This window comes from Diadema antillarum, unplaced genomic scaffold (assembly GCF_040938485.1).
Source record: "Diadema antillarum isolate AM-2024a unplaced genomic scaffold, OU_Dant_1.0 seq00000119_RagTag, whole genome shotgun sequence".
NCBI classification, from domain to species: Eukaryota; Metazoa; Echinodermata; class Echinoidea; order Diadematoida; family Diadematidae; genus Diadema; species Diadema antillarum.
This window is the reverse complement of record NW_027271200.1, coordinates 2,388,042-2,460,130: the sequence shown is the minus strand read 5'-3', so window position 1 is coordinate 2,460,130 and position 72,089 is coordinate 2,388,042. Positions and strand designations below refer to the sequence as shown.

General features: G+C 38.9%; 1 protein-coding gene across 1 annotated transcript; it reads left to right on the top strand.

Moving 5' to 3' along the window:
- Positions 1–29,810: 29,810 nt before the first annotated feature.
- LOC139727107 (CUE domain-containing protein 2-A-like) lies at positions 29,811–52,034 on the top strand. Its single transcript, XM_071638085.1, has 8 exons — positions 29,811–29,910; positions 32,818–32,936; positions 36,827–36,958; positions 37,637–37,698; positions 39,084–39,232; positions 41,267–41,449; positions 46,355–46,474; positions 51,470–52,034. Exons 2-8 carry the CDS (start codon positions 32,842–32,844, stop codon positions 51,614–51,616), a joined length of 888 nt encoding a protein of 295 aa, XP_071494186.1. The 5' UTR covers positions 29,811–29,910; positions 32,818–32,841; the 3' UTR covers positions 51,617–52,034.
- Positions 52,035–72,089: the final 20,055 nt, after the last annotated feature.

Here is a 72,089-nt window from a genome sequence, read left to right as displayed (position 1 = left end):
GATCGTCGGTCGTAGAATGCCTTTTGTCGGTCGCTGGCTTTCTTCGCCAATGCACTGGTGCGTGCATAGGCAGAGGCTAAGTTATCACGAAGATTCTGCACGAATCCGTCGTGGTCAAGGTCGTCGTCGATTGTAGTCCGGTCTAGTAGTAGGTCGATTGGTAGTCGTGGATGTCGTCCAAACATGAGGAAGAATGGGGCATACCCCGTCGACTCATGCTTGGTACAATTGTAGGCATGGGTCAGGGTCTCGACGTGGCTCTTCCAGTCTCTCTTCTCCTCGGGATCAAGGGAGCGTAGGAGGTGGATGAGGGTCCTATTAAAGCGTTCGGTCATCCCATTTCCCTGTGGATGATAGGAAGTGGTTCGGGACTTGGTAATACCGGCCAGCTTACATAGCTCCCTCACGACGCCACTCTCGAAGCTTCTCCCCTGGTCAGACAGCAGCCTCTCCGGAAATCCAAAGTTACAAATATACTTCGACCACAGTACCTGAGCAACCGTCGATGCCTTCTGATCACGTGTCGGGTAGGCCTTAGAGAAACGTGTAAAATGGTCGGTTAAAACCAACACATTCTCAATCCCACCCTTTGACTTCTCAAGCGTCAGGAAGTCCATTGACACCAGCTCCAATGGCCGACTCGTCTGGATGGTGGTGAGGGGAGCCCTGTGGCTTGCCTTCGCAGATCGTCTGAGACTGCAGCGTTCACAGGTACTGCACCACTCTTTCACAGCTTCCTCCATCTTAGGCCAGTAGAATCGCTCCCTCAGGAGGTCCAGCGTGCGCTCTGGTCCCACGTGACCCATCCTGTCATGGAGTTCCTGCATCGCCATTGGTCGAAGCTTTGTAGGCAGCACCAGCTGAGTGACATCTCTCCCTTCCTTCTCTATCGTCCTAACAAGGAGGCCATCGTGTAGGGATAGACGCTCCCACTGCCATAACAAGTTCTTGACCTGGCTGGGAAGTTGAGCCCGTCGACGCCTAGGTGGCTTGGTAGACTCCTTAATGTACCCGATCACAGCCGCCATGCCGTCATCATCTGATTGCGCCCTCTGGAGTTCCTTTACGCTCATTGATGGCAGGGCCTCGAAGTGCGGTTGAGGAACTTTGACCTGTTGGGCAATTTGGGCAGTGGTGACAGTAGGTTCAACGTTACCATCATCACCTGGGCGGGAGGGGGGGAGGTCCTTCTTGTCGGGGGCTGGCAACCGAGAGAGCGCGTCTGCGTTGGCGTTAGCCTTCCCAGACCGGTAGACCACCTGGAAGTCATAGTTGGCCAATTCAGCTGCCCAGCGTTGACCTGTCGCATCTAGTTTGGCAGAGGAGGTGGCATACTTCAGCGGGTTGTTGTCTGTGAATACAACGAACTTGTTACCATACAAGAAGTCCTTGAACTTGTCTGTGACCGCCCACTTCAGTGCCAGGTACTCGAGCTTGTGGGCTGGATACCTCGTCTCTGCTGGGCTGAGGCCTCTGCTGCCATATGCGATGACCCTCTGTACGCCATCTTGTTTCTGGGAGAGAACGGCTCCGAGTCCCAGTCCAGATGCGTCTGTCTCTAGGGTGAACGGCAACGAGTAGTCTGCGTACCCGAGGATCGGCGCAGATGTGAGCCTCTTCTTCAACTCAGCGAACGCAGCTTCACACTCATCAGACCATTCATAGGGAACCGGCGCAGCTGTCTTCTTCCCTCTCTTCTTCCTTGGGTCGCCGCTTGTCAGACGGTACAGCGGGGCCGCGATCTCAGAGTACGACTTGACATACCTGCGGTAGTACCCGCAGAATCCGAGGAACTGCTGCACTTCCTTCTTGTTACATGGTCGTGGCCAATCAGCTACCTTCACCAGCTTCTCCGGGTCAGTCGCTACTCCCTTCGCAGAGACAATGTGCCCAAGGTAGCCAACCTCTCTCTGCAGTATACGGCACTTGGAAGGTTTGAGTTTCAGGCCGTGCTGCCTCAGTCTGTCAAACACTGTCTGCAAACGTTCCAGGTGCTCGTCCAGTGTCGTGGAGAAGACGATGACGTCATCGAGGTAGATGAGGACGGAATTCATGTTCAGGTCCCCCAGGCAGGTCATCATTAACCTCTGAAATGTGGCAGGGGCATTCTGAAGCCCAAATGGCATCCGGTTGCACTCGAAGAGGCCCATCGGAGTCGTGAATGCCGTCTTTGCCTTGTCGTGCTCGTCGACCTCCACCTGCCAGTAGCCAGAAGTAAGGTCCAGCGTGCTGAAGTATTTGGCCTTACCAAGCGAGTCCAAGGCTTCCTCGATCCTGGGGAGTGGGTATGCATCTCTCACCGTCTTGCCATTCAGTTTTCGGTAGTCTATGCAGAAGCGTAGACTTCCATCCTTCTTCTTGGCGATGACAATGGGGGAGGCATATGGGCTGCTGCTAGGTCGTATAACACCGGCATCATTCATCTCCTTCAACATGTCTTTCACGTCCTGGTAGAGGGCTGGCGGGATCCTCCGGTAGGGGAGGCGGAAAGGGACGGGGTCGACGAGGGGAATCTGGTGGGTAATGGACGTCGTATGGCCGTAGTCTGTCGAATGGTGGGAAAAAACATCGCCATTTCTTTCGAGGAATTGCTGGAGCTTGCTGTGCTCGTCATCCTTCAGGTGCGATATAACGCCCGTGTTTCGTTGCAAGCGCGACGGCTTACAGCGCACTTGCTTTCCTATGTGTATAGTCGTAGCCTGCTTGTGGGTAAGGGGATGCAGGGGGCGTTCACTCAACAAAAAGAAGAAGAAGGGGGGGGGGTGACGATGCAAGAACGGGTCCCTAACCTTGCGAGATATGACACCTGTATAGAGAGCAGGGGGAGAACACATCTGGCTTGATCAACACAGTTCTGCAAAGTCTTTATTCACATTCAACATGATACATAATACTTTCAATTTACAAAAACGCAACAATCACAATCTTCACATATACTACGTACACTGACATATTACATACAACATAATATCCAAACTACCCCTTAGTACTATTAACTACATATTACTCTATCACCAGGTATCCTATTACACTTACTATTTCCCATTAACTCAAACTTCATTTATATACACATTGACTTAACTTATCTCTCTATATATACATTGCATACACGCTCTCAAATACACTCAACAAAATGCATGGAAAAGACCCCAATGCAGAACCCTGGGATGGATTAAGCACTTTGTAAACTCACAAACTAAAATAAAAGCTAAGGCGAGGGCACGCTGGGCTCCCCAGCGTGTAAAAAGCCAACGAAATATACAAAGGAAGTTTTAACCAGCATGTGCGCTGAACATATACTATACAAAAAGTTATCACCTCTTTGCGCCCCATTCCAGGCCTAGAGAAAAGGAGATGGGGAGAGACTCCCCCCATTAAGACTTTGAAACAAAAGAGCTACCAGCACATCTTTCCGGCCTCCACAGAGGTAAAGAAACTTGACAATGACCCTCCGCCGTAGTGCGGTCTTAAAAAGCCGTGGTCAGCCGGCACAGTCTACTCGCGCAGACCCCATTCACCTATCGTACTATAACATACAAATACACACCCTGTCCACTGCCTTGTATACAAAACTTACTTTTACAATATGAGCGGGCCTGAACATGAAAACTAGCGTCCTATATACTCTACATCGAACTAACTACCTCTTCTATATGCTAGTGACTATTCACGGGGCACAGATAACACATACACGCACACACATACACACACATCCACAACACACCAGTAATCACGCACAATCACACACACACGCACACACACACAGATGCTACCCTCTACATAACATGATATTGTATGGCATGCTATGAAAAGCCACGAGTTCCTTCACATGCAATGTAAGTTCAGGATTAAACGAAAAACTATCCATTATATACAGCATGTACTTTGATTTTGACACTCTATATACATTGAATATTGCGACGGACTTATCTCATAAAATATTCATCGACATATAAATGAGTTAAGCTGTCGATAATATGACAGCGTTATCATAATCGCTAACGCTTAACTTACCAATATATGATTACCGCCACAGTATCTCGCAACTGAGCCAGTTACCAAATGCAAATTAATATTTTGTTAAAGATAACTACACTTCAATCCCTAACCCCTTGAATATATCAAGGCTATAAAAAAGTGAGAATAATGTATATATCTCATCGGTTGTTTTCAACGACTGGAATAAACTATTATTGCAGGACAGCGACCAGAAGTTAACTGCATTAGTAAAATCATAACTTCATATATTATAACTTGATATAACGAATTCTCAACCATATCTATAATTTGGTAACCCTGTGATTATCAAAACACAACATACTCATTAATGCCATGTCAATGTGTGGAACATACAGAGATAGCAAGAGAGTATATGAAGTAGAATAATTCTTACCTGTATAGAGAGCAGGGGGAGAACACATCTGGCTTGATCAACACAGTTCTGCAAAGTGAAGAACTTGTGCTGACCCACGCCAGATGATGTTCATTCAGCTCTCAGGTAAGAAAGGGATTTGTTTACAAAACAAACGCCGGGTGCTAAGGTGGTCGCCTGGTGGCCTTTTCATCAGGAAACAAAAGAGTTTACCAAGGATGGAACTTGAACTGAGACTAGAACAACAGTATGTTCTCCAACATACCCGTGTTACACTAATAAAAATAATAATAATAATAAAACATTACATTTGTAACGCACTTAATACAATGTTTCTAAGCGCAAGGGGGAAAAGACGAAAGTAAAGGACAGGAAAAATGAAAACTGAGAAATAACAAACATATCATAATTATCTTGGAATGCTCAGCATCCATTTGAGGTTTTATAGAGCTAGTCATAAATCTTTCGTTTTGATGTTCAAAAAACTTTGCGAAACTACCATATTTTCTTGTCGGAAACATCTTTTGATACACCTTGCCTTGAGGACGATGACACATAATTCTTTTTCCACCACCACTTACAAAGTTCGATGTGTGACAGACAGAGGGCTTGGTCACTTTAAAACCATTACATCAACTTATAGTGATACTCTTGTTTTCACGTCTTCACCGTCAGATTGTCTTTTGTATTCAGTCGTGTGCTGTATTCAATAAGCTTCAATCTGCTGCATTGCACTCCAACTTTAATTTGACATCAGTCCATAAAAAGTACACTATTTGGATTAATGGAAGCTGATTCACGTAAACAAATCAAGCTCGTAGTTCAAGATGAACAAACAAACAAACAAAAAATCAACCCAAACAAACAAACTTGAATTCAACACATGTCCACTGTGTGTGGTTCGAGGCGTGACGGGTCTTGATGTGGGAGGAACGGCATACAACTACTGAGTAGTTGATATTCAGAGGTAGCTGCGTATAGATGGTAACCAGGTTGTCCTGGTTGCTATGAGAAAAGTCCAATTAAAGGTTCGAGATTTGTCTCCTATTCAACATAATATTATATATTTTCGTGTATATTCTAACATTTAATGATGATAATAATAATCAGCAATGTGAAAATGATGATGATGGTAATAATAATGATAATGATAGTAATAACGCGCTAAATACAATGTTTCTAAGCACAAGGTGGAAAAGACGAATTTAAAAGTAAAGGACAAGAAAAATGAAAAATGAGAGATAACAAACAATCATCTTGGAATGGTCAGCATCCATGTAAGGTTTGTATATAGAGCTAGCCATAAACCCTTCGTTTTGATGTTCCAAAAACCTCGCGCGACCCCCATATTTTCCACCACCACTTACCAAGTTCGATGTGTGACAGACAGAGGGGTTGGGGAGGGGAAGAAACAGTGTGATACAAAATGGCGGAGTCAAAGGTGAGTCAATTAACAGGTCACTTCAAAAACCATTACATCAACTTATAGTGATACTGTAGTTTTCACGTCTTCACCGTCAGATTGTCTTTTGTATTCAGTTGTGTGCTGTATTCAATAAGCTTCAATCTGCTGCATTGCACTCTAACTTTGATTTGACATCAGTCCATAAAAAGTACACTGTTTGGATTACTGGAAGCTGATTCACGTAAACAAATCAAGCTCGTAATTCAAGATGAACAACAAAAAAAATCAACCCAAGCAAACAAACTTGAATTCCACACATGTCCGCTGTGCATGGGTGGTATGAAGCGTGACCGGTCTTGATGCAAGCGGGACGGCATACAACTTGTTGATATTCAGAGGTATAGCTGCGTGTAGATGGTAACCAGGTTGTCCTGGTTGCTCAGAGGAAAGTCCAATTAAAGATTCGAGATTTGACTCCTATTCGTATATATAAACATGTGATACAATGATTTCGTGTATATTCTAAGATATAATGATAATAACACTAACGATAATGATAGTAATAATAATAATAATAATGATGATAATAATAATAATAATAATAATCATCATCATCATTATTATTGTTATCATTATCATTATCATTATAAGCATAATGATGATAATGATAAAATTGATAATAGTAATACTGCATTACATTAACGCGCTTAATACAATGTGTCCAAACGCAAGGTTAAAAAATCGAAAATAAAGGACAGGAAAAATGAAAAATAAGAGATGACAAACATATTAAAAGTACACGTCACAAGAACAATATCAGTATATAATGAGCACATAAAATGATTAGGTTTATGCTTATAGCACATTGACTTGGGGGAGGTTACCAATTATGCAAAAAAAAAAGAGTTTTCAGAAGTGACTTAAATGATTCTACTGATAGGGCTTTTCGTAAAAATGAATGAGTATGTCATTCCATACATAACCTCTAGTGCAATAACAGCGAGTGACCGTTTTCTGTAACGTGTATTGGTGCAACTTCCGGGCAGTAGTTGAAGGTGGGATGCAGAAGAAGTCGATGAAGATTAGGTTCTGTAGGTATGAATGGTCTTGGTTATGGATAGCTTTGTGGACAAGGCAGAGAATTTTGAAGACAACGCGTTCCTGTATAGGCCAATAATGAAGTGACTCAGTGGCGGATGGGGGGGGGGGTGCACGGGCGCCCCCTCCCCATTTTCTCCGGACTTTTTTTTTTGATGGATATTTTCGCTGGATTGTTACATGCATACTTAGTAGTCGATTTCAAGAAAGGCTAATCAAAATCATATTGCAACTTGTCATGGCCTTTGTGTTCCCCTCTGTCGCTCCCTCGCCGCTGGCGCCCCCCCCCCCCATTTCGAAATAATTGGGGGTAATATGCAATCAAATTATGACGGGTATCATTAAGCAAGAGTAGTCACTGGATGAGAGCTGGAATTCAACATTTCAATTTGCTCGACGTTTCACTGTGTTTCCGTGCATTTGAGCTAAAAACGAAAGGTTGCTATCGTCAGTAGATCTGAACTCATTCATACTAGAGATGATTTTTCTCTGCTGTTTGATATCGACTCTTCCAAATATAGTTTCGATACGTGCCCTTGTGCGCTCCGCTTCACGTGCATATAATTGATATGGCATGGCATGTGTAACCGGGGAGCGCCCCCTTCCCCCCCCCCCCCCCCCCCCACACACACACACAAACATACACTTGTTTGCATAATACCAGTGGCGGATCCAGGGAGGACCGCAACCGGCGAACGCCCCCCCCCTTTATTTTTGTTGAAACAAAAGAAATAAAAAGAAAAAATGGGGGAGGGGTGCGTGCGCCCCCCTTTAATTTTGTAAACGCGCCCCCTCTTTACGGAATTCCTGGATCCGCCCCTGTAATACACAGGAATACGAAGGGTCTTACCACTTGGTCCCTCACTTTTTTTACCCCGGAAGTGGCACCAAAAAAGTGCTGTTAAGCCTTTTTTTTTTCTTTTGCTTGTCAGCCGATTAACCTCGAAAGTAGCACCAGAAATACGTTATTCAAAATGTCTTTCTCCCCCCATCCTCAAAATGAATCGACGTTCCTGTTCCCATACTCTGGGACCCTCATTTTTAAAAACGTAGCCCCGGCCCTGTATAGTGTAAGGTGCTTTCCAACAATAACCTGTATTTTATACCCACTTTATCTATCAGTTGTGACTATAACACTTACTTATTTTGATTTGATATATTTATTCTTTGCATATGTCTTCCCACTTGGGAACGTATTCACAGAATGCCACAAAATGTAATCTCTGAAATTATTACAATGCAATTGTATTAATTGCGTAAACAAACTTGAAATGTATATTATTTTGTTTGTTTGGTTGTTTTACGTGTATATTAATCTCTAAGCATTATTAGGGCCGTATCTGTAAGCACCGCTTCTCCTGGGGTTCCCACCACCAAGTTTAATTGTTTTGTTTTGTTTGTGTTTACTTTGTATATAATTATGTATCTTTATGCGTCAATTCGTCGGTGTTTTCACGAACCGACGCTATTTCGATTTTGGTCAAAATTTTCAAAATCGAGATATTGGTACCAAATGAAAGTGCTTTGAAAACTCTACCAAATCCCAAAATTTTAGATCATAAAATTAATTATTCTTAATTTTATCAAAGAAGGAAAAAAACGACGGTACTCGAAATATCGAGAAATTGAGAAAAAGGAGTTTCACGAACCGACGCAGGAAAGGTACGCCGGTTCGTGAAACCCGAATTGCTAGGGTGAAGAGCAATGCGGGTTTTACGAACCGTCGCAGTTGCATTATTTTGAGCTTTGTTCAACTTACTGGCCTAGAATTAGGTTTTGGCCCTAATCCAGATCTCAGAGTGAGAACCAAACCTTCTGAAAGATGAATGACGACCTAAGCCAGCCCACTGTCCACGAGTGAAGTGAATGGTAAGCTATAATCCTATTAAAATCATGCTCAAAATAACAGCTTCAGTTGGACTACCATAACCATTAATTGCGGTAGAGTGTAGTCCCATGTATTCAATCGCGTGATGCTTATGAAGCCTAGTCTGTAAACGCCATCCAATTTCAAATTAGATCCCAAATCATATTATTTTTAGTTTCTTTTCAACTTATGTCGTTACTTCTGAGACTACTGAGTACTGTAGTAGTAACGTCTGTGTGCAAGACATGCAGGATGTCAAAGTCTCGAAGACACTCATGGCTATGCCTTGACTTGAGTTGAAAATGAAATCATGAGATTGACACAGTAGGCCTACTAAACTAAAAAAAGAAGTAAAAAGTCTAAAAGTAAAACTCAAAGGAAGAGTAAAGAATAAAGTTAGACATGTTAGACTTTAACTTTCAAGTTTAACTATTAAGTTTAATTATTAAGTTAAGACTTTACTTGTAATGCCAGTTACTAAAACTAAGAATAAGATCAGCTGAAGTCTAAGACCAAGTCAAATTAACACAAAGTCTATAGTGTAGGTCTAGATCTACATCTAGACTAGTGGTAATAGTAGGTAGAGTCCACCCATTTTTTCCCCCAATTTTTACTGGTCCATTCCTGAAAAAGTTACTGGTCAGTGTCCAACAGTGATTTTTCCTGGTCAGGGACCGTCGGACCAGTGCCAGTGTGCAGCGTTGGTGTAGATGTCATCTATGACAGTATGTGGTCTAGTGATACTACCTAAACACTACGAGTAGTACTCTACAGGTTAGGTGGCTTTCCTGTACAGTGCAGTGTCAATATAGTATACTTGTGAATTCAGCCCTAGTACCGTACTGTCTGTAGATATGTGACATTATGTCTAACGTTAGTTCGAGTAGAGTACCTTTGAAGCACAGCGGTGGGGCTTTTTTTCCCTAAAACTTGTGAATGCGGCCCAACCAAATGGCGTTTAGGCCTACATATTTACGCGTGATTGATAGTGATACAGTAGCGCTGTCGATTTCCACAGCAGCCATACATAATCTTTTGTCCTTTCTTCTTTCCTTTTTTCCCTTTGTTCTTTCACCCTTTTTATTCTTGGAATCGAAGGACTTCTAAGAAATGTCCCTCGACTGATTTAACCAGGACTCTTGAGTCCTGGTAAACCTAACCTAACCGAGTAACCTTTAACATTTGTTAGGCCTAACATAACAGTAACACTGACTTAGCCCTGTATTGACTTTGTCTTTGGCCGACTTACTGAGATGGCGAGTCTAACTCTTTAACGTTAGTCTAAACGTAGTCGTTAGATCTGTCAGTGTCCGTGTCACCGGTTATTGTATATGGTGCCATCTCTAACGTACGTTAACAAGTTAATGTTAGTTATCTATGTCAACTTACTGATTCAGTAATAGTGGTACTGTCATCCTGTTGGATATCGCCGCAATATCATCCGTGACGTGTTAATTTCGTGTCACAAAGACAAAAGTTGCCAAGATCTAATAGTATTAGATGTCTAGATCTAGGTCTAGATCTAGATGTAGTCTAGATCTATAATATAAATTTTGTGAACCACTGGTAACTTAAAAGTGAAAGGTCTAGACTTCACTTAGTCTATAATTAGACCAGACATTCATGAGGCAAAGGCCTATTTAGTACACTATTCTTATTCTATTTTAACGTCAATTCCTACTAACTCGCCACGTGTTATTCCTAAGGCTAAGGACTTCCGGGTTAGTGTTTTTTTTTTTTCATAAATACCAAACAGCAGACGTGTTTCATTTGCATTCTTGTGCAGACTTCATGAAAATATGTGCAGTATCAAAGAAATATGATGCACATGACAATGCCAGTGTTTTATAGGTGAATGGTTAATACCTTTAAAAGCTGAATGATAATGTAGAGTCTAGGTCTAATTAAGATGTTACAGTCTCTGATAAGAAACAGGTTTGATTGTCATAGACTGTTTCCCAAATGCAGGTACATGTAGTAATATTCAGCTATTTCAATGCAATGCCTTGTTTACAAATACATGTAGATTTACATTGTATATTCATGTGAATGATAATTCAATTTCTACATGAGACATACTAAGTGCTAAACATAATATCTTGCATCAGTAAAATGTGTAAATGACGAGACAATTTGAATATGCATCAAATACGAACAGCAGCATTTTTTGACATTCTTTGATCCTGCATAGGCCTACCATTTCGTTTTATGTTTAATATAAATAGAGCAAAATAATTTCAACTTCAGTTTTGTTGGCTGATTTTTTTTTCTTCTCAAAATTAAAGTTGTATCTTGTGCCATGATGTTTGATTTTAATCAAAAGTTCTTAATTTCTTTCTTTTCTTTCAGATGACTGGTGCCATGTAGTAGCGAAGAACTGGACTGTCTCAGAAAAGAAAAGGAAAAGTACAGGGTCGTGTACATCACCAACGGATGTGAATACAATGGTAATGTAGAGTCTAGGTCTAATTAAGATGTTAAAGTCTCTGATAATAAACAAGTTTGATTGTCGTAGACTGTTTCCCAAATGCAATTAGTAATATTCAGCTTTTTCAAAGCAATGCCTTGTTTACAAGGACATGCAGATTTATTCATGTGAATAATAATTTAAATTCTACATGAGACTTACTAAGTGCTAGACATAAGATCTTGCATCATTAAAATATGTAAAAGGCGAGACAATTTGAATATGCATCAAAGACGAACAGCAGTATTTTTTTTGACATTCTTTGATCCTGTATACCGTTTTGTTTTATGTTTAATATAAATAGAGCAAAATAATTTCAACTACAGTTTAGCTGGCTGATTTCTTTTTCTCAAAATGAAAGTTGTATCTTGTATCATGATGTTTGATTTTAATCGAAAGTTCTTAATTTCTGTCTTTTCTTTCAGATGACTGATGCCATGCAGTAGAGAAGAGCTGGACTGTTTCAGAGAAGAAGAAAAAAGTACAGCATCGTGCTGATCATCAAGGAATGTGAATACAATGGCTTAGGAAAGAAGACAATCTACAGATAGGATAGAAGGGAGAAATTGGGATGAAGGGCGACAACATAAGGACGGTATATCTACAGTGAAATGTGATTGTAAAGTGGAAACATGAAAGGAGATCCTAAGATTGAAGGTGAAAACAATGCATTCCATTCTGTGATGTCGTAATTACAATTTTGCTACACTTTAATAACACTACAGAGAGACATTTATATCAAGGAAAGCTTCATGTGGATATGGAATGTTAGATTTTTTTTTAAGTGTTCATTGGTATGTATTTCATGATAATAAATCTTGAAGGTTTTGTGTGGTAATCATAACCTTGTGATAATTCTTGATAGATTTCTAAGTGCACATTGGCAATATTTAGATGATGCTGTAATCAGATTAAGTTCTATTCTCCTTTATTCTTTTATTTATTATTTTGTTGTCTTCAACCCACCTTGAATGTGTCACGTATGATTCTTATAAACATGGGAACATGCACTCCATGTAACTGATAGGACTTAAAACAAATTGACATAATTATTCAACCATCACTAGACAGTTCTGTTATAAGATGTTCTTTATCTAACTAAAATTGTAAATTATGATACGTGTATGTTCCCATGCAAACTCACAACAAAATACAGAAATTTGATTTCTTTTAATAATAATTCATTATGTCTCTAAATTTACAATTAAAGAAAGTGATTGCAATAAGGATGTCAAACATTGTATATTAAAATAATAGATTATTCATTTGTCTCCATCCGTAGTAACGCACGCAACTGCAGTGTGCAGTTTGTAGGCTGCTGGGAAAAAAAAATCACAGGCAGCCCAAGCAGGATTCGAACCCACGACCTCTGGATTACTAGACCAGCGTCATAACCACTAGACCACCGGAGTGCCCTGGCGCTACCTTTACACATGAATAATTAAGTATAGAAGGGCTTGGGGGCGCTTCGAACTTTACTGCTCTTATTAAATATGTACATGTCATTTGCAACTCAACTAAAGATGATTAAACACACTGAAATTCTTACTTTAAATGATATTCATAATCTGTTTTTTTTTTCTTTAATAGCTTGGGATGTACACTTTATACACTGTATCGGTCTACATTTCGCCTACAATATGGAATTCTTTACTTCGAGACGTTTGTTTTTAACAAACAAAAAATTAAGAGTCCTTTAAAGGTGCTGTAAAACAGTGGTGTTTGTTTGTTTGTTTGTTTTTTTTGGTGGGGGGGGGGGAGGGGAGTCAAATTAGCCTTGGCCCCTCTCCGCCGTCTTTTTTTTTTTCCTTTAGCTGCATTTTTTTAGTCATCACATGAAAATTCGTCTGCATCCACCCCGTAGTTTTGCTGATGACCTTTCTTTTTAATTATTTTAGCCACACACAATTTTGGCTGAATTTCCCCACCCCTCTTGTGAATTTGCTAGTACATGTACTAAAACACATTATCAGAATGTGTTTATAGTACTGGTGGATTAAGGATTCACAGGGAGGGGGGGGGGGGGTCGGCCAAAATTTCTCTTTTCTCATATGTAACAAGCCTACGGGGCGAAAGGCTGATATTATGGGCTTTCTACACACATTTTTAGATGCTAATTATTGGTTAACATGAGCATGATCATTTATGTTGTGATTAATTTGTTTCCTTATATATGTATGACTTCTATTAGAGACTTAATTGGCTTGGCACTCCTTACATCGACCTATTTTAGACACCCATTTCCCTCTCTCTCTCGTGCTTTTTCTCTACTGTCCTGTGAATAGTGTAACTACATGTACATGCAGTACCTCTTCTCTTATGTATGATATACATCAAGTTTTTATCTGAGCATATGGGTGTTGCAGCACTCTCAAGCTTCATGCATATGCAGCAACATCTTTGTGTGTTCATATACATAGTTATGCTTGATATATTAATTTGAGAATGTTATTCTTTCTCTTGTATATGTTCCGTCCGCACTCTATAGCTGTAAATGTACGATGTAAGATTTGGTGTGCATGTTCGAACTGTGTTCCTCTTTTTGTGAACACACAAGAACTGATATAATAATGAACTTGAATTACACATATTCTTGAATCTTGATTCAATCTCCATTTGCCATTAGATATGTATTGATTTATGGAGCTCTTCCACAATTGTTATCCTTCCCATTGTCATTACTCATCTCTGAATAATTCAAATTTGATATTTTATTGAGGACCTATGTTTCTTCGATTACATAATGTACCTCTTCAATATATTGCTGCAAAAGGCATAATAAAACATGACCATTATTATATATTTAAAATGAAGCTTGAAATTCTGATAGTGTTGATATTTATGTATTTTTAGGAGTTTATCAGTTTCGAAGAGTGCATGCAGGATGAGTTTTATGTTTTTATATGATCAGGTGCAGCTATCATAGAATCTGTTGAGCAGGAAAGAGAAAGATGGAAAATGAGGAATTATGAGTGAATTCGCATGCGAGCCAAATGACAATAATGACACTGATAAAAATTGTGACAAAGTAAATGTCACAAATATGTGGAATAATAAGAAACAAAGAAATTAATATATTATTTCAGAGAAAGAAATAACAGAGTGCATGCATGAGTATGAAAGATGAGTAAAATAACAAGTAATTATTACTGACTGGCACGTCTTTTTCCCAAGATTTAGCGGTATCCTTCATCTTAGAACAAACATTCATAATTACAATGTATTATGAAAGAAGTGAACTGAATTTGAATTAAAAATAATGTGAAAAAATGAAAAAAGTAAGTTAATTAAGTTTAAAAAAACAGTAAAAAGTAAAAAATATGAAACACAGTATACAGAGTACATGTATTACCAAATGATAGATGTCCAAATGCAAAAGTGTTAAATAATAATATATCCACAAAAAAGGGGAGGGCAAAGAAATCTTTGGAACGATCAACCACGTCATGCGTGTACTAAATGAAGATGAAAACAATGACAACACTCTTTTTAGAACAATTAAGAGAAACTGGCTTGTATTTATCATCTTAATTATCACTAAATGTATTGTAATCATCACAACAATCATTACATGACAATTAATTTCAATTAATAAGGTTATTGTTGATAAGCAGGTATAGCCCTAATAGTATTTGTATGTAAACACATACGAAAATGAAATAGCGACGGTTCGTAAATACACGCGTATTGCACGTTACCTATTGTACAGGCCCTACAGCGCGGGTCTCACGAACCGGCGTAATACAACTTACGTCGGTTCGTGAGACCCGCGCTTAAGTACATAACCTATGGTGCGCGCAAGAAACGATGGATTTACGAACCGACGCAGTGAGTTTGAAGACTGAAATATCGTAAATTTTTTGAATTCACACTAAAATTACACTATGGATAGGAAGAACAACTTCCACTCTCATCACCCTGTCAAAATTTTCACACACAAGACAGGAAAAGTCATTGAAAACGTTGTCTAAAACTTGTGAGATCTTTAAACGCGATTTTCTCAGAATTGCATTTTCGCTCAAAAACGAAATAGCGTCGGTTCGTGAAAACGCCGACGAATTTATTGCATACTCCTGAAATCACGGTGAATAAAACTGAACTGAACTGACCTGAACTGAACAATCTTTCCTTTCATTTGTGAAGATACATATTCCTATACTGCTAAAGCAGGATGAACTTCAGAGCCTATGGAAATTGTTGAAACCAAGTGATTGAGGCTTCAAAGAAATCGATGTTATGTTATATATGATGTGAGTGATAAGTGATTTTGTGATACGCTGTTGCATAATTATCAAATATTCCATATAGCCAGGCATAGTCAAGGTGAGTGAAGTGGGGAATGATTTACGACGCTTTTATTTTTCACCACTAACGTTCAGCATATTTAGATCTCCAATTAAAAAAAAAAATAGTGATAAGCATTCACACCGACAAAAGAGAAAATGAAACAAAATTTTAGTATGAAAGCAACGAATGCTCCCAGTTTTCTTTGAGGACATCAATTCAATGCACACTTTGAATATCCAGTACACATATAGGATGATATTCATCATTCCGAGGGTTCGTTATCCCGAAAAACACACGTTCCCTTTACCTAGATGTTCGTTAATCCGAACATTTGTGTCTTTATTCCAAGCGCTCGTTGTTCCGAAGGTTCGTTAATCAAAAATGAAGTTAGGTACATTAATCTGAAAATGAAAAAAAAAGATCACTAACCTTAGGAATAACAGATCTTATTTCGTTTGGGATCAAGGATTTTCAGATTCGGATGGACGAATCTTCGTAAAAGGAACCTTATTTCATTTTCGGATTAATGAACCTTCGGAATAACGAAATGTAATCCTTCACATATACGTAGCATTCACAGATGTCAATAAAAATCGATTTCATTTGAACGAACAATACTCCCATTCTCTTGAATCACGGTCATAACTGTACACTTTTAACATTCAAAATAACCCCCCCCCCCAAAAAAAAAAAAAAAAAAAAAAAACCAAAAAACAACAACAACAACAACAAAAACCAAAAAAAACCCCCAAAAAACCCAAACTCAACAAATCGCTACCATGAGACAACGAACAAAATAATAATTATTTATTTCATAGAACTAATATGGATGATTTTAAAGAATTTTAAACCCATTTCCTTCAAGCCATAATGGAGGGCCTCAAAAAGAAGAAGAAAAAGACGAGGCATTAGAGTCATATTTGCAGCTATTTAATATACCCTTTCTTTTTCCCTCGTGAAACTGAAGAAGGAAATATCAACTTCCTGTCCTTTTCTTCTGAACTTCTAGGTGTGTGTCCCATCGGGTTTTACTTTGTACTATACACGTTCTATTACTCTTCTTCATATCAATATCCACACACGGGATATCTATAAAGAAAGCTGGCATACGTCGGAACTTGTAAATTCGAATCCTTCGAAATGCTTAATTGTCGGTCGTATATAGGCGACGTTGGTGACCTTCCAGAACGTGACAACGGGTTTGATGATTACATGTATAAAGAGGTAACGGTCAATGAGGAATACAGGTTCAATATAATACCTAAGCGAATCCCACTGACCCGTAGTACATCAAATAAGTGTCCAGTGCTCGAGCGAAGAGGGAGGGAAGACCGACCGCAAACAGCCCTTTTCCCCATACTGGTCGAAGGTCATCAGCGTCTGCAGAGCCAGCCAGAGGAAGCTCGTCCATCAACCCAACGCCTGTGATCATTAAAGTGGGCGTGCGTCCATGGGCCTCGCGATCATCGACAGAATGATTATCTGCAGCAGGTTGCATATACATGTAGCAGTAATAGTGGGGTGGCTTAGTGACAAATATACTGATAATCGTGACACGCCGGACAAAAGTGTCATTTTTTCCTCAGACATTGGTATATATATGAGGATCAAAATTAGGGGGTGCTCCAAGAAATCCGCTAACAGAAAAAATGAGAAAATGCCCTTAATTTGTACATAACAATAATGTCTGAATTCAAAGACTATACACAGGGCATTCGCCAGGTTTCTGTACAATGCAATGCAATGTACATGGTTGCTAGTCTTAAAATTCAGACCCATAATACGACATATTATGTGCATGTTTACAGTAATACACCATTTTTACTGGTTTTCCTATGGTAACAGGTGGTTAGTCTGTGTTGCAGACCTGAGGGAGGTGTGTTGGAATAGTCCAGTTTTCTTAAGCACCTTTTCATTGAATAATTTCATATAATTTCTGGTAAAGGATTTTTTTAGTACTGTCTACCTCCTGTAGAGAAATGGCAAAGAGTGACATGTGACTCTGGCTCAGATACTTTAAATCTTGGGCAATGACTGAGCCAGGTGTAGGACTATGTCACAGTTCATTTTTTCTCCCAGAACTACTAGTTTACCAGTAGAAGAGCTGCATATTCCATTGAGAACTTAAGGTTTTGGGTATTGCCCTACATATTTCCTAACAAATTTAACCCGTTTCCTCCAAGATTGTGTGAATTCCATAGGTTTAGCGCAGGGATTACCTGGTTCCCGTAAGCAATTTTTATAGTCCGCACCTCCCCTCTTTATATGTTTCTTATTTCTTATGGGGGTTATTCAAATGTTTAAAAAAGTTAAAAGTCTGCTTTCATAGATAAAGTTGAATTTAGACAATTTGAATATTTTTAAAGATATATTGATATTTGTAATTTCACTCATAAAGACTTAAAGCGGTTTGAATATTTTTGGTCTGATAGCTATGTATAGACATGTTATTAAAAAGTAAAAGCAATGTTTGATTGGTTCACATTATCCAAAGAGGGTGGGATGTAGTTGGCTGGTGAACAAAGTCTATGGGGAAGTTTAAAAAGTTGATAGAAATAAAACAAAATCGGCATAGAGCAGAATCTAAATCACAATATGATATGACAAAATTCCCGACCCCAAAGGCGGTTGATTCTATGATGCTTTATGTCAAAATACATTCCACCCAAAAATACATGTGATTGATAGGAGGAAAAAGTATAGCACATTAAAAACAATATAGTTCAACTAACCCCATTAGTCCAGCAGCATAATGAAATGATTGTTAAGTTTTATCGCCTTGTCAATTGAAGATGATGTTACATAATGACAATTATCAAAGTCAGGTAGATCTACTAGTATATCAAGAAACCAAAAAGAAGGGGTGGGGTGGGGAGAGAAGAATGAAGTAAGTTATTAGTATCTGTAGTTTTGGTTTTCAGTATATTCATTTTAATTTCCTTAATTTCCGTTAGGTCATCATGGATTGGAGCATTTGTGTACTAGTAATCTGCCAGGAACAAACACAAGAAAAACTTAAAGGTCCTATATATACACTTTTGGGAGAGTGACTTGAAAAAAATGTTCAGGATATCACATTTTATGCATAATATGTGTAGGTCTGGGGGCATTTCATGAAGCATTTTGTCCGACAAGTTGTCGGACAAATTTGCTCTCTGCCAATCAGATGCAAGGATTTCTGTAGTTTGTAACAGTTTGTCAGAAAAATATCTGACCAAACTGCTTCATGAAATGCCCCCCTGTTGTATCACAAGACATCCTACCATATACAGTTTTTGCAATCAAAGCAAACATATAAAGAGATATCAGTATTTTTCTCATTAAAGCATAAATGCGGACGGTTTAGTCTGGAAACATGTTATCATAGAAATATTGTTCACATTTTGTGTTATTAACAATACTTAACATTGATTATACAGATTCATTTTTTTTTTTTACAGAGGTTCTTTCTATCCGTAACTCACACTTAAGAATAATTTTCAAGCACTAATTTTGGGTTTTTGCCTTTAATTATCCACAAAAAGGAGGACTCAATGCATAAAAGGTGTATGCTTTATTTTTGGAAAATGTTGAGGAGATCAGGAAAATAATATATATTGATGTAGATTTTGGACCTGAAGGAGCAGTTGAAGCATTTTTAAGAAACAATGCCTTGTGGCATCGTTCTTATCATCAAAAATTAATAATGACAAACTCAAATGAAAATTGGAGGGGGAAGAAAAGATGAACATAATGACATGAGACAGCTTGGTAAAGATTAAACGCTAAAATAGACAATGCAGCCTCTTTTCTCAGTTCATACTTATCCAGAGTGTGTGCTTTCTTTCCAGTACCGGTATTATTATTTAGATAGGTTAGGGGAATCCCTTTGAATTGTGTGATACATCATTTTAAAGCTTACAGTCTGCTCTTTCAGAATCTGTCCTTAAAGGACAAGTCCACCTCCATGCGCACGTGGATTCAGTGAATACAACAATATTAGTAGGACACATCACAGAAAGCTTGGAAAAAATCGTACAATCCGTTCAAAAGTTATGATTTTTTAAGGTATCTGCACAGTCGCGGCTGGATGAAAAGACTACCACAGTGTATGATGTCACATGCGCACATTCTAAGGAAAATGAAATGAGAATTTCACAAAACCATACTTTTTGAATAAAGTTCACATAGTTTCTTTGACTTGCTAGTGACGTATGTCAAGGGTAATATTATTCCCCCTGCCTTCTGAAAGAGAAGTCGAGTATCCTTTTGTAAGCGAAAATAATTTATGTTGAATTTTCTTTATTCATTCTTTATATCGTTGTACACATGTGATATTACAAGGTATAGTAGTCTTCTCATCCAGCCTCGACTGCATGAGCAGAAACTTCAAAAATTCATAACTTTAGAACGGATTGTCCAATTTTCCTCAAACTCTCACTGATGTGTTCTACTATTGTTGCTGCATTCACTCAACCCACATGCTATAAAGGTGACAAATCTTTGTCTGGCGACTTTTTTGTTGATCAATAATACCAACCCTGATGGAAATCTCTTCAAATTCATAAGTTCTGAAGTCTCCTTTAAGTTTAACCAAAATCTATATATGTAGTTGCCATGGCAACATACCACTTAACACTAATGAAAAGTATTTCAAACCTCTATACATCCCGTTGATCAGTTGTACCTATTCAAATGGAATCTCTTCCAAACTGGAAAATAGCCTCCTGTAACTAACTTCAATTAAAAACCCTAGTTTTGGGTTGCCATGGCAACGCACAAATCAACAATTATATTTGACCCCTGGTTTATACTCTTGGTACCTTCTATACAACGTTCATATCAAATTTTGTGAAAATTGAATCTTCCTACCTGGAGAAATAAACAAAAACATGATTTTTAGAAAAAGTTCATTGACCTTTGACCTTTGACCTTTGGAAATTTCACCCCAAATTCAATCAAAATATTTTACTTGTTCTCAATATTCTTCCTGCCAAGTTTTATCCAGATTGGATATTCCTGACCTGAGAAATAGCCAAAAAACCTATTTCACAAATAAAGGTCATTGACCTTTGACCTCTAACCTCCTTCCCAGCATCAATTTTCTTGGAGCACCCTATTTTTTGAGAAGGTACATCATGAAGTACCTTTGGTGAAAAAATCATGCTTTTGTCCGCCGTGTCACGATAATTTCACTAAGCCACCCCACTATAAATGATATTGTCCAGATTAAATCCGCAATACAGTTTAATTCGCTCTATGTTGACTCTGATACAAAGGGAAAACAAAGAGAAAAGAACTAGAGTCACTTGAATTGGTGCAGGATTCACTAGTCATGGCATTCTCGAGTTCCCCCTGTTTTCTAGAAACAACTGCATTAATAGTTGCAACCTCAAACATAAGAAAAGAGGTGAAGATGTCATCACTTCAAAATCTCCATCGGTTTTTGCACAAAAAAGAAATACAATGAAATGAAACTGTATGGATCCTATTTTGGTCCCTATAAAGTCAGCAGTGCACATCCTTTCCACTATTAAAAAAAGTCATCCTGTTACGTCACTGGAATGCTACAATACCTTGCCGCTGAGGACCCAACGTATCATTTAAAGATGTTATAGTCTATAATTACATGAATATATGTTCAGGTCGATGTGAGTTTTTGTAAGGTGGTGATTATGATAACTTTATCTAGAATGCACACGTCGTTGCGAAAGTTGTGAAACATGCATTTGAAACTCTGAATATTATGTATGACTTTGATAATTTACGTTTGATTGCGAAGAAACTTCTATAATCATGTTTGCCTGATTTTGCTCTATTTACGGCGCTCAACTTGAATGTAGATCAAATTACTCTCTACAAAAAAGGATTAACAGTCTTCAGTGCAAAGAGAGCATTTGATAGAGTAGGGAAATGAGCTGCACGTTATTTTTTACACATTATAGAGACATGGCTTGTTTCATATCTACGAGCGTTAAGCTAGACTCTGTGAAAGATTATATCATAAAGTCAAAGACCGTCAAAGATAATCACGAGAACGCTTTTATGTCTCAAAGCGACTGTTCTCTCTATAGATAGTATTTCATTCACTTTTATGAGCTGTAGGGATTGAACTCAAAATAAACTCCTCCTATACCTTGAAAGGCTTTGTACGTATTTTTACTGGTTCTTTAACAATGACAGGGTGTCTCTCAAGCTGATACAAATTTTGAAATGAGAAGACGCTTTTTCCTTCAGCATGTTTGTTCAATTACGTGTGATTTCTGGCAGATTACATGGTGTTTACGTCTTCGAAAATATAACTCGTTGAATGTTGCTTTCGGCATTCATTAGTAACTGGGCAAAAGAAACGTATAGACGAAAAGGATGTTGCAGGCAATCCGCTGCCAATTAAAAGGTTCGGAGATGATTATTATTCTGTGGACACAATAAAACAGAATTATTCTGAGAAGTATAAAGGGGGAAACGCCACATTGTTGAAACACCCCCGCAACATCTACCAATTAGATCCATTCAAATTCCCACAAGCATTCACGCAAACGCAAATCGCTGATGAGAATAACAATATGATACTTTTATGTATTTCTTTCTGTGTGAATCTTATGTACAAAGGATTTAATTTCCGAAAGTGGACAGTACGAGAAAAAGGAACGTCAATATTATGCATATATATATATATATATATACCGATATATACCGATATAGACGTAAAGACGTGACCAAGTATATCGAAGGAATGCATTTTCAAATCAAACAGTCATATTTATCAATGCTAAATTTTTGACGTATGCATCTACGTCTTCTTTAAAGCCAATATGCGATCATCAACAGTAATCCTCTTGAATCATAATTATGTTTCTGACAATTATTCGTTTCATGCTCACAAATTATCTGTGTGAAAGTGTGTTTGCCTGTATGCATATAAGGTATGAATATACTGTACAACTTGTCATATGCAACCTTACATAATACTAGTATTATACTGACAATGCAATTTTCACCAGCATGCTGCATATTTTGCTCGAATAAATCAATGATGATAGAAGGAAGTAACTATACTATAGTTCAGGAGGGCGTTTCATGAAGGAACTTGTCGGACATTTCATCCGACAAGTTCGTTCATGAAATGCCCCCCTGGATCGGTGGAATATCATTTCTGTCAGTTACACGAATAATAAGTGATTATGTATTTTAGAATAACTTTCATTACAGTTGTCCCTTGCTTTTACAGAGTTAGCTCCAGCCATCATTTGTTTTTAAAATTTAGATTAATGTATCCTGTGCGTTATATCACCTTATTACATGGAGAAGAACCTTCACGATGATGTTCTACCTTGCAGTATTATTTTTATTGCTCATGGATAAACTGAATTCCTCAATCCATACAAGCTGTACCGATAGTCAGTACTATACGATTGATACTTTGCTGGCATATATTTGTGAAAGCACTAAATGTAATCGAGCTTGTTTTCAGATATTTTGGTGTTTTTTTTTTTTCATCGGTAGGTCCTGATGTTTGCTAAATTCGTTACAACATTCTTTGTCAAGAAATTTCTCGCACGTCTCTCTTTTGCGAAAATGTGCGTATATAGAAGGACATTTCGTGGCCGCTTCGTTCCTAATCACCAATGACGATTCGGTCCGAGATAAACGACCGTGACCCGTCAACAGAAATGAATCAAACCCTATCTCTACCTGCTGTGAGACTAAAACGGGAAGTCGTCAAACTCGGTCCAGTCTTGACCGGTTGAGTGCCTGTTCGTGCGTTGAACGTTAATGAACTCAGAGATTGAGGTACACACGCAGACACAGACACACACTCACACACACACACACACACACACACACACACACACACACACACACACACACAAAGAAAGAGAGAGAAAGAGAAGAAAGGAGTGACAGGGAAGGAATCCGTGGGTGTATTTGTGTGTTTATGTGTGTGTTTGGCTTAATACTTGCAAGAAATTGAACTTAAAAGATAGAGGGAGAGAAATAGGGAAGATAGTACAGAGACAGGGAGACACTGTGCCCGTATATATACAATAATTGTGTGTGTGTGTGTGTGTGTGTGCGTGTGTGTGTGTGTGTGTGTTTGTGTGAGCTTGAACTTGCACTCTTTATGTTTTTTTTTTATTTTGTTATCCTCAAAGAAAGTTCGAAAATGATTGGAATTGTATAACGAACAACAGAACATCGCCAAGATATGTCACGTGGAGTCAAATAATAGTGCAGACTACTATACTCCAATACCATTTAAATCTAAAAATACAGTCTGGTAAATTTGGCTCGACCGGAGGGGGAAATGAAAGGTCACGTGCAATAATAACGTTAGAGTCCTGGTATGTTTACGCTCTGTTATAAGGTTAAACAAGAAGAATCGTGTTGTTGTTATTATTCCTCTAACATTGATATTGCTCTGTGCATATATTTCAAAAATAGTTTCCCTTTTCATCAAGGAATATTATGCCCTCAAAGGAGTACCGTTTTTTATGCATGTCTTTCGGTCGCTACTGATGTAGGCCTGCACTATATAGATGTATAATGATATCCGTTGCATAACAAACTGACATGAAGGAACTGCACAGAGGAGAGATGAGTTAGAATTGATAAGAAGCTCACAGTTACCGGAATATCGAGAAGACCTGATTATAATTTTAGAAAGACCTTTGTATTACATTTGACCACTTGATTGTTTTCTTTATAATGATATAATCCATTGCGAGTGTGTCAAGACAGATTGCAAAAAAAGAAAAAAAGAAAAAATGATGTTTGTACAATGACCTACCAGTTCTATTTGTGCAATATTGGAACTTAAAAACAAAACAAAACAAGCATTAATCTTGGCATCTTTCCGAAAAAAAAAATGTGTCCCGGTAGACCCTGGTGGCGCCCACCAGGGTAACTCTTCACATTCTTTCATTATATTTTGGATCAAAAATTAATCCTTTAGGGACTGGATGAAAGAGTTTCGTGTTATTTCATGTGTTTTCAACTATTTCGGAATGTTGCCCTACTTGAAACTCCAGGGTATATCATTTGGAAAAATTAATGACGTCATCGTTTATGACGGCATTTTTCAAATAGTGCGCTATTGGTGAAATGATGTCACAATCGCATAGTAACATCACAAAGCAATTTCGACATCGCGCAATGCTTTTGTATATGATTCCTATTATATATGAAATGAAACAAAGCATTTACTTGTGACATGACAAAGTAGTTATGACATCACGCGATGATTTGTATCGATCATTGTAGGATCCTTCCAAAACATAGGGGGGCAGGGCCGGCGGAGCGTTTTCAAAAGTGTGGGGGCCTGGGGCCCACTTCCGGGTTTCATGAGCTAACAAGCAAAAAAAGAAAAAAAAAACTAATAAAAAAAGTTCCCTAGCTTATGTCTCCCTTCCACTTCCGGGTTTCATGAGCTAACAAGCAAACATTTTTTTCAGCTGACAAGCAAAAAAAAAAAAGAAAAGAAAAACAAGAAAAACAAAAACAAACAAGGTACTCAGCTCATCTCTCCCCTTCCATTTCCACTTTTTTTTCTAGCTGACAAAAAAAGGTATGTTTCTATTTAGTACCACTTACGTACTTCCGGGTTAAAAAAAAGCGTGGGGGCCCAAAGTGATGACACCTTATGTATTCCTTTGATGATGCACAAAAAGTGTGCATGGGGGCCCGCGCCCCCACAGCCCCCACGGCTCCGCCGGCCATGGGGGGTATCCCCCTCCCACACCAGGAAGATTCTGCATTTTCATACCTGAAATTCAGCGATCTGGTGCACACTTTTAATGATTTTTTCCTCTCAAAAAAAGTAAGAAAAATAAACATTCACAGAAACTGAACGACTAGCTCGCGGTATCTCATCTCTTGTTCCGCGTGTGCGACATCACTGTGTAGGCCGATACATGGAAGTTGACGGGGGTGTGGGAGGGGGTACACCTCCCACACGACAGAGCTTTTGCATTTTCAAAATTGAAATAGAACGATCTGATGCACATGTGTGTGTTAGTGTGTGTGTGTGTGTGTGTGTGTGTGAAATATTCGGAAAATTGTCAATCCCCGAAGTGTGCAAGTCTAAATCTATGGATAGGAACTGAATGGCTTAAAGGTCGAGTAAAAGAGGATGAGGGAACTTTTGAATACATTTGAATATAGAAGTGACAGATATGATGAACACTTTTAGATGAAACATTCTGAAATCTGTCAGTCCCCAAATGTACTACGTGTATGGAAGGGGACCTAACGGGGAGAGTGTGGGAGGGGGTATCCCCGAGAGAGAGAGAGATTTTGCATTTTCAGAATAGAAATTCAGCTATCTGGTGCACACTTTTGGTGAAATATTTGGACAGTTTTCTATAAAAAAAAGAAGAAGAAAATCTTCTCACTTCTGGAATTATGGGGGGGGGGACAAAATGATATGTTTGCCCCCAATAATTTCATTGGAGGGGCGACTGCCCCCTCCCCCCCCCCCCCCCCCCCCAGGATCGACGCCCCTGCGGACTCAAACCAGAAAAAAACAACAACATAAGAATGGGACACTGCAGGAAAAATGGGGAATGCGGAAAATTTAGAGCGGGCACAATATGTGAGGGTCCGAAATGTGCAATTCATTTAGTGAGGGGTACAAACCGAAAAGGGCTCAATTCACTATTAAAAAAAGGGAATATTTTCGCATGCTGAAAATCTTTAGGGGCAGGCACCCCCATTGTATCATTGTAAAAAAAAAATTATAATAGCATCTGACGTATATACTGACATTGTACCTAATGATACAATAGAATGCAGGACATTTCTTCTTCACACTGAGGCATTGAGTTGAAGGACATTATATAAGAAGTAAAAAAAAAACAATGAGCCCGCTCTTATACTGTTGGAAAGTAGCATGGTATGTAAAAATGCATAAATTTCGGGCGTTTATTTCTAAAAAAGCAGCATGATTGGTCCACTACTGTCATGATGGTTTGGTATTGCCTTTGCCAATAAATCGTTCGTTGGTTATTGACATAAAATATAATTGTGCACAAACTGGGTGTGGTACTAGTATTCTATTTCCATTTCCATTAGCATGCAAATTTTAGTAATTTGTATCAAACTGCAGATCTACTTTAGTTCTGTTGCGCATTATTGTCGACTAGTTGCAAGAAGGACAAGGACAAGTTCTTCTGAGGGATCACGTATTGAAATAAGAAGTTATGAATAAACACCAGGTATTACCTGAAACGGATAAACGTAATTTGTACTGCATTTTCATCACATCGATCATACCATGTAGGCCCTACATCCCTTCCCGTCAAAAATTAACTGGGACATAGAACAATAACCTCAGCGCAACTTCTTGGGTAAAATGAAAGCAATCAATTATATTACGCAGGTCTAACTAATGATATCAGGTTGAATTACAAGGAAGGATGTCACACTCTAAATAATATGTCTACTATTATGACTATTTTACTTACAGACGGAATAGTGTAACATCGTGTCACAATGTGTCTTGACATCTAATCTAGTGAAAGTTAGTACTTAACGTAAAACATGTTTCTTCACAAAAACCAATGTAATTGACGATATTCGCTTTGGGAACTATTGAAACCATTTGCAATGACCTTTGAAGTTGCTATTTCATTAAAATATTCATCGCTTACAAACAGATTTGACTCATTACATAATTGCCTGCAGAAAAATAAAGTGTAGACAAAAATTAAATGATAACGTGGCCTCTAATGGAACTTTGTCTTTTAGGCATATACATAATGATGATAATGGTAAATGATAATACTGATAACATGTATACACTCACATACATACATACATAGATGCATACATACATACATACATACATACGTGCATACATACAAAATATAATTCCATTCTTCATAATTGTATCAGATACGGATTAATATCATTGTGTATTTGTGTGTGTGTATGTATGTGTGTGAGTGTGTGAGTGGTGGTTTACATCTTCATTACTCTTTAATAGTATCTTGGATGTTTTTTATATGCCAGGGGCGGATCCAGAAATTCCGTAAATTAATGAATTAGTAAATTATAGACAAACATTTCTGGTGCCACTTCCGGGTTTAATCAGCTGACAAGCCTTTCATTTCCCTTCTTTTTATTTCTTTCATCTAAAAAAAATGAAAATAAAAAAATAAAGGGGGTCCGGTGCGTCTCCGCTGGAGACTAATGCTGTATGCCTCTTGTTACTTTTAACATGCGGGAAGCCGATATTACTGCATGGTCTGCATCTATGGAACTTTTTTTCTTGTTTTTATAGAGTTAGTCATATAGATTTACATGTTCTTGTCACCTGTAAGGAAAAAATCCTTCATTGCATGGACTCGTATGTAGTTAAGGTGCCGACCGTTATAAGGTGCCGACCGTTATAATCGCTTGACAATCAGAGGATCTACTTTAAACTTTGTTTATAGGCTTTGCTGTGCTCAAGCAAGGAGTCAATTTCGAGACGGTACTGCCTCTGACCCTTAATCATCCGTAGAATATCAACTAAACGCAGACAATCACAATCTAAATTACACGATGGTTTTCAAGGAGCATTAACACACGAAGAACGGATTTCAAGTCATTGTTTTACAGGAATATTTTCACTTCTCTTCTTTAACCCTTTATCTGCCCACGCAGGCACTTAGACGTATCGTGTCGTGCTTCTTCATAGAGCATTCAGTCCACTCCCTCAAACATGACATAAAGGCGGGGGGGGGGGGGCGCCTTTACAAAATGAAAGGGGGAGCTATAACGCCCCCCCCCCCCCCTCGATTTTTTTTTTCTTTTTAATTCTTTAGCTTTAAAAAGTGACTGTACAGTACTGGTGGAGGTGGGGATTCATGTTTTGAACATTCCTAAGTGAGATAATGAGAAACCTCTAATGAAATATGAAAGAGCATGTAATTTTAAGAAGGATTCAACGTTTATTTGATGAACATTGGTTTTCAAATGGCTGAGATATCCAAAAAAGTGATAAAGGTGACGTGCCACGCCTTTTATTAGGATCTCTTTGTTTCACCTTGCTTTTGGATATCTCAGCCATTTCAAAACCGATTTTCATCAAACAAACTTTTGATACCCCTTAGAATTGCATGCTCTTTGACATCTCATAGAGTGGTTTCTGAATATCTCGCAAAACGTTAAAAGCTAAATCCTCACCTCGACCAGAACTGTACACAAAGGGGGAGGGGGCGCGCGCCCTGTGCGCTCCCCTCCTGGATCCATCACTGGGGTTGTGATAGAGTTTTAGGCTTAGTTTGATCATGATAAGATTAGGATTTGGGTCAGGGATATGTTTGTAGGTATAATTTATGTTTGGCATAGCGCTCTCTATTTCATGGGAGGATGTAGGCCTACCCTAGTTGTCGCAGGAGCAAAAGAAAAAAAAAATGTCAGGGAACCATGCGTTCTTGTATCATGTGTTTCTTTTTCATTGGTGGAAATAAAGTGTAACTGAATTGAATTAAATCGAATTGAATTTAGCAAATTGAATTGATTTTTTTTTTCAGGAACTGTAAAGAATGTCTGCTGTGTTACGGGGCCCTTCTGATGCTAGCTGTACAACAAAATAATTATAGGCCTAAGATAATGTTAGTGCCACTATAGCCCCCCCACTTTATAAAGCCCATTATTGAAATTCAGCTATGATAATTGCAACCTACCATTGAATGGCATGTTTTGCCATTGTTTTCCACTGATGTTGTTCTTTCCTCATCTGCTACCAACACACATATTTTTCGACTGATCATAAAACCAGCGAATATTATCTTCTGAAATATATATTCGAAGTCTTACTACAGGCCAAAATATCATCTTGAGCCAATAAAATAGTACTGCTGTTACGTGAAATTCTCAAGTTTTCTTCAAAGCTGAATGACCACTTATAAAATTTATTCATCAAACACAGCATAATGCATATTTTCGTCTTGTGGAAATGACTCCCACAGCATTTGACTCTGGATGCTGTTGGAATTATCGGGGGGGGGGGTGTGTTGCAAGAAAGTCGAAGTGCAATCAATTGCAAAATATCTATCGCAAACTTTGTAATAGATAGATCAACTGCAACTTGTAATCGATCGCTAGTTGCTGTTGCAAGAAGGGTGCTTGCAATTAATTGCAACTTTCTTGCAATGCCTTCGTACCCCCTTACTGGATTGGTAGTGGGGTCACGAACGATTGAGGGCGGGGAAGACTGAAGAGCAAAGAGGCCAGGGAACAACAACATGTTATGGTACAGGGACTACTAGGTGGGCATTGGGCATCGGCATTTGCGCGGTCGAATTGACTGTAATGTAATGATTGGCATAAATAGCGCCAGTTGTGACGTTAATCGTTGTTGTTGTGTGGGTAGAGACGTGCTACGTGTTTTGGACCTCTATTCTGCACCTTAGCAGTACACATATACGACAAAGGCGCGAGAAAAGGTAGGCATTCAGGTTATGCAAAGATTCCGTGCCATGATTAAGGTTATTGCGATGTCAAGGACTATCGAACAAGTTTTATTCATGGGGCTGAATTTGCAACTGACAAGATCACGATTCAGTCCCATGTATTCATAATCGTGTTAGTGTAAACACTGCTACTGAAAGACCGAGTGATCTAGACCTATTCACATTGACTATGTATGATAAACGTTTTGCCTTTCGGGTTTGAGTTATCCAAGCGACGATAACTATATGTTATGATACCATGTTAACAAATACCATTCAAGATAATGGTGCTAGTGAAGCTATAGATTTATGAATTTTGATTACTGAGATAAATTTACGTGGGGTGGGAAGGGAGTGACACCAAAACCATATAGACCAAAGGTCTAGATTCTATATTAATTTAGTCTAGTCTAGTCTAGATCTATACGGCATAAACCCTGTGACAGTGTGAGCACTGACACTGCATGCACTGAGTGGCACTGTACAGAATCCAACACCTGGCCTCTTGTACTTCTCATGCTAGATGATTAAATCTGTGTCATTAAAATAGAAATAGAATATGGAATGTCATCAATGTCTACATGTACGTAACTTGTAGTCCAGCTATAATTGTCTGCAAAGTGCTATGTTTATTGTTATGGAGCACTAGACATAAAAATCTGTCTGTCTGGAGGAGTCTTTAATCATTTTTTTCTTGCTTTTACGGCTCTCCTCTTGAGGGTGGAGGGATTCATTCCGTAAAGCCAGTTGTAGTGTCCGTAGAACATATCCCTGATGACAAGATACAGACCGATTTTTCGGTCAAATGGAGCACACACCCTACCTAAATCCAGCCGTACTACAGTGCACTCCCGTTATAATGAAATGCTCAGGACCGGCAGTTTTCTTTCGTTATAACGAAATTTCGTTATAACCGAACAAATACAATATATAACGAAAACAAGGAAACCACGTATATATATCATATTCTGTTTGTTGAATACTCATCATACACTGGAAAGCTGTGTGAAATGTGATGGAATAACTGTATTACAATAATAAACGCAAGTTCCCCTCAGAAACTGTGCGTGACACAAGGAGCAAACACACAGTGGTGTGAAGCGTTCACCCATGCTTGTTCCGCTACGTATTTTCGAAAGCAATTCGCATTTCGTTATAACGGAATACATTTCTTTTGTTTTTCTTTCTCTGTGGTGCTCGGAAAAGACTTCGTTATAACAGAAATTTCGCTATAACCGTGTTCGTTATAAGCGAATTTTGTACCATAGATTTTAATGGTGATAATTTTGGGACCAGAAGATTTACTTCGTTATAACGAAATTTCGTTATAATGCACTTGTCAATGTAATGACTCACACCACTACCCCCGGACATGGGTGCGTCATTTCCTCGTTTGGTCCGTCAAATTTGTGACCCAGGTGTTTGTCATTTTACCAGCTTTGTCCGTCAAATTTTTGACCGAGGGGTGCGTCGAAATCCCATCATTGTTGGTCAAAATTCTGACCGAGGGGTGCGTCATGGTACGTCACTTGGCTATGGAAAATAACACGCATTATTTTGAATCGAGGGGTGGGTCATGGTACGTTACTTGGCTATGGAAAACTGCACGCATTTTTGCACGCTACCGGTCCCGGATACACGTAACGCGAGTGAAATTACATTGAGCGCTTTCCCGCGGCAAGTGAAAATCAAAGTCGGGAAGCGTTTTGGAATAAGAGGAAAAAATGCTTGCCAGAATCTGGCAAGCAAAGAATTTAAAAGCCACCCTTTCTCCTTACATTTTCCCTCCAACAAACCCATGAAATCATGCATACTCAATCTCAAACCAGGGACTGTTCAGCGATGTAAGAACTTTATAGTTCAATCTTTCCTGTCGAAACGGCAGCAGAAGAACTACCTGCCGCATGCCATTTTCTGCTCGCGGGATAGCCCCACCAGCTGACCAGACGCGCGCGCGACGCTGTTAGCTAGCTGTGCGAATCTCTACGTACCGCGACTAGGCTGTAGTTACGCAGTACTCGAGTGGGAATATGAATGCCGTGGCGTGGTGTGTACCTACCTGCGTTGCAGCAGTATGCATCCACCGCACTAGCAATGGCCGCGCACACTCAGCGCATTCTGCACACAACATGTGATTGTCATGTATGGATTGCATGCACAGAATACATACTACTGTACGGAATATGGTAGCAGCAGCGTGATGTACGGTGAATGACAATACGGTGCTTACATGGTAAGGAAAACTTGTCGAAACTTTTACAAATTATGTGTACGAACCAAAAGAAAATGAAATTGCTTGAATAAAACGTATGCAAAAATCGTTTCAGTATTTACGGGGGTGCGTCAAATGTACCGAGGATGTCCGTCAAAAAAGTGACCGAGGTGTGCGTCACTTTCAACGTGTTGTCCGTCATAAAAGTGACTGTGGTGTTCGTCACTTGCAGCGTTATGTCCGTCAAAAAAGTGACTGTGGTGTCCGTCAAAAACCCCGTGTGGTCAGTCAAAAAATGACCATGACGCACCCATGTCCGGGGGTAGTGGGGTGCGTCATTACATTGACAAGTGCATAACCGTGTTCGTTGTAACGGGAGTGCACTGTATAATGTTTTGATTCTTACCACTACCAGGCATTCACTATACACCAGCGCAAAAAGGATCACCATTCCATGTCGACAAAGTATTTAGCTGATTTAAGTTCCAAAAGACAAGTGCTGTGGCACTATTCAAACCCTGAACCTTCTCTTGAAAGTGAATGGTGCAATATGCTTCTAAGATCCGCTCTGTAGATGAATGCAAGAACCAACGTATCTTATAATCATGGTATTTGCTTTGCTAAAAATACAAGATAATAAAAAGAATTCCACCTATGATGAACCAAATCTTTTCTTTTGAACATTCTAGACGTCTAGATGTTTGCCCACCACAATGGCATCTGCTGAGAGTTGTGATGCTGGCCATGTGTTGATACAGACCTCTCTCTCGGAGTTTGTTGCTGAACACATCCCAGATGCATCTCTTGAGTAAGTCACAGTGATAATGCAGGATGGTCCACAAGGGGCTTTTAACATGTTGTTGGCTTGCAGCAGCATGCTTGATTTATTTTTGCCAGCCATCCCAAGAAATTTTCATCATTCAGAGGCAGAGCATCAAGTGCCTAAAAATGATAATGTGCTGACACAAAGAAACTCAAATGTATCCACAAACTTCAAAACTACAAGATTTTATCCTCAGTTGCATCTCATTCACAGAGGTCAAATTTTAAAAGATACTCTACATAAATTTGTAAGATGGCACCGGAGAGTGTCCAGAGAATTCTTCCCAGGACCCTTTGCCACATGGAATGACAATGTGTTTCTAGGCAGTACTGTACAAGTGGTTTCTTTCGCGGTGGTTTTATTTTTGCGCTTTGAGGTTGAACCGCGAATTTAACATCACGCGAAAATGTTTTGAACTCGTGGCTTGTTACAACGCTATCATTACCGACCGCGAATTTAAACACACGCGAAAAAGTCGGCACCGATGGAAACCGCGAAAGTTTCTGTACGCGAAAGAAACCACTTTTACAGTATACACTTTCATGAGTCCCCCCCCCCCCCTCCATGCAACATTGCTGACATGCTAAAATTTCAAGTAGTTTACCAACCTGATAAATTGTTGACAGGTGGTAATGGTGATAGTGACAAATATGTTGATACTAGTGTTTAAGATGAAAATAATGACAACAGTAATGTGACAAAATGACAATGGCAATGTAGCGTTCACATTTCTTTCTTTTTTTTTGCATAAAACATTTATACGTTTCAAATGACTGGAGTCTGGTCAGACTATGTAATGGAAGATAACTATATGAAGTTTTGTGTTAGTCACTTGTTTAAAAGAACTTGTATTATTGGTTAACTTAGTTTAAATGGATTGGTGTTGTGTGCATGATATTTCTACCAACAGGAATGAGTGTGGGTTTTTGTTTTCACTCTGACCTTTCCCTTCTGTGTTTTTTGAACAGTTGTTCTACAAGTGTTTTTCTTGTATGTAATGCTGGTCGAAAGAATATTTTTCCAGTTTTATTTGTGGACAAAAGAAAAATATTCAGTTCAATACAATCCAATATTAAAAAAACATTCTGTCATCCTCTCCAAGAGAGGTCCAATGGAGATCAAGAAACCAGCATGTGGTTTGTTGGTCCAGTGCAAAAGTTTGCAGAGTAAAAGGACAAGTTCACCTTCACAGACATGTGGGTTGAGTGAATGCAGCAATATTAGTAGAACACTTCAGTGAGAGTTTGAGCAAAATCGGACAATCCGTTAAAAAGTTATGAATTTTTGAAGTTTCTGCTCAGTCACGGCTGGATGAAAAGACTACTATTGCTTGTGATATCACATGAGTACAATGATATAAAGAAAGAATAAAGAAAATTCAACATATTTCCATTTTTCTGGCATAACAAAAGAACACTCGACTTCTCTCTTTCAGAAGGCAGGGGGAATAATATTACCCTTAACATACGTCAGTAGCAAGTCGAAGAACCGTGCACTTTATTCAAAAAGTAAAGTTTTGTGAAATTCTCTTTTTATTTTCCTTATAGTTGTACGCATGTGACATCATACAATGTAGTACAGTAGTCTTCTCTTCCAGCAGTGACTGCGCAGATGCTTAAAATATTCGTAACTTTTGAATGGATTGTCCAATTTTCCTCAACCTTTCAATGATGTGTTCTACTAATATTGCTGCATTCTCTCAATCCTTACGTGTATGAAGGTGGACTTGTCCTTTAACGTGTTGGTCTTGAGGTAGTGATGGAAACGGAAAGTGCATTGCCCTGGCTATATTTGCTTTTAGTGGATAAGGCCATAGATAATCAATCCTGAATTGCCTGGTTTGAGTCTGCTGGCAATAGCAGTTGTGGCCATAGTAAAAACACTTTAGATAGCATTATAATATCTTTTTCTTTAGAAATCTGCACCTTGACAGAAATCCTGGCATGATATATGTAGATATATGTTTGTTTTTTGTTGTTGTTTTTTTTTTTGGTGTTTATCATTTTTATGAACCAAAGTTATCCTAGACTCTTTTTTTTTCTCCAGTTTCTACCAAAGTGGAGCATGGAAGCATGCATTAAAGCAGTTACTTGTAGATCAGTCAGATTCCTTTAGAATAAAATAATAATCAGAGATGTAAACTTTTACATTTTGGTAGTACAAGTATTTTATACTTTTTTTTTTACTCAAAATATTGCAGGTTTCATGGAAACTTCTTTTTCCCCCAATTATAATACTACACATGGGTATGTCTATTGCAGGAAAGGTAAAAATTCTGTTTCCCTCCCTTTCAGCCCTCAGAATACTACAATGCAGTTTAAAGATGGCATCCATGATTCATGAATAGAATGTCCTTAAATGTATGTGAAATATAATCAGATTATATCTTTGTAGAAGTTGTTCATAGTTTTAAATCCTGTTGTTTTGTCTTGGTTTTTGGTTGTCTCAGGCTTATTAAGGCATGATTCAGCGCACTCAGTGTCAAAGTTCTTTTTTCTTCTCACAGTTTACTTTCAGGTTGGATATAAATGCTCATTGTTGTGGACAGGAAACTGTAATGAATTAAGTATCATTCTAAATCAGTGCATCTTTTATTTGACCCAAACTTGAATTCTTTTCAGACAACTGTTTGCGGTCAATTCCATTGTGACTTATGGGACAAAGTGACAATTTTTGGCAATTTCAAACCAGTATTTTGAGAAAATAGTTGCATCAAATGCATTTTTCTCAGTTCATGGTTAGATCTATCATATCACAGTTTATGAAAACACCATACTTAGTTTGAGAAGTATCATTGCATTACGTACAGCAACGAAAAATTGCTGTCGTGACTTATGGGACATTTGAGGACCACCGTTTTTCACATGGGAAAGTAAGTTCTGAAATATTCTTACACACAGAGTCTCTGGAAAGATATTTTCTTTCCTGAATGTAGCAAAGGGTTGGTGCTTACCCTGAGCCAAGTGGTATGAATATCTACTCATTGGTACAGTAGCAGGATAGGGAAAACCAGTGTGACTGATGGGACACAAAAACGTGACTTATGGGACGCTATCAACTACCACATTTTGAGATTGAGAGAATAATATTTACTGATACCGGAACAAGTTCTAAAACATCATAAAACCAATCTATGACCAAAGAACATTCAGAAAATAAGCCATCTGAGAATTACACATGCTGTATTATGGTCATAATAGTGTATCAGAAATGATACGTAAATTCTGCAAAAATTGGCAATTTTCATGAAAAATGAAGGTTTTTCGGACATAACTCCACTCCATGTTCACCGATGTTCACAAATGAGGTATCAAAATATCCGTTGTGAAAGGCTGCCTTGAGTGAACAATACCAGATCATCTAATTAAGCTTCATTAATCATCTATACTCAATAGTTTGATTTTCATAAAATGCAACCTTTCCGTGGAATTGACCTTGCTAGTTTTGTGATGCAAGGTCACATGTGCAATGAAAATTGAGAGGAAACTACCATTACGTGTTCAGTTTGTTTTAATATCCTGTTACTGCTTTGTATTTTGCCATACATATTGAAAAGAACTGGTCATTATCTTTGTTGCTAACTATATTCTAAAGATATGATAGAAAACAACAAATGAACTGCCTTTTACTTTATTTCATTGATGGTTGTTCTGAAAAACCAAATTGTTGTAAATGGGCTGGAAACCTCTCCCACTTGCTAAGTAGCAAATAGGTTCTTCTAGAATGTTCTTTTTTTTTTTCTTTAAATTTCGATTTTCATGGCTGGGCTGTCATCTGTTTAAGGTATCTAGTCATGTTAAGAGATTTGAGCTGTCAAGATGAGATACCAAGTGGTTCCAATTCGGCAAACTTTTCTGCGTTTCTGTCCCGACCAGCGGCATAGATGAAATTGTCCTCTCCTACATGCTGGGCGTCCTGGAGGATCTTGGAAGCGATGATGGGTTTGAGGTTGAGAGTTTTGTGGAGATGATGCAGGCCTACATTCCAGGATTTGAAGCCGTTAGCAGGTATGATGCTCTACGTCCAGAGGAGTCATTCAGTGGGCATACAAGATTTCATGAGAAGAGTGCATCATTTCTTTTATTTCTTTATTTCTACCATTTTTTAAAGATGTGAACATGAAGACTTTCAATGGAAAAACAGATAAATGCCATCTTCATTTTTTTTTCTTCCAAGGAAGGTCATCATCAAATAAAAGAAAATAACCTCTTTTTGATGAAACTGCACTCTTATACTGTACATAACAAGAACCTTTTTGAAGATGTTATTAAGAATATCACATTTTATTTTGTTTTTCAGCAGAGTTAAACGTATCTTAAGCTGATAAAAATGATTATATCTATTCTTGCATTAAAACTCTCTATATAGATGTTTTTACAATTTTTTCATTATCATTATTATCATTTTTATTATTGTTACCAGGATGTAGTTGAGATTGTGCATTATGATACATGTATTTGTGCATGTTTATTTGGAGATATCTAGAAGATGTCTTTTAGACTCCATCATATTTGTAATGCAAGACATGACCAATTTAGAGGGAGTATAACTGCTTTGAAGGCTTAGTCTGGTTTGATCTTAAAAACTCTGTAATTCTGAGATTGTTCTACACAAAATGGATTTGGTAGAGCACTTCTTGTTGCTGCATTAAAGTACCACTTGGCAGTATCCGGTTTAATTTGCAGTGAGAAGATTTGTGATTGGATCTTCAAGCTTGCCGATGATGTCACTCATCAGAAAGAAAAAGGTAAATTATGCTTTATTGTCACCTTAACATTGTCACAACCATTTGCAGTTCATCTAAATGCAAATTTAAAGGTATTCTGTGGTGGTGGTGGTCTTACAAGGGTTAGAAGGAAAATTGTGTTTGATGGTGAAAGTGGGTGTTTCAGATCTCTTGCAATTTTGCTTTATAACTCGAATACTTGTCATGTGTTACATGTGAAATTACCTCTTTCACAAGATGAGCAAATAATGTTCTATTGCCTTTTGATCTCTCTGGAATTGTTTGTTGAATGTTGTTGGCCTTAAAGGCATTATTTACCATTTGCAGATGAAACAAAACCCCAGCTTTAGTGTTTCAAAATAGTTCTAAAATATGAGTTAGGGATAGAAACAACCAATGTGAAAAGTTAAATCAGTAGATAGATGATATATATTAATTGTTAAATATACAAAATGAGAACAATAGTTAATGATAAAGATATTTCTAGACTAAACTGTACACAGATATGGTTTAGTGTGGAAAATAGTGATATCTCCTTGTATATTGTCGGCTTTTTTACAAAATTCTTATATGGTAGGATGTTTTGTGATACAGCTGACCTATACATACAATGTGCATCAAATGTGATATCTCTAACATTTTTGAAATCACTACTCCCAATGGTAAAGAGTACCTTTGATGCTGACAGCGAGCTCAGTTCTGATGTAAGACATTGATGTTGAACACCCTAGCTTGTAGCCTCCGGAGAGGAGAGGAAAAGGAAAGAGTAAAGATTGCTAGTGTCACATTACTAGAAGAAAAAAAACACAATCTGTTTCTCCTAGTACAACAAAATATAGCCCATGTAGTAAATACCTTATCTGCTAAGATGTAATATAATTTGGTTTAGCAAAGTTTGTGTTCTGGCAGGCCTTGCGTGCAGAAAATACAAAAGAAGAGTGTATGGTTTCTATTTTTCTTGACAAAAGAGTACTGCGTCCAAGTAAGATCGGTTTTTGTATCGGCAGTAGATTGAAACTGTACATCCTCAGACAGCTTGTTGTTGTTTTTTATAGGATATTGAAAAAAAATAATGTTATTATTGCTCATGCCTAATGTAGACTCGCATTAGCAATTTTCAGAGACCAATTGAATAGACTGAGAGTTACAGAACCTGTGTGTTGGTAGCAAGTGTGGAATTAGTGTCAACGTAAATGATGGGATCTGTTTTGAATATCTACAAATATGTGTATATGTATAATGTGTATGTATAATGTATGTGTGTGTCTGTATGTCTGTGTGTGTGGTGTGTGTGTGTGAATGATATACAGCTGTACTATACTTGTGTCACAGAGCAAAGCTAGCCTATTTGGTTTTAAAAGGCATATTATATGTCATTCTGCATCATACACTGTATGTCCCTGCAGAGAACACTCCACCCGGATCTGTTTCTCCTTGTATGTCCCCCATCGGGGATCAGCCTGAATGCCTACCTGTCCCCGGGAAGACCAGGTCCACATTGATTGAGATCACTTCCAGCCCAGAGAGAAACAGTGGCAAGGGCCAAGTACCAAAGGTAGGTACATCTCCAAAATGTGATTTTGCTTCAATCTTATAGTTGAGGATTTGTATTGTTGTCTGTTATGATAAGGGTGGTGGTGGTGGTGGGAGGGGGGGGGGGGGGGGGCTTTTTGTGTGGTTGTGACACTAATACATCACACAGTCTTTGAAATTTAGAGCAATCTTATGTGAGTGCAAGATTATCCCTGCTTTTGCTACCCCATTGTGGGCAATATGCTGTTTTTCAATCAATTAAATCATTACAGTGTGAAGTTCAGACCACGAATCAAGACATGAGAAAATTGTGCGAGTACATGTAGCCACATCTGTGATTGAGAACCACAGCAACAGAATGGGATATGAGCATCATCTTTTCTCAAGAAGCAAACTTGTAGATTATCCACCTTGGAGATAACATACATAGTATGTTTGTGATGGGAGATGATACAGTGCATTCCTGTTATAACAAGCACAGTTTTAATGAAAATAAATCTCATTTCAATGAAGTAAAAATTCAGGTCCCAAAATTGTCATCTAAATATCTTTATTTACATTATTGTTTGGTTGGAAACATTTTTTTATTTAACAAAAGAAAACTACTGGCCCCAAGGACTTTGTTATAATGGTAATTGCCTTTACTTTGGTGTTCCGATATTATTTTGCGAATATCAATCACAAAATTGTAACAATGAAATGCGTGATATACTACTACTAAACCTATGGGAAATAACAATGTCTCACAGGCAATGGATTAATTATTATGTGCTAGCACTATTCTTGCAATGGGAATTGGTTTACTTTCAATGTATAAACTTTTACATGTCCATCAGATGTCCATCGAACCTGGTGCCAGAGTTGGATATTGCAGGACATTTGCCTTTTTTTAGACTGTTAGGCGAAACTGTGATAAATTTGAGTCAAAAGTTCATGTGGCCATATCATCCTTGCGATGCACAATTTTTTCTACTTCATGCAGATCAATGCAAATAAATAAACAAAGCAATTCCCACAGTAACAGAAGTTTGTTGCCTTTCTTAACCTTAAACAAACAAACATACAAACAAACAAACAAACAAATAGACAAACAGACAAGTGAGCAAACTAACAACCAAACACTCATCTAGCGCAAAAAACTTTTATTTGTTCTATTAATATCACATCAGAGACTATTTTTTTTTCAGACTGAGATGTGTTTTCATTGGTGAGTTTCCACACAAAATCTAGCAGGTTGAGAGTCATTGTATGAAATGCTGTCGACTTTTGTCTAATCAACGTAGCCAGTCATTATTTGACTTACATTGTACATTATGAAACAAACAAACAAACAAACAACAGACAAACAAGCACACAAACAACCAAACACTCATCTAGCCCAAGAGGCTTTCATTTGTTTTTCTATTCATATCACATCAGAGACTAATTGTTTTCAGACAGATGTTTTTTTTAATTGCTGAGTTTCCCCACAAAATCTAGCAGGTTGAGAGTCATTGCATAACATGCTTTCATCTTTTGTCTAGTCAATGTAGCCAGTCATTATTTGACTTACATTTTACATTATGCAAACAAACAAACAAACAACCAAACACTCGTCTAGCCCAAGAGGCTTTCATTTGTTTTTCTATTCATATCACATCAGAGACTAATTGTTTTCAGACAGATGTTTTTTTTTATTGCTGAGTTTCCCCACAAAATCTAGCAGGTTGAGAGCAATTGCATAACATGCTTTCATCTTTTGTCTAGTCAACGTAGCCAGTCATTATTTGACTTACATTTTACATTATGCACACAAACAAACAAACAACCAAACACTCATCTAGCCTAAGAGGCTTTCATTTGTTTTTCTATTCATATCACATCAGAGACTAATTGTTTTCAGACTGAGATGTTTTTTTTTATTGCTGAGTTTCCCCACAAAATCTAGCAGGTTGAGAGTCATTGCATAACATGCTTTCATCTTTTGTCTAGTCAATGTAGCCAGTCATTATTTGACTTACATTTTTTTTTGCAGACTGCCATTCTTATGCTATGATTGTTATCCACTTTCTTCAAGGATTCCAGTGATGAGGATGCCGATATGCAAATCAGACAGCTCCTCGAGATGTTCCCCGCATCCTGCGCATTGGATGCCCGCCGTTGCCTGGCAACCGCCAATGGTCAGCTGGAAGAGGCTGTTCAGTTGATGTTGTTGAGGGTAGAGAGTGATGACGACGTCCCAGTGGTGACAAAAGATGAGGTAGGAGGAAACTTATGAAGGCGCTGGAGTGTTGTTGACTTTCCTCCATGTTTGGCATTCAAGACCCCAAGAGGTCCGAATCGACTACACTCAATGGCCATCTGATTTTGAAAATCCTGAAGCTATGATTCACAAGATGAATATATTTCGTGCCTGTTTTGTTTTCTAGTCAAAACAAGTCTAGCACCTTCGAGATGATAATAAAAGTAGGGCCAAGTGTACTGAATGTTGATTTCTCTGTTTTATGTCTTGTTTTGTTCTGTTTTTTGGTTTTTTGTTTTTCAAATTTTGTGCTTATGTTGTAACTTAAGAGGGAGAGAGAGAAGAAAAAAAGGACACATTTGAAATGGTACTGTGTGGGACACAAGGTTCGGTAAAGGTCAACATTGCATTTTTTTTTTCTTAAAAATTTCACCAATTGTGTGCTTTGGGCTGATTGATGAAGTTGTCCTTGATGAGACATAATTTGTGAGATATGTAACACCCACACATACGTCCTTGCCATCACGTCACAGTACGTCAGAGGCCAACGGTAAAATCTCACATTACAGAAGAACTTTTGCTGCACTTCCGTCACTGTCAAATTGTCATACAGTCTGACCTCTCTTAATGTCTGGACATGTCGGGACCGGCGCTCGTCCAGATAAGGGATTTGGCCAGATATGGGAGACTCAGTGTTTGATACATGCAGCTGCTTACCCAATGGTACAAATAGTGAGTGTTAATGTCATTCATCGCCCAGCCAATGAACTCGAACCATTGCGAGTCTAGTCATATTGACGGCTGTGCATGTGACCTACATGTGGCAATGAGAGCGAGAGGGGCACGTATTGTGTGAACATGTCACGTCCTCATCAGCTGGTCTGCATTCAGAATTCTCTGATAATTTGCTCAATGAACAACAGCCTGTATGGTGCCCTGATTTAATGAAAAGTTTTCTGTTCATGTTCTGGCAATGATTTTGTTAGCTCACCTGAGCCGAAGGCTCAAGTGAGCTATTGCGATCACTCTTCGTCCGTCGTGCGTCGTCCGTCGTGCGTAAACTTTTTACATTTTCATCTTCTTCCGGAGAACCCCTTGACAGATTTTCACCAAACTTGGCAGGTAGCATCCCTAGGGGGATAGGATCTCAATTTTGTTCAAGTGGGCACCATAGCCCACCTGGGGGGGGGGGGGGGGGGGGGGCCCAGAGGGGCCCAAACCCCCTAAAATGAAGGAATCTTAAAAACTCTTCTTCTCTACAACCAGAAGTGATAGAGCTAAGTTAATACTATGAATTAGTACATCGATGACTGTAGTTTCAAGTTTGTTCATGGCAGAATCAGGGGTGCCCCCCTTGGGACCCAGGGGAGGGGTCCTGGTGGGGCCCAAATTGTACATTTTCATCTTTTTCTTTAAAATGCCTTGATGAATTTTCACCAAAGTTGGCAGGTAGCATCCCAAGGGGGAAAGAATCTCATTCCCATCAAATGGGCACCATGCCCCATCTGGAGGCCCCAGGGGGCCTAAATTTGGACCGAAATTGTAAATTTCTATCTTTTTCTTGAAAACCCTATCACAAATTTTCACCAAACTTGGCAGGTAGCATCCCTAGTTGGATAGAATCTCAATTCCATCAAATGGGCACCATGCCCAACCTGGGGGGCCCCAGGGGTCCTGCTTCCCCCCCCCCCCTCCTGTAAGGAATCTTTACAGATTTTCTCTAGAATCAGAAGTGATAGAGCTAAGTTAATACTATGAATTAGTACATCGATGACTGTAGTTTCAAGTTTGTTCATGGCAGAATCAGGGGTGCCCCCCTTGGGACCCAGGGGAGGGGTCCTGGTGGGGCCCAAATTGTACATTTTCATCTTTTTCCTGAAAATGCCTTGATGAATTTTCACCAAAGTTGGCAGGTAGCATCCCAAGGGAGAAAGGATCTCATTCCCATCAAATTGTCACCATGCCCCATCTGGGGTCCCCAGAGGGCCTAAATTTGGACCGAAATTGTAAATTTCTATCTCTTTCTTGAAAACCCTATCACAAATTTTCACCAAACTTGGCAGGTAGCATCCCTAGTTGGATAGAATCTCAATTCCATCAAATGGGCACCATGCCCAACCTGGGGGGCCCCAGGGGTCCTGCTTCCCCCCCCCCCCTCCTGTAAGGAATCTTTACAGATTTTCTCTAGAATCAGAAGTGATTGAGCTAAGTTAATACAATGAGTCAGTATATCGATGACTGTTGTTTCAAGTTTGTTCATGGGAGAATCAGGGGTGCCCTCCCCCCCCCCCACCCCCTTGGGACCCAAGGAAGTGGGATGGGATGGGGGGGGGGGGCGGTCCATATGCGGGCCTGAATTTTCATCTTCTTGCTGAAAACAACATAATGGATTTTCACCAAACTTGGCAAGAAGCATTTTTATGGGGATAAGATCTCAAAATGTTTGAATGGGCACCATGCTTTCCTTGGAGGCCCCAGAAGGTCCAAACCTAAATTAATGAATATTCAATAATATTTTTCTCTAGTTCTAATCAAAAGTGATAGGGCTTTAAGTCTTTTTTTTTTTTCTTTTCTGCAAGCTGCACAATCCAACATTCTATAAAGTACAGTGTACTTGGCAGGTATTTTTACCAGTGTGATGAAATGTGTAAATGGACACCATACCCCCACCTCTGAAAGCTACCCCCACCATAAGTTTCCAGTGTTCTCAGGTAAGAATCTGCAAGAATGCATGGAAGGTGAACTTGCGATACTCAGGTGAGCGCATGACCCCCCGGGTCTCTTGTTGTAGTTAATGTCTGAATGCACGTTATTTAGATAAAGATTTGATGTGAATGTATGTTAATTATGTTGGGAATGATATGTACTTCATGTGAGTTTGTGTAGGAATATTGATTGAGTTTGAAATCCCCCTTTTCCATGTAATTATTAGACTGAAAAAAAAAAATCACTTTGAGATGGCGCTCGCATAATAGAGAAATCTGGATGAAGGGAGGCCGGATAAGGGAGGTCAGACTGTACTTTATAAAAATGAATGATAACAACCTTGCTGGGGAACTACTGTGTGCTTGTGATTTGAAGACTGATATCTCACTGGTATTACATGTTCTAACAATTGAATGTTCACCATTGACACGTCCAACCATATACATTGGAAATTTTATTAAATTATGTGGGGGTTTTTTCGATGTTTTTAGCATATCAATGTGAAACTTCATTACTAATTATTAAGCTTTTAATCCTCTTTTTGTTCTCCACGTGATAAAAATGGAATCTGTTTGGAAGTAGCACTTCAACGTGTTCAAGATTTCATAATATTTTTATTGTGGAGGGTCAGGAACATCAACCCCTGATGAGTTAAACTGTAAAAGTGGAAATCTTTCCAGTGTGAAAACTACCGTTAGTGCAAAAGTAAAAGTATGCAAATTGCTTGTTATTATGTGAATACTGATGCTAATTTAAATTTTGATTCTGTGGAATTAAAAACATGTGAAATTCATCTTACTCAGTGAAGTGCAAAAAATTACTCATGCAAACATTTCCACTTTTTAATACAGTATCTCACTGTAATGCTGAGAATTTTCTTTAAAATCTGAATTTTAAAAAAAATTCTTGCATTTGAGTTTGTGATGCAGGGTCACAAATGTACTTGCAAGTAAATCTTCTTCTAGTTCAATGTATTTGTTTATGAATTCGTTAGACGACACAACTTGTAGTATCACATTTGAATAGTGATTATGCATAGTTTAGAGGAGCACTTTTCAAACATTTTCAACCCGCAAACATTTTTTCGAGGCTCAGTTAGATCAATATGCCTCTTATTTATATCATTTTTGGTCAACATCGCAGCCCACTGGCTTAGAAGCGCAGGTTTAGAAGACCCCTCCGCGTGTTCAGGTTGAGTCTGACAGTATTAAAATAGAAGTTTCCTTGAAATTGGATTAAGAATGAATTTACCACAATACAGTTCTATCAGTCATCATCAAATTTCATAAGCAAATAAGACAAGTAATGATGTCATTACCCCACAAATCTTCCATTGGTGGGTGCATAGAGTGGTTAAGTCATTTGTTTTGTTCATAATTCTACAACTATGATCCCCTTAAAGTTAAACATTGCTAAATTGTTAAGAAACTTGAACAATTTCACCCAAAGGCTACAATTTCTTCTTGAATCAATCTTTTTTAAAGAAGAAAAGAAAGGTATATCCTTAAGATTTTTTATGCAGATGATTGGGAGACTCGAGACATGATGAGCTCATCTCATTTGTATGCAGATGTGACTGTGACCAGTATAATTGTTCTGCTTTAGCCTGTGAAATTCTTAAATTCCATAATTTTCTTAAAGGGGGACCTCAAGACTAAGGAAGAGTTTTGTGTATCTGGTTTTGCTATAGAAAGTCATGCCAATGAAATACATGTATCTTTAGCATTGCTACAATTTCTGTGAAGAGGAAAACAATCAATGATGGCCTTAGCAGAATTGATCAAGTTTCTAAATTTCATGTGTGACTTTTGTCTGTGCGTTTTTATAATATGCATGCTTCCAGCGCTTATTGCCTCTAAATGATTAAGCCCAATGAATCAATACTGTTAAAAGAGCGTTTATTTCAGGATGGACGTGCAGTAGGGTGCAGAGTTTAAATAGCTATCGTGCTCATACAACCTACCGCACCAACAGTAGAGGCAAAACTTAATAACCACATACACATTTTGTTGTAAAGTATGAGGGGTGTATCTGTCATATAACGAAAATGAAGTTCGTGCCTGGCTGCACCTTGTAATTTTTTTTTTTTTTTTTTGGTCTGATTTGGAAGACTCATCCTTCTATTCTGTTTGTTTGACTGTACTCTGTTAGGTAACATCAACTTAAGCATGGAGCGGGTTTTCACTCTACAATTTTTTTTTTCTTTACTTTGTGCAGTGGTCCTCAAGAAAGAAGACGCATGATGACAAGAAGGTCAGAGACTCAATTCTGCAGAAATACGGCTACGTGGACCTACATGATGACACGGTCACCCACAAACCACTGGCACCCAAGCAGGTACCTCCACTTTACCTTTGGCTGGATGGGTTGTGCACAATGTCTGTGGGAATTTTAGGACCTCTTAGGGATTGGATTATCGAATGGGAATTTTTATGTTATTGAAATATTTAAAACCTGCTGCAACACATTAGTTCAAAAGAAAAACCGATAAGAGCTGAATAATATTTTGTGAATGAGAAAGACCATGATGTTTTGTTTAGGGAAATATCATTTGAGCATAAAGCAAAGTGAAAAGATGCCAAATATCACAACATGTAAAATTACTTGGTCGGAACAGTGTTTTGCACAATGGGTAATTTCAAATTCGGTACTAGTGCTATCTCAACACCAGCACAAACAATAATCTCAAATTTGCAGTCTTTCCGATGTGAGCAGATTGACCTTCAAAGTATGACGTACATGTAGTTCCAGTAGCTAGTGTTGAGCGCACTGATGACAATGGTCTGCTGAACTTAGGTTGTCTATTCTTGTCGGCAATGTCTGTGCTTTTTCTAAAGTATTGGATAACACCAGCCCGTAGGGATTATCAAATTTCAAGTCGGTGTTAGTGTTAGCAATGCTTGTATACGTACAAGACCCACTTTCACATTCACTGATGCATGTCATCTCCCCTCACCAAGTATGTGCATAGCCTATGCTTATGCAATAATGACACATTTAAAGTACACAAGCACTCTAGACATGGCCACATAAATCTGCGTGGGAGCAAAATTATTCAGATTATTGTATTATGGAGATGCTCAGAAATTTGTGACACCTAAATCCTTCCTAACATCACGTAATTTTAATAGACAAAACATTCATTGTTGCATCTTTTTATGTTTGAATTTAACCAAAGTGCGATCACTTTTGTCATTGTGAAATTCCTGCATGACTTCATGGTGGTGTGAAGATAACAGTAATTTTTGGGAGTCAGTAATTATGATTGATATTATTTGCATTAATATGACCAACAGTGTTGGAGCTTGATTTAAGGCAATTTGGCAGAAAACACCAGCACGAGCACTAGCACCAAACCTGAAATCACCCAAAGTTATATATCTCCACAGGTGTACCAAGGCAACAGTAGTGTTAGCCCTTCTTCTCAAATCATCGTTCTAGAATGGTTTTGCCAATTGAAACAGGAATGCACTGTTGTTGTCTTTCTGTGATACCACTCGCATGATATTTGTAGGTCCAGCGTGGCACTCAGCTGTGGATCCTTTAATACACTGAGACAAAAGAATCTCATCAATTTGGTGATGTTTTCTTGTCTAACGTTTCCACATTCAGTTGACAAATCATCAGTGCCTTACCTCTGCCCCTCCCACTCATCAACCTCCTCCCACACACGTGGAGGGCTTGTCGCCTTCCAGCTCTCGTTCGCAGGCGATAGGAGGCAGATCCAGCCAGCCTTTATCTCCTTCAACCCCTCCGAGATTCCCTCCTTCGGGGGGGCCCACGGTGCCCAAAGTAACACCGCGACTGATTGATAAACGATAACTTTTTTACCTCGATAACTTTTTTACCTCGCGTCGAATCATGACACACTTTGTCTGCTGGTCTCTCTGGCTTTGTAGGCTTTGAGAATGGTTTGCTTTCAACCGAGAGTGCACTATGTGATTTGCGACGTAGAATGTTGCCCAAGGACTGAATCGGAGAGATTGGGTGCGTCATCTATAAATTCTCTTTGCAGCATAGAACATGCTGCAGAGAGTTACTTCAAAAATATTTTTGCACCAAATGTCTGAGGTGTCTTCACAAGCAATGTGCTCCATTTTGTGAAAAAAAAAAAAATGCGCTTTTGCCCAAATAGCATGGACGTAAAATGTATTGAGATTGTTTGGGTAGGTGTGACACATGTGAACTGAGGGTTCAATCGCATGTGGGTTTTGTTGACTTTGTTTGGAAGTGGTTGCCAATGGTTCATTGAATAGGTAACAGAAAGACTGGTATGAAGGAATATTCAAGTGAAACATCCTTGCATTTGGATTGGCAATAATAAATAAAAAAGTGACCAAATCAAAAACATAAGTGACCCTCCATCAGTAATCCCACAGAAAGTTGATGAGAAGATTTTTGAGGTTACAATGAATTGCAAAATGAGAAACTGGTACAACTCATTGTAACTGGATCCTCCTAAACCACAAATGTGAATATTTGAAAATAAATATGTAGGAATGCTGCTAAGTAGGCTTTAAAGTTAGGGTTATTTTGTGTGTGGAGCAAAAAGGGGATTTCAAATTTCATAGGCTAACACTGTGTCATGCACACCTTAACAAACTCCATAGGTGAAAAAGATTGAGATGACCAATTTCTGGAGATTAAAAAAGTTATTCTACTAAATTAATTAAAAGCATTATGGATGTGAAATAACATAGGGTAACTGTTAGAAAAGACAAAACTCCAAATAACCTGATTAAACCCAAAATACCTAAAGGAAAATTAAGCTATGTAGCTTTCTGAGGTTTTGTGAAGCAGGGTCCGATCAAAACTTATTACTCAGCATTTTTTTTTTTCTGTAATTGTTTCTAGTGACAGTGTGCAAGTGTTAATGGTTGATGAATAAAACATGCTTGCTTAGAGGACAAGTTGAACTTTAATATACATGTGGACTGAGTGATTGCAGCAATTATCAACAGAACATATCAGTGAAAGTTTGAGGAAAATTGGATAATCCGTTCCAAAGTTATGAATTTTTAAAGTTTCTGCTAAGTCACTGCTGGATGAGAAGACTACTCCAGGTTAAGATGTCACATGCGTAGAACAACATAAGCAAAATATAAAGAGAATTCCACAAAATTTCATTTTTGAACAAAGTACACATTCCCTCGACTTGTTAGTGATGTATAAAGGGTAGTATTATTCCCCCTAACTCTTAATATGCAAGAAAAGTGAAAACATGTTGAATTTTCTGTATAGTTCTTTAAATTGTTCTACACATGTGATATCACAAGCTGTAGTAGTCTTCTCATTCAGCAATGGCAACACTAAAACTGAAAAAATTCATAACTTTTGAACAGATTGTCTCATTTTCCTTAAACTTTCATAAACATGTTGTACTAATATTGCTGCATTCTCTCAATCCACCTGTATATTAAAGGTGAACTTGTCCTTTAAGTGTAATTTTATATCGTTGTTCCTGTTTAATTCTGTATTTGAGAATTTCTGTTGTAATTCTGTTGTATGCATGTCAGTCTTCATTCACTGATGATGCAGTTTAGCATATTAAAGAGAAATACATAAAACTTTGACATAAATGTAAATGGCATTTGAAGCATTTAGGCCGCTGATGCTGCTGAGATATACAACCAGAGAATTATAAAAGATTACTCTCAATGGATTAGAAAGAACACATTAAGTAGAACTACACTTGTATCCTTAATCTCCTGAATGTGTTATATCTTTGCATTCAAATGCTTTTTGCTGACTTTACTTGTGATACATTCTAATATTTTCTTAATATCCCATGGACTTTTTTCATGCTGAAATTTGTTTTGTCGTAGTTTGACCTTGAAATCATGACTAAGAAATATATAAATAGTGTGTATCCCAATCATGTAATTTATACTTCCTTAGAAGCCATCGATGTTTTGAGCTATTCTTAATGCCAGGGAGCATTGAAAAGGTTCACTATCCACTTTCCATAATTTTCCCTAATCAAGTCTTCTCCATCCGTCATTTCATGCAACTTGAGATGCATCCAATCTCCATTGTTTTGACATTACAGACCAGTGTAGTTAATCAAAAACACTCTCTACATTTTTGTCCATATTGTTTACTGAATTCATGTCTCTTTTTTATGCCTCCGCCACGAAGTGGTGCCGGAGGCATTATGTTTTCGGGTTGTCCGTCCGTCCGTCCTTCCGTCCGTCCGTAATGAATTTTGTGGACAAGGTAACTATCAAAACCTGTTGAGGTATCCTAATGAAACTTAGCATGTATGTGTATTAGGGGGTGAAGTTGTGCCTATCAACTTTTTGGTGCACATGCTGAAGGTCAAAGGTCAAAAGGTCAAGGTCAAATACATAAAATTTCACTATTTCCACCATATCTATTGAATGCCTGAAGATGTTTTCTTGAAACTTAGTGTATACATGTATTACCCAATTAAGATTCTCTGGTGAAAGTTTGGGTCATGAGGTCAAAGGTCAAAGGTCAAAAGGTCAAGTAAAAATATTAAAACTTCTATTTTTTCTCCGTACCTTGGAAAATTGTTCAAGGTATCTTCATGGAACATAGTATATACATGTACTGACTGGAAGTGATTATCTAGAGAATGTAGGGTTCATGGGGTCAAAGGTCAGGGGTCAAAGGTCAAGTGCAACACTTCAAAATTTTACTATTTCCCTCATATTTATGCAATGCCAGCAGGGTTATTTTTTTTTTTTTACATTTGGTGTATGCTTGTGTAACCTAATAGAAATTCTCTGGAAAGTTTTTTTTTTCTTCTTTTTTTGCCTCAAAGGTCAAAAGGTCAAAGATCAAGTGAAAGTGCTGAACTAACTTTTTCCTCCATATCTCGGAAGTGGCTCAAGTTCTCTTGAAACTTAGTACATATTATGCATGTTCTACCTGAAAGTGATTATCTTATGAATTTTAGGGTCAAGGGCCAGATGAAAATGGTAACAATTTACTATTCTATTCAGAAATTGCACTTTTTCTCCACACCTGTACCTTGAAAATTACTCAATGCCTAAATGTATGAATGGGTCAAAGTCAAGTTAAAGTCCTTAAATCCCTAGATACATGCTCTCCTATTCACCCAATTAAACCTAGGTCAAGGAAGGTGAACATTCAACACATTTGTGACAAACTTGTCATTTCAATATTTTGCCAATTTTGTGAAAATGTAATCACACATTGTCCGCATGTACTATCTACACCTATTAGGAAAATCATTCATTATGGCGGAGGCATACCAGTCGCCAAAGCGACATTTCTAGTCTCTTATGATATTTATATATTCTTTCCTCTTTCCCTCTCACACTCTTCTCTCTCTCTGGATATTAGGATAAAAAGAAAATGGTCAGGTACTTAAATGGTCAGGTGTGCACAACAAAGGGTGAAAAATTCATCGAGATCAAAAAACCGGTAACCGAGGAGATTAAAAAGACTTACATCAACCTGAAACCGGCACGCAGCTACCACTTCCATTAGCGTATGAAACGACCCGCTGAAATTCAACTCCTCCACGAGCTGGAGTCCAAAGTGCTTCGTGAGCGCACAATCTGCCAGAGGGCGTCTCCGCCGCACATCAGCCAAAGTATGATCCTTCCTGTCAGACGGAACCTGTTAGACAAGCAGCGATGTCAATGATTCCCCTTCAGCTCCTGCAAAAAAGGGCAGGAAACCCTGCACAAGTTCTCACGGTCATCTACACCAAGAAAAAAAAGGGGGGGGGGGAATGATAAGAAACAAAGATGAAAAAGAAAAGAAACAAAAACTTTGACAAGAAGAAAAAAAGCAACTGACAATAAGAGATTGGCTCTGAGGCATTTTTTTTGAAAAGCACTCTCAGATAAATTGGAGTCAAAACTTGACAAGTCTTTACTAAAAAAGAAGTACCACTGTAATTGCAATGAAAAGGATACCCATATATTCTTGTGTATAGAAGTACTACTGCCACTACTTTCTTCTCTGCAGAGTTAAAATGCTTCAAAGTCACAGTTTCTTGTTTTCATGTGCTTCAGCTACATCCCCCCCCCCCCAACAAACTTTTGGCTAGAATTAAAAAAAAAAAAGGAGAATGAAATATTTTGGATTCAAAAACAAAAGAAACAGCAAAATGGGCTATTGATGCCCAAGCTCCACCCACTCCCCTTCAAAAATTAATGTAATAAGGTAACAATTAATAAATGCATAATGAAATGATCTGCAGACCCCTGAATGGACATCAACACAGCATTTTATTCGTAACATATAACTACAATTCAGATCTGGGCCCCATTTCATAAAACTTGTTATGAGTGACAAGTTGTAATAGTTGTTATAAGCTACTGAAATCCTTGCATCTGTTTGGCTGAGAGCAAATTTGTCACAGAAATGTGGCAGTTGTCACTGATATTAAACAAGTTTTATGAAATAGGACCCAGAAGTAGTGGTAGTACATCCCGTGAGAACATTAGTTTGCATTGAGATCTTCCATAGATTGTTGTGTTGAAGACAAAATACCTGTCATGCTGTTTCAAAGGTCCAGCTTGTGGTCTTGACAAAAGTTCTCTTGAGAGCTGATGGGTTAAAGGACAAGTCCACCTCCTTAATCATTGCAAGTAGTGAAGCAGGGACCTCACCTCCCTGAATAGAAATATATTTTATGCCCATTGTTAAAGGACAAATCCACCTTTTATAAAGATTGAGAGAATGCAGCAATATCAGAAGAACACAGCAGTGAAAGTTTGAAGAAAATCGGACAATCCATTCAAAAGTTATGAATTTTTAAAATTTTTTGTTCAGGCCCTGCTGGATGAAAAGACTACTACAGTGGATGATGTTATAAACGTAGAACGAAAATATGAAGAAAATATAAAGAAAATTCAACACATTTTCACTTTTCTTGTATTATAATAATAGAGCAGCTGACTTGCCTCTTTCAGAAGTCAGGAGGAATAATATTACCTTTAACATACATGTCAGTAGCGATTTGAGGGAATGTGTACTTTAAAAAAAAAGACATTTTGTGGAATTCTCTTTATATTTTTGTTAAAACGTTCTACGCAGAAGCTTCAAAAATTCATAACTTTTGAACGGATTGTCTGATTTTCCTCAAACTTTTCACTGCTATGTTCTACTGATATTGCTGCATTCTCTCAATCTTTATAAAAGGTGGATTTGTCATTTAACAATGGGCATAAAATATATTTTATTCAGGGAGGTGAGGTCCCTGCTTCACTACTGGAAACTGTGTTTCATTTTGAATCTTGGAAATGACATGGTGTAATCATGCTTTTGTAAGTTCTTCTGTTTGATCCCACTTATAAATGAAACTCGTAATAAGTAATGTGTAGAAACAGGAACTACTAGTCATGTATGTTTAATCTGGTATTAATGTGCAATGTACATTGTAAATTGTATATAACAGTGTCCTGGAAAGCTGAGAGTTCCCTGTACTTATTCTTGAGAAATTTTCATTTTGCTACTTATTATTATATTTTTTTTTTTGAAGGATATACTCTTTGGAAAGATGTATATTGCAGGGTATTTTTACATGCCATTCTAGTTTGTTTTTGTATGTGTGTATAATTAATCCAACATACAGGACCTGTGATTTTTCAGGTCCACAAAGTTCCATGACATTTTCACCCTGATAACCACAAAATTGTATTCTTTTGACTCTTGGTACAATTATGTAATGATTTTATTCTTTCAGAGAAGCATGCAGAAACTTTGAGCTATGTTAAGGCTCAGTACAAATAAGATTTTCAAAGGATATTAATTGTATACACTGTAGTATTATTTATTTGTTGTAAAATTGAGTCTTTCCTTACCTTATGCACAGTACTTATGGCGTGAGATGGTACAGTTTTGCAAACTTTGGGAGTTCTAAATGAGGAATGATTTGAACATCTTTTGAAATTTCATGCTTTTAGTTATTGGTCCCCTTGGTAGATCTGAATTCATTGACACCACACATATCTCTGGGCAAAATGTCCTACATTCTCGCAGATAGATGTGCAAGTATGTCAGTGCTGTGGCATTGTGATCTGATATTCAAAGTACAGTCCATTCCCATTGTAATGAACACGGTTATAATGAAATTCTTACTAAGTCAAAGTAAAAGTTCAGGTCCCAAGATTATCACCTATATCTCTATTTTTACTTTACTCTTTGGCTGTAACGAAATTTCAATATAATGAAAGAAAACCAACAATACGGTGGACTTCATTACAACGGGAGTGCACTGTATTCATTATTATCACCTATATCTCTATTTTTACTTTACTCTTCGGCTATAACGAAATTTCAATATAATGTGCAACCCCCACACCCCTTTTTGTCTCAAGGGGGCGACCAACGTTGTACAGAGGCGGATAAATGTTGGTCTGGTCTGTTAGCTTCTCTCTGTACTGGTCGGGGGTTAGCTAATCACATAGACACCAATCATCAACAGATTTCCAAAAGTTAGGAAGAAACTAAATATTGCTTCACAACAACAGTGAATATAAAATGCGGGAGATTGAATTTACATAGAAAATGTCAATGCTGCTAATAGCATCTTTATTCACCGACCTGCCTTCTCGTAGGTCTGAACCAAATAACTTGTTCACAAACACAAATTACTTTCCTTATATATATGATACAACACAATTTAACACATCACATCGCTTAACTCTTCTATACCTGTGGAGACCTTTACTTCTTTAACACTTCTTAGGGGAAGGGGAGGGGTTTTGTTAGTAGGGAGATAATGATGTTAATGGGTGTGGCCACTTATCTCGCCATCGGCATGGTCGCGGGATGAGGTTCTCGTCTGCATGTCGATCGAGCTCGTCCACGGGCTGGGGCGTCTGTTAACCGGTCTGCTTTCACTGCTTCTTTAACCAGTTCGTCACCATTGCCGTCCACGTTGTGGCAACCTGACAGGACGCTTCAACATCTCTAATGACACGTACCAGTCGACTATCTGGAGTTCATTACACCCAGATTGGTGTAAACCAAAGTTCCGTTTTGTCGTGGCGTATAGTTTCTCAACTTGTTGTTCACCGTTTAACTTATTGACTCTTGGGCAGTCCAACCATGATCCTCGTCTCATTCACAGCGTCGATAGAGTTTAGTTGATTAATATGGAGGGGAGCATGATGTACAAGGAAAGGGGATCTCTTGACTCTATCTCAGATGTGGTCTCCAACTATTCATGGCCCTTCTCTATCTGCCGGTCTCTCTAATCACGCAGCTCCTCTGTTGTGTCCCCTCTCTTCTATCAATAAATCTCTTCTGCTCAAACATGGTCTTTTATAACAAATTCACTATTGGTATCCTTTCCCTAAAAGTATTTCATTGGCTAAATCTTATTTTGGGGTGTGATCTTCACTGGAAATTAATTTCTTATTGGTCAGATCTTACATTAGCTCCTCCCATTTGTTTCTGTGGAACTCCGTTTTCTCTGATTCATCTCAATTTCTGATTAATTCGCCCACTGTCTTTTGGTTTCTTTATTTCCTTCTTCTCTGTAAACACTGGTCAAGACTTATTGTTTCTTGGATAATAAAATCATAAAACAAATGAATGCTAGTGTCCTTATGACGTCCAACGTCATCGTCATCATATTTTCTGGGTTGTTGTCCCTGAATTTGTCTTTGGAATTCCTGTCTGACCTACTGCACTAAAGTACATCAAAATAAAGGAGAAGTTCTGGCTGGAGAACGACCTTCCAGCTGAGAGGGTCATTCATGTTTAGGGATCAGAGGGCAAAAACACGTCATTCCCGTAATTTGGACTGGGGCTTTGGGGATGGAGAGTGCGGAGAACTGACCACTGGCTGGAGAAAGTAGTTAATGTCAAACTCATAAATTCCTGAGACCAATAACTTTTCTTGGGAGAGGAGAATTGACAAAAAAAAAAAAGGAAGTCTAGCTGGAAGCAAAATAAAGGGTTTCATAAACTCCAAGAAGGGGAAAAGACTGATTCATACTGACGTCACAGGGCGACTTGGAAAACAATTATAATGCTTCTGCTTTCTTTAACTGTCTATCCTATTCTATTCTTTTCTTTATCATATATGCTAGTAGCCATCTGGGCTACATCTACCCCACCTCCGAAAAATTTCGTCCTCGAAATTGGGTAGAACGTGTGTCATATTTACATACTATTTACAAACAAGCATACCAATCACCTTAATACTCATTAAAGCTAAGGATACACATACAATACTCCCGATGGTATAATATCAAGATAACGTGTCACTACCATCGTTAGACATCAATAACATGATCGCAATCATAACAAAGTAACTAGCTTCCAACAAATGCTAAGTGTGCACCTCTCAAATCTGAGTAAGACTTCAAAAACTTAGGAAACTAATAATAAACACGTAAAACATCAATGCGAATTTAAATGCAGGGCTTGCTTAATCTGCACTCCCGACATCATGAGAATCGTCCTCGACAAAATCAAAATGTAATAATAACTCTTTCACAAATTCTTAAACTTAATGTAATGCCATTGGCATCACACTAAACAATTCAAACATAATATATCACAATACTCGTCCTGGGGTATAGCTCTTCCCCATAACAGAAACACATCATATACGAATTAATGATAACATCCGAGTGTCCGTCATTACATGGCACTAGTTCAAGAAATACGTAAGATGGGTAGTTATTCCTCATCTGTAAAGTATAAGGCAGGTTCGGAGAGCCTAACAATCTCCTAAACTCGATAGTCCTTATTCCTCTTATAAGCCTATATATGCTACCTTTTCTTTGGCAATAGCACTTCACCATGGCCTTGCTGCCATGAAACATACAATACAAAATAATCAGGCTGTTGAATACATCCTATCCAGACTATTCAACTCTAGTAAATCAAAGCACATACACAACAATTCAAATCGAGATGGTCATGGTTAGATGACGCAAAACTGATAAAGTAACAATAACAAAATTCAACAAGTTATGGACACTCTCTTTCTAATGCCCTAATTCACAGATCGTTTGATCCGCATTCATGTACGTCAACTGTACATAAACATCTCATCAACTTTTGAGATACACATTCAAAATTCCTGACCTTCCTTTGTCAGTCACACACAAATCGCTATCCGACGCATATTATACAACTTACAGTATAACTTTATCTAGCGTACGTTCCTCAGCTAGAATTGCATAACAATACAGTTTCACAACGATACTTTATATACAAACGTAAGTAACAAACAATATGGCAAATTCAATGGCGACTGCCTGCACTATATAAGAAAAAGGTAGCAAGGGAGCAAATTGAAAACAACGCACTGACCAAGTAAGTTCATTAAAAAAAAATGACATCTTCCTTGATTTGGAAAGGAGGTACAATGTCAAGTGCCTGCCTGAATTGGACCAAAATTCAAACAGAAAATAATCCTCAAAATGAACAGACGCACTTCAATACTTCACGCAACACAATATTATACTACCATCACTTCTGGGGTTTGTAGAGTATTTCTCCCTACAAATGCATTCCAAAGAAAGTTTCCAATTTCAAACAATGAATTGTTACACGTTGAATCAGCAGGCAAATCATTCTCCACGTTAGGGTAATTAGCACTCAGTGAATGAGAATATCCCAGCCTGTCTGGGGGCTTAGAGGTTCTACGAGATCGTCGAACTTGACTATCCTCTTCAGAAACTTCTTGGGGAGCTGGAATAGGGTCCTGAACCTCAGGTTCAACATTAACTTCTTCAGCCTCAATATTTACCTCTACATCATCCCTCTCCTGAACATTGTTTGCTTCATTTTCGGGGATGACAGGTTCATTATCCTCAACATTCCTAGTCACATCATTATCATTGCTTTCGCGATCTACCTCAGCATCATTGTTCCCTAGGGGCGTGGCCTCATCTACTACGATAGGGCGTGGCGTCTCCCACAGAGATACTCCTCCATTATCGCTAACGTCTTCGTCATTAATTTCTTCTACTTCTACCTGAGGCACCTGTCTTTGGGGACGTTCAGGTTGCTGCTTGGCTTTCGGCACACTGGGGGCGGGGTCCTCAACTTTGGGGAGGAAATTACAGGGAAGGAGAAGGTTGCGATGGAGTGTTCTGACTCTCCCTACTCCATTTTCAGGGCGGACTCTGTACACGGGGATCTCGGGGTTCGGTTGTGAGACTACTACATAGGGGTATTTTCCCCACTTGTCTCCAAGTTTATGTTTCCCAATGATACCCACGTTTCTTACCAAAACTCTGTCACCTGGCTCGACTGTGTTCTCACGTAGTCTAGTGTCATACTTCGCTTTGTTCCTAGCACCTAGCTTACTAGTCCTCTCAGATACTAGCTTATACGCATAATCCATGCGTTTCCTTAGGTCCTCTACATATTTGCCAGCATCAGCTCTCCCTTCATCTCTGGGATCTAGCCCTAGGTAAACATCCACGGGTAAGCGGGGGTGGCGTCCATACATGAGGTAGTACGGTGAATACCCCGTCGCATCATTCCGAGTACAGTTATACGCATGGACGAGAGGGGCTAGGTGCGACTTCCAGTCGGCTTTGTGATCATCTCCTAGGGTGCCTAACATACCGAGAATGGTTCTGTTCATACGCTCACACATGCCATTCCCTTGGGGGTGGTATGGGGTAGTGCGGGATTTCTCAATACCAGCTAGCTTACACAGGTGTCTGATCACTTCCGATTCAAAGTTTCTGCCCTGATCAGAGTGAAGGCGGGAGGGGAAACCGTAGTGCACGAGAAAATGGTCAAACAGCACCTTGGCAGTAGTGTGTGCGGTTTGATTTCTGGTCGGGACAGCTACTGTGTAGTGTGTGAAATGGTCAGTTATCACCAAAATATTGGAGTACCCTCCTTTGGATTCTTCCAAAGTGAGATAATCCATACACACTAGTTCTAGGGGCCGGGTAGTCCTAATGTTTACTAGTGGGGCAGTCACGTGAGACTCGGGGACTCCTTTTCTTCTCACACATCTCCCACATGTCTTCACATACTGAGTGACGTCATTGGCCATGTGGGGCCAATAAAACCGCTCTCTCACCAAGTCAATAGTACGCTCTATCCCCAGGTGCCCTGTGTCGTCATGGAGACTCTTGAGCACTTCTCTCTTGTACTTTTCAGGGAGGACTAGTTGCCTTGTCTTCCCTCCTTCCATACACTCTTTCACTCTGTATAACACACCGTCATGTATCACTAACTTCTTCCACTCTCGCAAGAGCACTCTCACTCTCTCACTCTCCGCATTCCGCTGGTCAGCAGACGGGGGAAGTCCCTTTTCTACGTAGTGGAGTACACGTTTGATTACATCATCATCCCGCTGCTCCTTTGCCCAGTCAGGGGGGTTCACCTGGGAGTTAGGATTCGGGAAGGGTGGGGACTGGAGTTCGGGGGGCACTACATTACCTGCATGAGCTACTACCTCAGCATACGGGTCCTCGTCAACATTAACATGTATGGCATAACTACAAATAGCCTCAAATGAATCAGACTGAATGTGGCCACACTCGTTCACATCATTCTCACTTTCACCATTTCGTCCATCATGCAAACGGGAGAGTAGGTCAGCATCTGTGTTGGACTTTCCTGATCGATATTTAATGGAGATGTCATAATTCGCCAGCGCAGCTAACCACCTGTGTTGGGTTGCGTCTAGCTTTGCTGTCGAATTCACGTAGGTCAGTGGGTTGTTGTCGGTCAGTACTTGTACTTTGTTGCCGTACAAGTAGTCATGAAATTTGTCAGTCACGGCCCACTTCAGCGCTAGAAATTCGAGCTTATGCGCGGGGGCATGGCTCTCACTCTTGCTGAGGGACCTACTTGCATACGCTATGACTCTTTCTTTTCCGAAGTCATCTAGCTGGTACAGTGCCGCGCCAAGGCCTGAAGTGCTGGCATCTGTGTGGAGGATGAATGGTTTCTCAAAATCGGCATAGGCCAGAACAGGGGGACTCATCAACTTTTCTTTGATTGTTTGAAATGCCGATTCACATTCGGAATTCCATTTGAAGGGAGGGGGCTTGTGTTGGGGGGTCTTACCTTTTCTCTTACGGGGACCACCGAGAAGCTCATTTAGGGGCTTTGCAATTTGTGAGAAACTACGGATGAATTTCCGGTAATAACTCGCAAATCCGAGGAACGATCGCACATCGCGCGTGCGCGCTGGTCTGGGCCACGTCCTGACAGTTTCGATCTTGTCTGGGTCAGTCTCGATACCGTCTTCCGATACCACATGTCCTAGGTACTTAATTCTACTCTGGAGGAGTTTACACTTGCTGGGTTTAAGTTTGAATCCATGCATGGTCAGTCGGTCAAGTACTTGTCGTAGTCTGTCCTTGTGTTCTTCAATTGTCTTGGAAAAGATAATTATGTCATCTAAGTAAACGACACATATCTTGTGATTCAGGTCGCCAAGGCAACGCTCCATCGCTCGTTGGAACGTACCGGGGGCATTGCACAATCCAAAGGGGAGACGGTTGCACTCCCATAGTCCTAGGGGAGGGGGCAAGACGAAGGCAGTTTTATGCTTATCTTTCTCTGCGACTCCTATTTGCCAGTAGCCAGAGCGCAGATCCAGGGAGCTAAACCACTTCGCACCATTGAGAGCCTGTAAAGTCTCGTCAATGCGGGGGAGGGCATAGGAATCACGAATTGTCTTTGAATTAAGCTTACGAAAATCTACACAAAATCTTAGAGAACCATCTTTCTTTCGCACTAAGACTATGGGACTGGCATATGGGGAAAAGGATTCTCTGATCACTCCTGAATGCTTCATCGTGTCTAAATGGGCCCTAACTTCGTCATACAGGGAAGGCGGTATCGGGCGGTATCGTTCACGGAAGGGTCGGTCATCAGTCAGTTCAATGTTATGTTCGACTATGGTACTATGTCCTAGGTCAAACTCATCCGTACTGAATGCAGAGGGGTATTCTCTCAAAACATGTCTCACATCATCAATCTCATCACTTGAGGCTGGGGACTGGGAGAAATCTAGGGAACCTAGCACTTCATCCGCACTGGGAGGGGATTTCCCGTTCCCATGGTTACTACCACTGGAGGTCTGGCTATTGCACATTACGGGACCTTGGACGGAGCACAAATATGCATCCCCCACAGCTGTCTTCCTAGGGATCCAAACTGGGTATGGGGCATGATTCTTCAGGGCTATTGCTACATTACGTCCCTCTCTCTTACCTACTGTCACCACGGCAGACTCGACTAGTATCTCCCTAGCAAGTTGTCGCTTAGATGTAGTTTCTACAAGCACATTGCACTCAAAATGAATGGGGGCAGACACCAATTCACACTGTACAACAATCATCTCATTTGCAGGCACACACACAGCTTTGCCACTACACAGTCTTAACGTGCCTACTTTCCCACTCCGGTCAGGCGTGACATGTACGCTATGTGATAGACTACGATATGCAGCCTGCCAGGTTGGGTTCACACTGCCACTGTTTACGCTCCTACCTTGAGTTGCTCTACCTTCTTCCATACAAACTAGGATTACATTAGTGCCAACGGTTAGGGGTACGCGTTTGTTGTAAGGAGTATCTCTTACAATCAAAATAGGGGCAGTCATTCTAGCATCACCAGGTAGAGAGCCGGGGAGTTCAATGTCAACTTCAATGTATCCTGCGTAAGGGACTGGCTGACCATTTGCAGCCTCAATTCTCAAATTCTCATTCAAATCATGTAACTTGATATGTCGAAGGCGTGATCTGTAGTATGACAAGGGGAGGGTGGTCACTTGGGAGCCGGTATCAATCAAACATCTACATGGTCTACCGTTAACAACTGCATTAGTCTCCATTGGATTTCCGACAAGCTTAGGCATTTTATGGGCATTTGTTCTGGGCCCTTGCGGCTTCTGACCCTGACTTTGACCTACTGTCCGCCCCGCGACAGAGGTCCTATTCCGTTTAAATACGGATCTACTGGCTGGGACATGAGTGGGGAAATGTGTTGGGACTGAGATGAAGGAAAGGGAGCCGGGGCATTGACTGGGCCATGGGGGTACCTGGGGAAGGAATGGGCATGTGACTGCACTGGATTGATAGGGGGACGAGTGGGGCAATTTCGTTTATAATGTCCTACATTTCCACAACTATAGCACCTATTCTGCCAGGAAATTTGAGGGGGACTTGTGGGGACATGGGTAGGGCAGTTACGTTTCAAGTGCCCTGCTTTGCCGCATGTGTGGCACCTATTGTGCCACGGGGTTTGTGGGGGCGCTTGGGGGTTACCTGTGTTAATTGGAGTATGGGTCGTGAACTGGGCCTGTGGTTGGGGTATCTTACGAGCTCCCTTTTCCAAACTGGCTACCTTTTCAGTCAGCTCCCCAATTTTCGTTAACAGTTCAGACTCTTTGTTGGACACATTTGTGGCAGAAAATGAGCTAGCTACCCGGGTGTTCTGAGTGGGGCGGGATTTTGTTACAGGACTTGGGGCTGTGGCATGAAAACTAGCAAAATCTATGGCCTCTTGTTCAGCCGCACGCGCCGCTCTAATCAACTCATCGAATGCATTAACGACTTCGAACTTGTGCTGAATTGCCTGCTTCACCTTTTGGTTCGACAGTCCCCTCCAGAACACAACTTTCAGGGTTTGATCTCGTGCCTGCGCGGGAATTCCCCCTCTCTTTTCTGCCTTATCAAATGAGAGTTGCAAGCGGGCACAAAAGCTTGCAATGCTCTCATCTTCCCTTTGTTTCGAATCATACAACTTCTGCAAGAGGACCGCACCGGACTCGACTGTCCCGTAGAGCCCCTCTAGTTTTGCTATGATTTCATCCACTGAGGCATCCGGCCCCATGTGGAGGACGATCTGGCCTGCTTCCCCACGCAGTGACTTTCTAACAATCAACCCTAGGGACATATTATCATGGTCTTTCTGGAGGCACTCAACCTCATACCTCCACATCTCAAATGTGACGTCAGATCCTACCCTTTTTATGTCTCCTGAAAAATTTGGTAGCCGTGCACTGTTTTGGAGAATTACGGGGGCAGTGCTAGGACTAGGGGACGGGGCATTTTGGGGGGTTGGTGGGGATGTTGCTCTTAAGAATAGAGCGGAACGGGGTATCTCACATACTTCTATTTTTCTTCCTTTGAATTCTTTGCCGTTTTGGGCGAGTGCCTGGGTTGCATCCTGTGCAGTTTTAAAGCTGCAGTATGCAGACCCAGTCATCTCACCCGTCAACGAATCTTTCCCAAAGGAAATCTCAACTACGTCCATTTTAAAGAAATCATTCAAATCTTTATCACTGCATTTCTCCGCGAGATTTTTAACGTACACAGTACAGTCACCCTTCATGTTTGCCATATTGCCACAATGAATAAAAACTAAATCAAAATATCTGGATAAAACAACAATGATTTAAGAACTTAACATACACTGTACCAATTCAGAGGTGCACTCTACGTATATTTGTTACACAAAGTACTAAAGAGCATCGTGCTGATAAACGGGAAAGAAGGTCGGTGAGTTCCGTGCAACCCCCACACCCCTTTTTGTCTCAAGGGGGCGACCAACGTTGTACAGAGGCGGATAAATGTTGGTCTGGTCTGTTAGCTTCTCTCTGTACTGGTCGGGGGTTAGCTAATCACATAGACACCAATCATCAACAGATTTCCAAAAGTTAGGAAGAAACTAAATATTGCTTCACAACAACAGTGAATATAAAATGCGGGAGATTGAATTTACATAGAAAATGTCAATGCTGCTAATAGCATCTTTATTCACCGACCTGCCTTCTCGTAGGTCTGAACCAAATAACTTGTTCACAAACACAAATTACTTTCCTTATATATATGATACAACACAATTTAACACATCACATCGCTTAACTCTTCTATACCTGTGGAGACCTTTACTTCTTTAACACTTCTTAGGGGAAGGGGAGGGGTTTTGTTAGTAGGGAGATAATGATGTTAATGGGTGTGGCCACTTATCTCGCCATCGGCATGGTCGCGGGATGAGGTTCTCGTCTGCATGTCGATCGAGCTCGTCCACGGGCTGGGGCGTCTGTTAACCGGTCTGCTTTCACTGCTTCTTTAACCAGTTCGTCACCATTGCCGTCCACGTTGTGGCAACCTGACAGGACGCTTCAACATCTCTAATGACACGTACCAGTCGACTATCTGGAGTTCATTACACCCAGATTGGTGTAAACCAAAGTTCCGTTTTGTCGTGGCGTATAGTTTCTCAACTTGTTGTTCACCGTTTAACTTATTGACTCTTGGGCAGTCCAACCATGATCCTCGTCTCATTCACAGCGTCGATAGAGTTTAGTTGATTAATATGGAGGGGAGCATGATGTACAAGGAAAGGGGATCTCTTGACTCTATCTCAGATGTGGTCTCCAACTATTCATGGCCCTTCTCTATCTGCCGGTCTCTCTAATCACGCAGCTCCTCTGTTGTGTCCCCTCTCTTCTATCAATAAATCTCTTCTGCTCAAACATGGTCTTTTATAACAAATTCACTATTGGTATCCTTTCCCTAAAAGTATTTCATTGGCTAAATCTTATTTTGGGGTGTGATCTTCACTGGAAATTAATTTCTTATTGGTCAGATCTTACATTAGCTCCTCCCATTTGTTTCTGTGGAACTCCGTTTTCTCTGATTCATCTCAATTTCTGATTAATTCGCCCACTGTCTTTTGGTTTCTTTATTTCCTTCTTCTCTGTAAACACTGGTCAAGACTTATTGTTTCTTGGATAATAAAATCATAAAACAAATGAATGCTAGTGTCCTTATGACGTCCAACGTCATCGTCATCATATTTTCTGGGTTGTTGTCCCTGAATTTGTCTTTGGAATTCCTGTCTGACCTACTGCACTAAAGTACATCAAAATAAAGGAGAAGTTCTGGCTGGAGAACGACCTTCCAGCTGAGAGGGTCATTCATGTTTAGGGATCAGAGGGCAAAAACACGTCATTCCCGTAATTTGGACTGGGGCTTTGGGGATGGAGAGTGCGGAGAACTGACCACTGGCTGGAGAAAGTAGTTAATGTCAAACTCATAAATTCCTGAGACCAATAACTTTTCTTGGGAGAGGAGAATTGACAAAAAAAAAAAAGGAAGTCTAGCTGGAAGCAAAATAAAGGGTTTCATAAACTCCAAGAAGGGGAAAAGACTGATTCATACTGACGTCACAGGGCGACTTGGAAAACAATTATAATGCTTCTGCTTTCTTTAACTGTCTATCCTATTCTATTCTTTTCTTTATCATATATGCTAGTAGCCATCTGGGCTACATAATGAAAGAAAACTAACGATACTGAGGACTTCATTACAACGGGAGCACACTGTATTTATACAAAGACCTTCCTACCTTCAACACTAAACAGCCATTAAAAGTATTAGTTATTCAAGTACAATGTACATGTATGCATTCATAGACCTTTGTACCTTCAAAACTAAAGCAAAGCCATTCTAGGTGTGAATAGATGTAGAGAAATCCTGACTTTTTTCTTTTTTAATGTACCTGAAGGCTTGTTGTGATGGGATTTTGAGTCATGGCAAAGACACAGTTGGGTTGTGATTGGTACACATAGGCCCGAATTCATGAAGGTGGTACAAATGAAACCATGGTTTAAACCATGGACAAAAACCATGGAGCGCCAAGTGTCGCATGGAATATTTCGTTACGAAATCAGTTTTTTCGATGGTTTTTGTCCATGCTGGTTTAAACCATGGTTTCATTTGTACCACCTTCGTGAATTCGGGCCCATAGTATCATGGTCTGCCTGTAGTATGCCCTGAATAACCCAGAATATGGAAATGCAAAGTGCATCTTAAATAGATGTTTTAAATGATGCCCAGTATGTTGTAACCTGCTTTGCGTGGTCAAGTTTCTTTGTTTCTTTCAGCAACATTTATTTACCAAATACTCAGAGTTTGTGTATTCATCAGTGATTCTACAGCATGTTTGAATCAAGTATGATGTACATTGTAAGTTTGTATGGTGGAGAAAATATCTGAAATGTTAATGTATGTGAATGTGTCGTTTTAAACATTGCTGTTCTTTGTAGAGATTGATCATGAACTCTAGGGAAGGTGGTACAAATAAAACCATGGTTTAAACCATGGACAAAAACCATGGAGCGCCAAGTGTCGCACGGAATATTTTGTTACGAAATCATGCAGTCTTTTCGTCGATGAAATGATTATTTTGTAACGAAACGGTCATTTTGTCGACGAAATGACCAATTTTGTAACGAAATATTCCGTGTGACACTTGGCGCTCCATGGTTTTTGTCCATGGTTTAAACCGTGGTTTCATTTGTACCACCTTCGTGAATTCGGGCCTAGAAATGTGAGTTATTCACTACAGCTGATTACTAAATCTATTTGGTATGATGAGAAATTAACAAACTGGGTGGCTCTAGATTATCGTAGAGTCACTGAGTGATTTTTTTTTTTTTACATGGTCAGGCTGTAGTGATGGTAATGACTTGTCAATCTGTATTAAATGTAGGTGTAAGCTCAAAAGTATATAGTATCCATCAGTCTGCAGTGATTCATCAAACTGAACATAAAGAGTCATGTACAGCATACCATAACTAGTGTTATTTACCGAGTAAATGCATGTTGTTGTTTTTTTTCAAGCAAATACTTGTACAAATACAATGTATTAACACAAGTGTGATGGAAGTATTTGTGAGATTCTTAGAATTGACATCACAATGAGAATGAGATGAAGACAATATTACATCATTTTGGCGTCATCCAATTTTGCAAGTTGGAAGAGATAATAACTGTACAGGGTACTCTTGTTACGATGAACACGGTTATAATGATGTTTCTTCACGTCAAAGTGAAAAATTCAGGTCCCAACATGATTATCAGTGGAGTCTACCGTATGGTGCAAGTATCCCTTTTGTTATAACGACATTTTGATATACATGTAACAAAAGAAAACTGCTGGTCCCGGGGACTTTGTTATATAACGGGAGTCACTTGCAATATGTGTAAGCATCACTGAATTGCTTCTTTATGGCTTTCATTTTTGGTTTGAACAGCTACGTTTTATTCTGATATTTTATATTTGAGCAACTACTCACAGATTTCTTTGATTATTGTGTGGTATCTTTTGGCATTATTGTAAGCACAGGTGCAGATAAAAACACAATATTTATGCATATATGTAATGCCCTATATGTCAAGGATTAATACATTGCACTCCTGCTGTAGCCAGAAATAATTATCATCTTGTTTCCACCCAGAATTCAAAGAAAAAAGAAGTCTTTAACCAGAAAGAACATTCAAACAGAATCCAGAAAGTGTGAATATGTACGCACAACATTTTCACCCACAGTTCCAGATCATGACATTGTAGGTCCTGGGGTAATAGTTCAGTATTAATTTTATAATGTTATATCATTATTTTTGATTATGTTAAGGATGTGTTTTGTCAGCTGAAATAAAAAAAGAGTAAGTGAGCTGAGGTTCACTGTGAGATCTTTGCATGTATCAATTTGCCATGTCATGGTCAATGCGTATTTCATTTCGCTAAGATGCATAAAGTGAGTATTTTAACCCTATCGTAATGGGGGGGGGGGGGTGTCAAATTGACCCCCCTCAACATTTCGCGCCATGATTCCGTGACGCACAAAGATGGTGCCGCGTCATTTCATGACTTTTTTCATTGAAGTGTCCTGCATATTTTGAGACCAAATTTGCGACGTCTGGGTACACCATTCTGAAGTTGCATACCATAATTGCATATGCGTGTCAACCCGAAAACAGCCAAAATTCACGATATCGTGTGCAAGTCCAATGGAAATTATGTTTTTTTTTTGTTAAAGTGATATAAATTAGATTATTTCCACTTTTAATCATTGAAATTAATAAATTCTAATGTAGATAAGCATGAAAAAGTGCCTGCAACAAATTTTGGTAAAAAAGAACAATAGAAAACAGAAGGTCGAAAAAAAACGATAAAACACATAAGAAATTAAAAAAACACTAAAAAAACGAAGAAAAAAAAGAAATTGACTTTGATTTTGCAATTTTTCACAAGGAAATTGTTTTATGTGTCGTAAGGAATTCTGACACAAAAATTTAGCAATCCTTCAGTTTTTTTAATGAGTTACAGGTGAAAATATGATTTCATGCATACATTTACATAATTGATTTACTAAAAATAGAAAATCAATATCTTGTAGTTTACATCCAGCTCTATGTTCAGGCAAAATGTTGTGGTGATCGCGCCATCAGCGGCGGGGTCAAATTGACACCACCCTCCCCCCCCCCCCCCCCCATAAAAACTTGGTCTCAAATAACCCACTTAGAATAGGGTTAAAGAGCAATTCCAGTTCAGTTAAAGTTGTCTGAGAAGAAAGAGTAAAATCTAATGAGTACAATAGTGACAATTTTAGTCAAAATTAGATAAAAATAGGGAATTTCTAAAACTGTGAAGTGTCACTCATATCTGCAGAACAGTTCTCAAACAGTTGATATGAAAGTGCAAATGTGTGAGCTGATGATGTCATCACCTCATAATTTTCCATTGCTTGTGTAAAAAAAAAATGAACTGTTTCTGTAATTAAAGTGTCAAAACATGCTGTCACTCCTGGTTGAATGGCGTCAGAATAGTGATCAGATGTACATAATCAGTATTTTAGACTGGGCATAACTGCATTTTAATGACAAACTGGAAATTTCAAAATTTGATGTACAAATTAAACTACATGTACAAGTTGAGGGTATGTCATCATTTCACTACTGTATTTGAATGTTCCTATCAACTGTTCAAAAACTGTTTCCTGAAAAATTAGGAAAACTTCAAAATGTCATAACTTCCTTGTTTTTTATCTGATTTTGATCAAACTTTCATTGTTGTGCTTAGCAAATTTTGCTCCTTTCTTCAGACACCTTTCATCTGGACTGGAATTCTTGTTTGAGAATCGTATTTAATTTTCATGATGCCTGAAATTTGCAGGGATTCATTTTTTTTTATTACAATGTATTAGTAGCATTGTTGATTACTTGACATCATGACTATTGTATCTCTGAAGAAAGGTTTGTATAAATTTTCCCACTTTTTCATATTATGCAATGTAAATTCTCCTTTTGTGTTCCAATTTTTGTGTAATCATCTGAAATGTAAGGAATGTTGACGGAATATGCTTTGTTCATTGAAACTGGCGTGTAAATATTCATATAAAATGATTGTTCAAAGAGCTGAACATGTCATTTTGTGATTACATGTAGTTGTCTTGAGATTATTTTTATACTGGAAAATGATATTTGGAGAGAAGTTTAACTCATCAGACTATTTTGTGTCTTGTTGACAGAAAGAAAGAGAGCGAAGGACAGTGAGAGAGAGAGAGAGAGAGAGAGGGAGAGATAGGCATACGGAGCATATTGAGAAAATTAGTCATGTGCATAATATCTAAGATGAGAAAAATTGCCCTCTTTCACTGAAGAAATCAACTTGACGAAATGTGTATAACATTGAGATTTTAACGCAATTCAGATAATTTCTTTTTAAAAAGATTGTGAATAAACCTATGCATTGACAAATGCATAGATGATCAATATATACAATGTATTTGCACTCAGTACAGTGTACAGTGCACTCCCGCTATAACGAACACGGTTACAACGAAATTCCGGTTCCAACAAAATAAAAATTCAAGCCGCAATATTATCCGTTGTTTTTATTGTTTATTTGTTCGGTTATAACGAAATTTCGATACAGTGCACTCCTGTTATAATGAACACATTTTTAACGAAATTCTGGTTACAACGAAATAAAAATTCAGGCCGCAATATTATCCGTTTTATATTTTTTCTTGTTTATTTTTATCGGTTATAACGAAATTTCTATATAGCAATTTAAATGAAAGGAAAATGCCGGTCTCGAGAACTTCGTTATAACGGGAGTCCACTGTAGGCCTATACACACTTTTATCAGCCGCCTATATGACAAAGAGCTAGTGATTTGTAGCCAGTACACTCGATCCACTGATAAGTCACTAGAGCGTCAACCGGCCAATATTACAAGATTCGCTTTCAAATGAGCCTTTGGAATCACCCGGGTGTATTCTGGTATCATGAAAGAAAAATTACTTTTCATATGAACTGCGAATACTTGCGAATACGTGTACATACATGATTAAGTCTGAAGTACGTGTACATACATGATTAAGTCTGAAGTACATGTACGTGTAACTGGGCAATTCTACGGAAACGCCATTCAAATGAAGAGACAGAAATACATGTAGTGTTCTTAAATCTGACTATAGGTCATGACTTTTAAGCCTATTGTTACAAAAGACAAGATTCGTTGTATGTGGTCGATGATAATGTAGGCTAGTACAGTTGTATCTTGATCAACAATTCCCAGGAAGATCACTCCGTGATATCTATCATTTTTGTCCTATTTTGATCATTCTGTGAAAGTGGATATTTTTCGCGCGAGAAGATTCTTTGCGCTCGGCCGGGTAAGATGAATTTCGCGACTTATTTCGCGACTTTTTAATTCCGCGGAATCAAGGCATTAAATAAGTGGAACATTGAGATGATTATAACATGTAAAAAAAGTAAAAACAAGTTAAAATATACGTGTATTCTTATTTTCGCTCTAGTTTCAGGTCGTGCGAAAATGCACGAAAAATTCCACACTGCGGAAATAGGCCTACTTTTACAGTAGGCCCTACTGTTCAAATGGCCCTTCACTTATCTTGCCTATTAAAGTACATGATATTATTATACATAAGTACACATGCTTGTTTTAAAAATGGGAAGTGTCATAATGATGTACAATTTTATGAGATTCCTACTTCTTGTATATTAATACTCTGCTTTATTTAAAAACCAGCATAAATTATACACCTTCACTGTTATTTCGTCTGATGTAGGGACTAAGTCCCGCTTCTTAACAAACCAAAACAATTATTAAAGAAGAAAATGGATAAGTTGTGACTTGAATACATATAATGTACACACAATTACGAAATCATGGCTGCACAATGTGCCACTGCATGGGGCTATGAAACTGCAGCGTACAAGTTGTTGTTGTTTTTTTTTTCATTTTCTTTTTAAAATATTCCAAAGCAGTTAGCGTCTGACGTCTATGGGTTTAGATTAGGGGTTTTTTCTTGCCTCACCCACAAGTTTTCGTATAGAAACGAGAAAAGCTGAAACAATTTTTGTGGGTTATTTTTCTTAAGAAAACTTATAGGCCTATACAAGAAAATAAAAAGAATAGTACAAGTGTGACATTATGCCACGCAGTTTTGACTTTTGCGACTTCTTTATGAGTCATACACAAACCTCAATTTCTTTGCCATAATTGATATTTCGATTGATGAATTAAGTCCTTACTCCATCAACCCAACCCATATACATGAACACAAACCTTAATAGGCCTACATTGTGTTATGCTTACTGCAGTATTGGCCTTCTTCTGTTTCTCCTTTTCGATAGAATCCGTCGAGACCATGAAAGCAGCGAAAGAATACAGGAAGCAAACAGTCAGTTCCCGTGGCGTTTGAATTACCGCGCGTGATGAAGTATGCCCACATCGTTTGTTGCCATAGATCTAGACAGGTTGCCTGTTAAAAAAAATATATATTATAATAAATAAATAAATAAATAAATAAATAAATAAATAAATAAATAAATAAATAAATAAATAAATAAATAAATAAATAAATCTTCTCTGCACCTCGCACAGTGATAGGAGTTAAGTATTGGATATCCGCTAGCTCCTCTAGCAGGGAAAACCCCAATAAATGGCCACTCCCAATGCGCTTCTGATGTAGGCCTAACTCACAAACTATGAACAGTGCCATTATACCCCTTATTGTCTTGAAGTAAACTGGTCGTGTTTCTTCAACCTTCTTGAAAGTGAACCCCTGCAGCTATCTCATGTCAGACAAGTTTGTCAAAGATGCAATAACATGAATGTTGTCCAACATTTGTGTTGGATACGTTTCAATCCATCCATATACCCAACCAATTCC

Excerpts from the sequence above, each read along its gene's own strand:
- LOC139727107 (XM_071638085.1), top strand. The coding sequence starts at position 32,842 with ATGGCATCTGCTGAGAGTTGTGATGCTGGCCATGTGTTGATACAGACC. Across the intron at positions 36,959-37,636 it reads GGATTTGAAGCCGTTAGCAG|TGAGAAGATTTGTGATTGGA; the intron begins GTATGATGCTCT and ends TTTAATTTGCAG. Across the intron at positions 37,699-39,083 it reads CACTCATCAGAAAGAAAAAG|AGAACACTCCACCCGGATCT; the intron begins GTAAATTATGCT and ends ATGTCCCTGCAG.